The sequence below is a fragment of the Sus scrofa genome, chromosome 5 (assembly GCF_054392235.1).
Source record: "Sus scrofa isolate SSC_HxYL_T2T_F1_AM1 chromosome 5, Sscrofa_HxYL_maternal_Yorkshire_Landrace_v2.0, whole genome shotgun sequence".
Classification (NCBI taxonomy): domain Eukaryota; kingdom Metazoa; phylum Chordata; class Mammalia; order Artiodactyla; family Suidae; genus Sus; species Sus scrofa.
The window spans coordinates 27,125,432-27,197,520 of record NC_139387.1 but is presented as its reverse complement, the minus strand read 5'-3'; the positions used below and the strand labels follow the sequence as shown (position 1 = coordinate 27,197,520).

Sequence of the window (72,089 nt, the reverse complement as noted above, 5' to 3'; positions counted from 1 at the left end):
ACACCCATGGCATATTGAAGTTCCCAGGCTAGGGGTCGAATCAGACCTACAGATGCCACACTACACCAAGCCATAGCAATGGGGGATCTGAGCCATGCCTTTGACCTACAGCACAACTCACAGCAATGCTAGATCACTGACCCACTGAGCAAAGCCGGGTATTGAACCCACACCCTCATGGATACTAGTTGGATTTGTTTCTGCTGCACCATGATGGGAACTCCAGCATCCCATAGATTTTGGATTGTTGTTGTCTTTGTTGTCATTTGCTTATAGGCATTCTAAATCTCCTCTTTGATTTTTTTTTAATGATCCTTTGGTTGTTTAGTAGCATGTTGTTTAGTCACCACGTGTTCATGTTTTTTTGCAGCTTTTTGTTGTTGATTTCCTGTCATATGGCATTGTAGTAAGAAAAGATGCTTGAGGGAGTTCCCGTTGTGGTGTAGTGGTTAACGAATCTGACTAGGAACCATGAGGTTGCAGGTTTGGTCCCTGCCCTTGCTCAGTGGGTTAACGATCCGGCATTGCCGTGAGCTGTGGTGTATGTTGCAGACGCGGCTCGGATCCTGCGTTGCTGTGGCTCTGGTGTAGGCCGGTGGCTACAGCTCCGATTCGACCCCTAGCCTGGGAACCTCCATATGCCGTGGGAGCGGCCCAAGAAATAGCAAAAAGACAAAAAAAAAAAAAAAAAAAGATGCTTGATATGATTTCAATTTCCTTAAATTTACTGAGGCTTCATTTGTGGCCCAGAATGTGTTCTATCCGAGAAAATGTTCCATGTGCACTTAAGAAGAATGTGTATTCTGCTGCTTTTGGATGGAATGGTCTATAAATATCTATTAAGTCCATCTGGTCTAATGCATCATTTAAGGCCTGTGTTTCCTTGTTGACTTTTTGTCTGAATGATCTGTCCATTGCTATACGTGGAGTGTTAAAAGTCCTCTGCTATTATTGTGTTATTATCAAATTCTCCTTTTAAGGTTGTTATCAGTTGCCTTGTATATTGAGGTGATCCTATGTTGGGTGCCTATAGATTTACAATTGTTATGTCTTCTTCTTGGATTGATCCTTTGATCATTATGTAATGTCCTTCTTTGTCTCTTATAATGTTCTTTATTTTAAGGTCTATGTTGTCTGATAGGAGTATTGCTCCTCCAGCTTTCTTTTGATACCCATTTGCATGGAATGTTTTCATTCATCCTCTCACTTTAAATTTGTATGTGTCTCTAGAACTAAAGTGGATCTCTTGAAGACAGCATAAATGTGGATCTTGTTTTTGTATCCATTCAGCCAGTCTATGTCTTTGGGTTGGGGTATTTAGTCCATTTACATTTAAGGTAATTATTGGTATGTATGTTCTTAACTGCCATTTTGTTGACTGTTCTGGATTTGTTTTTATTGGTCTTTTTTCTTCCCTTCTGCTCTTGTTCTCCTCCCATGTGGTTTGATGACTCTCTTTAGGGTTGGATTAGGATTGTTTTTTCTCATCTGTGTGTGTATCTATTGTATATTTTTTGGTTTGCAGTTACCCTGAAATTTTGATACATATACACACACAAGATCGTTTTAAGTTGTTGGTCTCCTAATTGCAAATGCATCCCTGGGGTCCTGCATTTGTACCCTCCTCTTCCCACAATTTCTGATTTTGGTAGCGTTTTGTGTGTGGATGATTTCCTACCTTTACTATATGTATGTCTTTACTGGTGAGCCTCGTCATTGGTAATATTTTTGTTTCTAGGTGTGGCCTTTTCTTTTCCTGCTAGAGAAGTTCCTTTAGTATTTGTTGTAAAGATGGTTTAGCGGTGCTGAATTCTCTTAGCTTTTGCTTGTCTGTAAAGCTTTTGATTTCTCCTTCAATCTGAATGAGAGCCTTGCTGGGTAGAGTAATCTTGGTTGAAGGTTTTTTCCTTTCATCACGTTAAGTCTATCATCCACTCCCTTCTGGCTTGCAGAGTTTGTCCTGAAGAATCAGCTGATAACCTTATTGGGGTTCCCCTGTATGTTATTTGTTTCTTTTCCCTAGCTGGTTTCAGTATTTTCTCTTTGTCTTTAATTTTGGTCAGTTTGAATAATACGTGTTTTGGGGTGTTCCTCCTTGGGTTTATTTTATATGGTACTCCTTGTGCTTCTTGGATTTGAGTGAGTGATTCCTTTCCCATGTTAGGGATGTTTTCAGTCATTATCTCTTCAAATATTTTTTTCTGGCCCTCTCTCTCTCTCTTCTCCTTCTGGCACCCCTATAATATGGATGTTGTTGCATTTAACCTTGTCCCAGAGTTCTCTTAGACTGTTTCATTTCTTTTCAATCTTTTTATCTTTTCTGTCTCACATCAGAGATTTCCACTTATTCATTCTTCTGCCTCCCGTATTCTGCTGTTGGTTGCTTCTAATGAAAGTTTTATATTTTTTCATCTCTGCTTTCTTAATCCTTAAATATCCTATTTCTTTGCTCAGTGTTTCCTGTAATTTATCAATCTTTGCCTCCGTGTTATTTCCAAGATCTCGAATCATCTTTGCTATCATTGGTGTAAAGCCTTTTTTATGGAGGTTGGTAATCTCCAGATCACTTACCTGTTTTTCTGGTGTTTTGTCTTGTTCCCTTATATGAGTCATAATTCTCTGCCTTTTCATTTTGTATAGATTTTTTTTTGGTGTAGTCTCCTCTTTGCAGACAATAGAGGTGTAGCCTCTCTTGCTTCTGATATCTGCTCCTCTTGTGGCTGAAGTTGCTACAGGGGCTTGCTGTGGGCTTCCTCATGGGAGGGACTGGTGCCTGCCCACTGGTAGGTGGAGCTGATTCTTATCTCTCTGGTGGGTGGGGCTTTGTCTCTGGGTGTGATTAGAGGCTGCTGTGTGCCTGGGGGCCTTTAGGCAGCCTATTTTCTGATGGCTGGGGCTATGTTCCCACCTGGATTATTGTTTGGCTTTGGGCTTTTCAGCCTTGATGTGTGGGGCCAGTTTTTTCCAATATGGCCACCTCTTGGGGAACACATGCTGATGATTACTCCTGAGCCCCTTGCCTCCAATGTCCTTCCCCCACAATGAGCCACAGTGACCCCATTTTCCCAGATGATCCCCCAAGAACTGCAGTCAGGCCTGACCCAGATTCCTATGGAGTCTCTGCCCTTAGACCCAGTGCACATGAAGGCCTCTGTGCACCTTTCAAGAATGGGGTCTCCATTTCCCCCAGTCCCACAGAGCTCTTTCACACAAGCCCTGATGGCCATCAATTCCAAAGAGGAGCTTCAGGGGCTCCTCTTCTCAATGCCAGATCCCCAGGCATTGGAACCTGATGTGGAGCTGAGAACTCTCACTTCTGTAGGTGAGTCTCTGTATACAGTTATTTTCCAGCCTGTGGGCTGCCCACCTGGCAGGTATGTGGTTGCTTATATGGCATAATCACCCCTCCTACCATCTTGATGTGGCCTCCTCCTTTGTCTTCTGAAGTAGGATATTTTTTGATAGTTTGCAGTCTATTTGGTTGAAGGTTGTTCAGCAGTTGGTTGTAATTTTGTTGCTTTTATGAGAGAAAGTGAGCTCCAGTCCTTCTACTCCACCATCTTCATCCCATTTCCCTTTTGTCACTTTAGGTAGTTTTACTTTTAGATATTTTCTTCTTTTTTGATGTGATGGTATATGGAATTGTTTCCCTAACTTCTTTCTGATCTTTTGATGTTATTATATAGAAATACAATAGATTTCTGTGTATTAATTTTGTATCATGCAACTTTACCAAATTCATTAATGAGCTCTAACAGTTTTCTGGTAGCATCTTTAGGATTTTCTACTTACAGTATCATGTCATTTGTACACAGTGACAGTGTTACTTCTTTTCCAATTGGGATTCCTTTTATTCAACATAGTTTTGGAAGGCAAGGCCACAGCAATCAAAAGAAATAAAAGTGTTAAGTATGGGCGTCCTCATCTTGCTCCTAATCTTGGCGAGAATTCTTTCAGTTTTTTGCCATTGAGAATGATGTTAGCTATGTGTATGACATATGTGGCCTTTATTATGTTGAGGTAAGTTCCCTCTATGCCCACTTTCTGAAAGGATTTTATCATAAATAGGTGTTGTATTTTTGTCAAAAGATTTTTGTGCATCTATTGAGATTATTTTATGATTTGTATTCAAATTGTTAATGTGTATAGCAGTGATTGATTTGCAGATATTGAAAAATCCTTGCAGCCCTTGAATAAATCCTATTTGATGATGGTGTATGATCCTTTTAATGTATTGCTGGATTTGGTTTGCTAGTATTTTGTTGAGGATTTTTACATTTATGTTCATCCATGACATTGGCCTCTAATTTTCTTTGTGTGTGTGTGTGGTATCTTTGTCTGGTTTTGATATCAGGGTGATGGTGGCCTCATAGAATAAGCTTGGGAGCTCCCATCATGGCTCAGTGGTTAACGAATCTGACTAGGAACCACGAGGTTGCGGGTTCGATCCCTGACCTTGCTCAGTGGGTTAAGGATCCAGTATTGCCATGAGCTGTGGTGTAGGTCACAGATGCAGCTCAGATCCTGCATTGCTGTGGCTCTGGCATAGGCTGGCAGCTACAGCTGCGATTAAACCCCTAGCCTGGGAACCTCCATATGCCACAGGAGCAGCCCCAGAAAAGGCAAAAAGACCAAAAGTTAAAAAATAAGTTTGGGAGTATACCTTCCTCTGCAGTTTTTACAGTTTGTGAAGCCATCAGGTCCTGCACTTTTGTTTGTTAGAAGTTTTTAAATAACTGTTTCAATCTCAGTACTTGTGATTGGTCCACTCTTCTATTTCTTCCTGGCTCAGTCTTGGAAGCTTGTACCTTTCTAAGAATATGTCCATTTCTTCCAAGCTGTCTGTTTTATTGGCATGTAATTGCTTGTAGGAATTTCTTCTGATCCTTCATATTTCTGTGATGTCCATTGTAACTTCTTTTTCATTTATAATTTTATTTAAGTTCTCTCCTTTTTTTCTTGATTAATCTAGCTAAGGATTTTTCAGTTTTGTTGATCTTTTTTAAAAAAAAAATCTTTTAGTTTCATAGATCTTCTCTATTCATTTCTATTTCATTTATTTCTGCCCTGGTCTTTAGGATTTTCTTTCCTTTACTCACTTTGGGTTTTCTTTATTCTTTTTCTAGTTGCTTTATATGTAAGGTTAAGTTCTTTATTTGATATTTTTCTTGTTTCCTGAGGTAGACTTGTATTGCTATTTACTTTCCTCTTAGATCTTCCTATGCTGCATCCCATAGGTTTTGAATCATTGTGTCTTTGTCAATTGTCTCTAGGTATTTTTTTCTTTGTCAATTGTCTCTAGGTATTTTTAATTTCCTCTTCATTTCTTCAGTGATTCATTGGTTGTTTAGTAGCATGCTCTTTAGTCTCCACGTGTTTGTGTTTTTGGCAGGGTTTTTTTTTTCTTGTGGTTGTAGTCTAGTGGTCAGAAAAAAGAACTTTATGATGTCAATTTTCTTAAATATTCTCTTCCAGTCTCTTTTAGTTTGTATATGTCCCTAGAACTGAAGTGGTTCTCTTGTAGACAGCATATATGTGGGTCTTGTTTTTTCATCCATTCAGCCAACCTGTGTATTTCAGTTGGATCATTTACATCTAAGGTAATTTTTTGTGTATTTTTAGGGACACACCAGCAGCATATGGAGGTTCCCAGCCTAAGGGTCAAATTGGAGCTATAGCTGCTGGCCTACGCCACAGCAATTCAGGATCCAAACTGTGTCTGTGACCTACACCACAGTTCATGGTAATGCCAGATCTTTAACCCATTGAGGGAGGCCAGAGATTGAACCCACATCCTCATGGATGGCTAGTCAGGTTTGTTAAACACTGAGCCACCATGGTACCTCTGGTAACTATTGATATGTATGTTCTTATTGCCATTTTGTTAATTGTTTTTTGGTGGTGGTTATCTTTTTTTCTTCCCTGTTTATCTTGTTCTCTTCTCTTTGATGATTCCTTAGTGTTGTTTGGATTGCTTTTTCTCATTTGTGTGTGTATCTATTGTAAATTTTTGGTTTGCAGTTACCATAAAGTTTTGATGTAGGAATATACATATACATGTGGGAATGTGTGTATATATGTGGGAATGTGTGTATATATGTGGGAATGTACACACACACACGGAGGAATATACATATAGGAATAGAGGAATATACATATACATATAGGAATAGAGGAATATATGTGAGGACTCCATAGAGGAATATACATATAGAAGTATATGTGAGGACTCTATAGAGGAATACACATAGAGGAGTATATGTGAGGAATCTATGTGTATAGAGGAAGAGAGAGAGGAATATATGTGAGGAATCTGTATAGAGGAATAGAGAGAGAGAGAGAGGAATATATAGAGAGGAATGTATATATATAGAGAGAGGAATATATATATATATATATATATATATGGAGAGAGAGAGAGATAGGAATATATATATAGGAATGTATATATGTAGAAGAAGAATATATATATAGGAATATATAGAGAGAGAGGAATATATATATATATATAGAGAGAGAGAGAGAGAGATAGGAATATATACAGAGAGAGAGGGATAGGAATATATATATATATAGAGAGAGAGAGATAGGAATATATATATAGAGAGAGAGAGATAGGAATATATATATAGAGAGAGATAGGAAAATATATATATATAGAGAGAGGAATATATATATATAGAGAGAGAGAGGAATATATATATAGAGAGAAAAATAGGAATATATATATAGAGAGAGAGATAGGAATATATATATATATATATAGAGAGAGAGAGGAATATATATATAGAGAGAGGAATATATATATATAGAGAAATAGGGATATATATATATATATAGAGAGAGAGAGAGAGAGGGATATATATATAGAGAGAGAGAGAGATAGGAACATATATATATAGAGAGAGGAATATATGTATAGGAATAGAGAGATGAATATATATATAGGAATATATAGAGATGACTATATATAGGAATATATAGAGATGACTATATATAGGAATATATAGAGATGACTATATATAGGAATATATAGAGATGACTATATATAGGAATATATAGAGATGAATATATATATAGGAATATATAGAGAGATAGGAATATATATAGATATGAATATATATAAGAATATATATAGAGAGAGATGAATATATATGCAGGAATATATATATATAGGAATATAGAGAGATGAATATATATGCAGGAATATATATATATATAGGAATATAGAGAGATGAATATATATGCAGGAATATATATAGGAATATATATGTATATATACACACACACACAGAGGATTGTTTTAAATGGTTGGTCTCTTAATTGGAAATGCATCTCCAGTATCCTGCATTTGTACCCTCCTCTTCTCATGATTGCTGGTTTTGGTAGCATATTTGTGTTTGGATGATTTCCTACCTTTACTATATGTTTGTCTTTACTGGTGAGCCTTGTCATTTATCATTTTCTTGTTTCTAGTTGTAGCGTTTTCTTTTCCACCTAGAAAAGTTCTTTTGGTGTTGGTCATAAAACTGGTGTAGTGGTACTGAATTCTCTTAGCTTTTGCTTGTCTGTAAACTTTTGAATTCTCCTTCAAATCTGAATGAGAGACTTGCTGGGTAGAGTAATCTTGGGAGATTTTTTTTGCTTTCCTCACTTTAAGTATACCATGCCACCCTCTTCTGACCTGCAGAGTTTGTCCTGAAAAATCAGCTGATAACTTTATCAAGATTTCCCTCATATGCTATTTGTTGCTCTTCCCTAGCTCTTACTTTCAATATTTCCTCTATCTGTAATTTTGGAGAGTTTGAGTGACATGTCTCTTGGAGTGTTCCTCCTTGGGTTTCTTCTATATGGTATATATATGGTATACATTGTGCTTCCTTGATTTGAATGAGTGATCCCTTTCCCTTAGGGAAGTTTTTGGCTATTATCTCTTCAAATGTTTTCTCTGACACTTTCTCTCTTCTCCTTCTGGCATTGGTATAATGCAGATGTTGATATGTTCAAACTTTTCCCAGATTTCTCTTGTCCTCATATCTTTTCATTATTTTTTCTTTATTCTGTTTCATGTCAGTGATTTCCACCAGTCTGTCTTCCACTTCATTTATGCATTCTTCAGCCTCCTGTATTCTGCTGTTACTTCTAGTGAATTTTTTATTTCACTTACTGTGTTTTTTCACCTCTGCTTGCTTAATCTTTAAATCTTCTATTTCTTTGTTCAACATTTCTTGTAATTTATCCATCTTTGCCTCCCGTTTTTTTTCTGAGATCTTGGATCTTGTATACTATCATTACTCTGAAGTCTTTTTCATGTAGGTTGCTTATTTCCACTTAGCTCTTTTTCTGGGGTTTTGGCTTGTTCCTTCATCTGGCTCATGCTTCTCTGCCTCTTTACTTTGTATTCCTTTTTGTGTGGCCTCCTTTTTTGTAGAGAGGTTGTACCTCTCTTCTGGTGTGTTCCCCCTTATGGTTGAAGTTGGTTCAGGGGATTATGGCAGGCTTCCTGATGGGAGGGACTTATGCCTGCCCACTGATAAGTAGAACTGAGACTTGTCCCTCTCGTTGGTAAGGCTTTGTCTCTGGGTGTGATTTAGAGATGGCTGTGTGCCTGGGAGGACCTTAGGCAGCTGTTTAGTGAGGGGTGGGGCTGTTTCCCCATCCTGTTTGTTGTTTGGCCTGGGGCCTCTCAGCCCTGATGGGCCAGATTTTTCCAAAATTTTGGCCTTCAGGGGAGCTCACTCTAATGATTATTCCTGGGAATTCTGCCTCCAATATCCTGCCCCCACAGTGAGCCATAGCTGCCCCCAATTTTCCAGAAGACCTCCAAGATCTTCAGGTAGGAGTGACCTAGTTTCTTATGGAATCTCTGCTTTGCCCTGGGACCCAATGTACATGAAAGCCTATGTTCCCCCTCCAAGAGTGGAGTCTCTGTTTGCTCTGGTCCTGTGGAACTCCTGTGCACAAGCCCTGCTGGCCTTCGATGCCTAATGTTCTGGGGGCTCCTCCTCCCAATGCTATACCCCCAGGCATCACAACTTGATATGTGGCTCAAAACTCACTCCTGTGGGAGAGTTTCTGTGAAACAGTTATTTTCCAGTCTGTGGGTTTTCCACCTGGTTGGTATGGGACTGCTTATATCACAAAAGCACCCCTCCTACTGCCTCAATGTGACTTCATGTCTTTGTGTATAAAATGTCTTTTTTGGTAGTTCCCAGTCCATTTTGTTGATGGTCATTCAGCCATTGGTTGTAATTTTGGTGTTTTCATGAAAGGAGGTGAACTTGAGTCCTTCTACTCCACCATCTCATCCCTGACTCCCCATTTGTTTTTTTAATAGCATATTGTTTAATCTTTATGTAACTGTTTTTCTCTTGTTTCTTTTCTCTTGTTTCTAGATCCATGCTAGTGTACTCAGAAATGATGCTTGAAAAAAAGTCTATACATTTAAATTGTTGAGACTTGTCTTGTGCCCTAGTATATGGTCAATCCTAGAGAATGTTCCATGTGCACTTGAAAAGAATGGGTATTCTGAAAAGAATGGGTATTCTGATTTTCTTTTTGTCCTATTTAGGGCCACACCTATGGCACATGGAGGCCCCCAGGCTAGGAATCCAATTGGAGCTGTTGCTGCCAGACTACACCACAGCCACAGCAACACCAGATCCGAGCCACGTCTGCAACCTACACCACAGCTCATGGCAACACCAGATTGTTAACCCACTGAGCAAGGCCAGGGATCAAACCCACAACCTCATGGTTCCTAGTTGGATTTGTTTCTGCTGCACCACAATGGGAACTCCTGAGTTGTTGTTGTTGTTGTTGTTGTTGTTGATGTATGTCCTGAAAATATCAATTAAGTCTGATTGTTCTATTGTTTCATTTAGGATCTCTGTTACTTTATTGATTTTCTGTGTAGAAGATCTGTCCCACTTGATGTGAGTGGGGTGTTAAAGTCTTCTATTAACATTGTTTTCTCATCAATGTCTCCCTTTATGTCTGTTATTATTTGTTTCATGTATTTGGGTGGTCCTATATTTGGTACATATATGTTGATGAATATAATATCCTCTCCTTATTGATAATTTATCATTATTTAGTGTCCTTTTTCTTTATAGCCTTTGTTTTAAATTATTTGATGTGAGTATAGCAAACTCACCCCCCACTTTCTTCTCATTTCTCTTTGCGTGAAGTATCTTTTTCATACACTCACTTTCAATCCATGTGTGTCTTTTTCCTAATGTGGATCTCTTTAAGGCAGCATACTGTAGGATCTTTTATTTTCCAACCTACCACTCTGTATCTTTTGATTGGGCCATTTAGTCCATTGACATTTAAGGTAATTATTGATAGGTATTTATTTCATTTTTTGGTTTTGGTTTTGGTGAGTGTTTTTTGTTTTTGTTTGTTTTGTCTTTTGCTTTTTAGGGCCAAACCCATGGCATATGGAAGTTCTCAGGCTAGGGGTAGAGGGTAGCATAAGAGCTACAATGCCAGATCCTTAACCCACTAAACGAGGCCAGGGATCAAACCTGCAACTTCATGATTCCTAGCTGGATTTATTTCCACTGTGCCACAATAGGAACTCATACTGTCATTTAAACCTTGTATTCCAATTGATTTTTATATTGCTTTCTTGTCCCTTTCTCTGTGTGTGGTTTGATTTTTATTTTTTATTATTCTTATGTCCTCTTTTTGGTTTTTGCAAATCTATTGTATGTTTCTGATTTGTGGTTACTCTGTATTTCTAGAGTATTAACCCCTTTCTGCATATATTGCCCTAGACTGGTGGTCATATAGGCTCAAACATGTTCTAGGAAAAAAGAATTCTACATTTTCTTACTCTCTTCCCCAACATTTTGTGATTTTTGATGTCCCTTTTTACATCTTCATGTTCATCCTTTTGGTGTTCATTGTGGTTATCATCACTTTCACAAAAATTTTTTGATCTTTTTTTCTTTAATCTGCATACTGACTTAAGTTTCCAATTTTGATTTCTCTCTTTCCTATAGATTTTTCTTTTCTGTTTAGAGAAGAGAATAGTTCATTTTAGAATAGGTTTAGCGTTGTTGTTTTCTTTTAGTTTTTTCTTCTCTGATAAATTCTTTATCACTCCCTCTATTCTAAATGATGATTTTATTGGGAAGAGTATCCTGGGTTTCAGGTTTTTTTTCAATTTCATTACTTTCAATCTCATCACTCCCTTCTGGCCTGCAATATTTCTGTAGAGAAATCAGTTTATAGTGTTACTGAGGTTCCCTTGTGATTAACTCAGGATTCTAAAGGTAGCAATAGAAAAACACAACTTTTCATTTTTATTATATGTCTTGGTGCAAGTCTGGGATTTATGTCATTTGGGACCCTCTGTGCTTCCTGTACCATGATAACTGTTTGCTTCTTTATTTATTTTTATTATTCAATGAATTTATCACATCTGTAGTTGTATAATGATCATCACAATCCAATTTCAGAATTTCCATCCCACAACCCAAGCACATCCCCCCACCCCCCCAAACTGTCTCCTCCAGAGACCATAAGTTTTTCAAAGTCTGTGAGTCAGCATCTGTTCTGCAAAGAAGTTCAGTCTGTCCTTTTTTCAGATTCCACATGTCAGTGAAAACCTTTGATGTTGGTGTCTCATTATATGGCTGACTTCACTTAGCATGATAATTTCTAGGTCCGTCCATGTTGCTAAAAATGCTGATATTTTGTTCGTTTTAATGGCTGAGTAATATTCCATTGTGTATATGTACCACATCTTCTGGATCCACTCCTCTGTCAGTGGACATTCAGATTGTTTCCATGTCTTGGCTATTGTAAATAGTGCTGCAATGAACATCGGAGTACATGTGTCTTTGCAAGTCATGGTTTTCTCTGGATAGATGCCCAGGAGTGGGACTGCTGGATCAAATGGTAGTTCTATTTTTAGTTTTCTGAGGAATCTCCATACTGCTTTCCACAGTGGTTACACCAATTTACAATCCCACCAATAGTGTACTAGTGTTCCTTTTTCTCCACACCTTCTCCAGCATGTATTGTTTGTAGACTTTTTGATGATGGCCATTCTGGCTGATGTAATGTGGTACCTCAGAGTGGTTTTGATTTGAGTTTCTGTAATAATGAATGATGTTGAACATCTTTTCATGTGTTTCCTGGCCATCTGTATGTCTTCTTTGGAGAACTGTCTGTTTAGATCTTCTGCCCATTTTTTGATGGGGTTGTTTGGTTTTTGTTTTTGTTTTTTTGTTTTTTTGTTTTTTTTTTTTTTTTTGGTATGGAGCTGCAGAAGGTGTTTATAAATTTTGGAGATTAATCCCTTGTCAGTTGACTCATTTTCAAAGGTTTTCTCCCATTATGTGTGTTGTCTTTTCATTTTGTTTAGGGTTTCCTTTGCTGTGCCGAAACTTTTAAGTTTAATTAGGTCCCATTTGTTTTTTTGTTTTTGTTGTCAATACTCTGAGAGGTGGATCTGAGAAGATGTTGCTGTTGTTTATGTCAGAGTGTTTGGCCTATGTTTTCCTCTAAGAGTTTTATAACGTCTGGTATTATATCTAGGTCTTTAATCCATTTTGAGTTTATTTTTGTATATGGGGTTAGGGATTGTTCTAATTTCATTCTTTTCCATGTGGCTGTCCAGTTTTCCCAGCACCACTTACTGAACTAGCCGTCCTTTCTCCATTGTATATCCTTGCCTCCTTTGTCATAGATTAGTTGGTTGTAGGTGTGTCGGTTTAATTCTGGGCTTTCTATCCTGTTCCACTGATCAATATTTCTGTCTTTGTGCCAGTACCATACGGTTTTGATGGTTGTTGCTTTGTAGTATCATCTGAAGTCCGGGATCCTGATGCCTCCATCTCCATTTTTCTTTTTCAAGATGTCTTTGGCTATTCTGAGTCTTTTGTGCTTCCAAACAAACTTTAAAATATTTTGTTCAAGTTCCATGAAAAATATCCTTGATAATTTGATAGGGATTACATTGAATGTGTAAATTGCCTTAGGTAGTATAGTCATTTTGATAATATTAACTCTTCTAATCCAAGAGCATTGTATATTTTTCCATCTATTTGTGTCATCTTTGATTTCTTTCATCAGTGTCTTATAGTTTTCAGAGTACGGGTCTTTTGTCTCTTTAGGTAGATTTACTCCTAGGTATTTTATTCTTTTGGATGCAATGGTAAATGGGATTGCTTCCCTAATTTCTTTTTCTGCTCTTTCATTGTTAGTGTATAGAAATGCCATCAATTTCTGTGTATTAATTTTGTATCCTGCAACTTTGCCAAATTCGTGGATGAGCTCTAAAAGTTTTCTGGTAGAGTCTTTAGGGTTCTCTAGGTATAGTATCATGTCATCTGCAAATAGCGATAGTTTTACTTCTTCCTTTGCAATTTGGATTCCTTTTATTTCTTTTACTTCTCTGATTGCTGTGGCTAGGACTTGCAAAACTATGCTGAATAGTAGTGGTGAGAGTGGACATCCTTGTCTTGTTCCTGATCTCAGCAGGAATTCTTTCAGCTTTTCACCATTGAGAATGATGTTCGCTGTGGGTTTGTCATATATGGCCTTTATCATATTGAGGTAGGTTCCCATTATGCCCACTTTCTGAAGGGTTTTTATGAGAAATGGGTGTGGGCTTTTGTGAAAGGCTTTTTCTGCGTCTATTGAGAGGATCATATGGTTTTTATTCTTCAGTTTGTTAATGTGGTGTATCACACTGATTTGCAGATATTGAAGAACCCTTGCAACCCTGGGATAAATCCTACTTGATCATGATGTATAACCCTTTTAATGTATTCTTGGATGTGGTTTGCTAGTATTTTGTTGAGGATTTTTGCATCGATGTTCATCAGTGAAATTGCCCTGTAGTTTTCTTTTTTTGTGGTATCTTTGTCTGGTTTTGGTATCAGGGTGATGGTGGCCTCATAAAATGAGTTTGGGAGTATCCCTTCCTCTGCAATTTTTTGAAATAGTTTCAGAAGAAGTGTTAGCTCTTCTCTAAATGTTTGATAGAATTCACCTGTGAAGCCATCTGGTCCTGGACTTTTGTTTGTTGGAAGTTTTTTAATCACAGTTTCAATTTCAGTTCTTGTGATTGGCCCATTCATCTTTTCTATTTCATCTTGGTTTAGTCTTGGAAGATGGTACCTTTCTAAGAATTTGTCCATTTCTTCTAGGTTTTCCATTTTATTGGCATATGGTTGCATATAGTAGTCTCTTATGATCCTTTGTATTTCTGTGATGTCTGTTACTTCTCCTTCTTCATTTCTAATTTTATTGATTTGAGTCCTCTTTCTTTTTTTCTTGATAAGTCTGGCTAAGGGTTTATCAATTTTGTTGATCTTTTCAAAGAACCAGCTTTTTGTTTCATTGATCTTTTCTATGGTTTTCTTTGTTTCTATTTCATTGATTTCTGCTCTGATCTTTATGATTTCTTTTCTTCTACTAACTTTAGGTCTTGTCTGTTCTTCTCTCTCAAGTGGCTTTAGATGTAAAGTTAGCTTGTTTATTTGAGCTATTTCTTGTTTGCTGAGATAGGCTTGTATTGCTATAAACTTCCCTGTTAGAACAACTTTTGCTGCATCCCATAGGTTTTGGAGTGTGTATCTTTGTTGTCATTTGCTTCTAGGTATTTTTTAATTTCCTCTTTGATTTCCTCAGTGATCCATTGGTTGTTTAGTAGCATGTTGTTTAGTCTCCACGTGTTTGTGTTTTTTGCAGTTTTCTTCTTGTCGATTTCCAGTTGTATAGTGTTGTGGTCAGAAAATATGCTTGATAATGATTTTAATTTTCTTAAAGTTACTGAGGTTGGATTTGTAGCCCAGGATGTGATCAATCTTAGAGAAAGTTCCATGTGCACTTGAGAAGAATGTATATTCTGCTGCTTTTGGATGAAATGTCCTATAAATATCTATTAAGTCCATCTGGTTTCATGCATCATTCAGGGCCTGTATTTCCTTATTGATTTTTCTGTCTGGATGATCTGTCCATTGCTGTAAGTGGGGTATTAAAGTCCCCCACTATTATTGTGTTATTGTTGATTTGTCCTTTTAAGGTTGTTAGCAATCAGCTTATATATTGTGGTGAACCTATGTTGGGTGCGTAGATATTTAAAATTGTTATATCTTCTTCTTGTATTGATCCTTTGATCATGATGTAATGACCTTCTTTGTCCCTTAAAATATTTTTCATTTTAAAGTCTATTTTGTCTGTTATGAGTATTGCTACTCCAGCTTTCTTTTGATCCCCGTTCGCATGAAATATTTTCTTCCATCCTCTCACTTTCAACTTGTATGTGTCCCTAGAAGTGAAGTGGGTCTCTTGAAGACAGCATATATATGGATCTTGTTTTTGTATCCATTCAGCCAGTCTATGTCTTTTGGTTGAGGCGTTTAGTCCATTAACATTTAAGGTAATTATTGATATGTATGTTGTTATTGCCATTTTATTGATTGCTTTGGATTTGTTTGTGTTGCTCTTCTTTCCTTACTTCTTCTTCTCTCCTCTTGTGGTTTGATGACTATCTTTAGTGTTGTATTTGAGTTGATTTTTCTTATTTGTTTATCAGTTGTACATGTTTGGTTTGCAGTTATTCTGAAGTTTTGATATGAGAGTCTATATATATATGAGATTGTTTTAAGTTGTTGTTCTCTTAATTGCAAGTTCATCTCCAGTGTCCTGTATTTGTACCCACCTCTTCTCATGATTTCTGATCTGGGTGGCATAATTGTGCATGGATGATTTCGTATCTTTACTGTATATATACCTTTACTGGTGAGCCTTGTCAGTTGTGGTATTTTTGTTTCCTGTTGCTGCCTTTTCTTTTCTGCCTAGAGAAGTTCCTTTAGTATTTGTTGTAAAGCTGGTTTAGTGTTGCTGAATTCTCTTAGCTTTTGCTTATCTGTGAAGGTTTTGATTTCTTCTTCAAATCTGAATGAGAGCCTTGCTGGGTAGTCATCTTGGTTGGAGGTTTTTTCCTTTCATGATATACTTAATGTATATCATGCCACTCCCTTCTGGCCTGCAGATTTTCTACTGAAAAATCTGCCCATAACTTTATTGGGGTTCCCTTGTATGTTAATGGCTTCTTTTCCCTAGCTGCTTTCAGCGTTTTCTCTGTCTTTAATTTTGGTCAGTTTGATTAATATGTGTCTCAGTGTATTCCTCCTTGGGTTTATTTTATATGGTACTCGTTGTGCTTCCTGGATTTGAGTGAGTGGTTCCTTTCCCATGTTAGGGATGTTTTCAGTTATTATCTCTTCAAATATTTTTTTCTGGCCCTTTCTCTCTCTCTTCTCCTTCTGGCACCCCTATAATACAGATGTTGGTGCGTTTAATGTTGTCCCAGAGTTCTCTGAGACTCTCTTCATTTCTTTTTTTTTTAATTTTATTTTCCCACTATACAGCAAGGGGATCAAGTTATCCTTACTTGTGTACATTACAATTACATTTTTCCCCACCCTTTGTTCTGTTGCAACATGAGTATCTAGACATAGTTCTCAATGCTACTCAGCAGGATCTCCTTGTAAATCTTTTCTAAGTTGTGTCTGATAAGCCCAAACTCCCAATCCCTCCGACTTCCTCCCCCTCCCATCAGGCAGCCACAAGTCTTTTCTCCAAGTCCATGATTTTCTTTTCTGAGATGTTCATTTGTGCCATATATTAGATTCCAGTTATAAGTGATATCATATGGTATTTGTCTTTGTCTTTCTGGCTCATTTCACTCAGTATGAGATTCTCTAGCTCCATCCATGTTGCTGCAAATGGCATTATGTCATTCGTTTTTATGGCTGAGTAGTATTCCATTGTGTATATGTGCCACATCTTCTGAATCAAATCATCTGTTGATGGACATTTGGGTTGTTTCCATGTCCTGGCTATTGTGAATAGTGCTGCAATGAACATGCGGGTGCATGTGTCTCTTTTAAGGAGAGTTTTGTCCGGATATATGCCCAAGAGTGGGATTGCACGGTCATAGGGAAGTTCTATGTATAGATTTCTAAGGTATCTCCAAACTGTTCTCCATAGTGGCTGTACCAGTTTACATTCCCACCAACAGTGCAGGAGGGTTCCCTTTTCTCCACAGCCCCTCCAGCACTTGTTATTTGTGGATTTATTAATGATGGCCATTCACTGGTGTGAGGTGGTATCTCATGGTTGTTTTGATTTGCATTTCTCTTATAATCAGCAATGTTGAGCATTTTCTCATGTGTTTGCTGGCCATCTGTATATCTTCCTTGGAGAAATGTCTTTTTCTCTTTTCTGTTCTGCATCTGTAATTTCTACTAATCTGTCCTCCACCTCACTTATTTGTTTTTCTGCCTCCTGTATTCTGCTGTTAGCTGCTTCTAGTGAATTTTTTATTTTAGTTACTGTATTTTGTATCTCTTCTTGTTCAAGTTTTATATCTTGTATCTCTTTGCTCAGTGTTTCCTGTAAGTTATCCATCTTTGCCTCCAGTTTATTTCCAATGTCTTGCATCATCTTCAGCATCAACAGTCTAAAGTCCTTTTCCTGGAGGCTGAGAATCTCCTCATCACTTAGCTGATTTGCTGTGGGGGTTTTTGTCCCTCATCTAATTTATAGTTCTCTATGTTTTCATTTTTATAGGTTTTTGGTGTGGTGACCTTTTTACAGATAATAGTAGCCTCTCTTACTTCTGGTGTCTGCCCCCCTGCGGCTGAAGTCAGTATGGGGGCCTGCTGTAGGCTTCCTGGTGGGAGGGACTGATGCCTGCCCACTGGTAGGTGGAGCTGATTCTAATCCCTCTGGTGGGTGGGGCTTAGTCTCTGGATGGGATTAGAGGTGGCTTTGTGCCTTTAGGTAGCCTGTTTACTGGGGGGTGGGGCTCTGATCCCACCTGGATAGTTGTTTGGCCTGGGGCTTCTCGGAACTGACTAATGGGTGGGGCCAGATTTTCCCAAAATGGCCACCTCCAGCGAAAGACACTGCTGTTGAATATTCCCAAGAGCTTTGCCTTCAATGTCCTTCCCTCACAACAAGCCACATTCACCCCTGTTTTCCCAGGATGTGCTCCAAGAACTGCAGTCAGGTTTGACCCAGATTCCTATGGAGACTTTGCTCTGCCCTGGGACCCAGTGCATGTGAAAGTGTGTGTGAGCCTTTTAAGAATGGGGTCTCCGTTTCCCCCAGTCCTGTGGAGTTCCTGCACACAAGCCCCACTGGCCTTCAATGCCAGATGCTCCAGGGGCTCTTTCTCCCAGTGCCAGATCACCACACATGAGAGTTTGATGTGGGGCTCAGAACTCTCACTCCTGTAGGTGAGTCTCTGTGAACCAGTCAGTTTCCAGTCTGTGGGTCTTCCCACCCAGGAGGTATGGGGTTGTTTATATCATGTAATCACCCCTCCTACCTCTTTGGGTCCTCCTGTTTTTCTTATGGAGTAGGATATCTTTTTTAAGGTTTCCGGTCCATTTGGTTGAAGAATGCTCAGCCTTTAGTTGTGAATTTTGTTTAGGAGAGAAGTTGAGCTCCAGTCCTTCTATTCTGCCATCTTAATCCCATCTCTGTTTCCTTCTTTAAATTTGGCTAATTTTCAACCCTACTTCCTTCAAATACATTTTAATCCCCTGTTCTCTATCTTCTTCTGTTATTCCCTATTATGCATACATTGGCATGTTTTATAATATCCCATTGATATCTTAAGACATTGATTTTTTTTCATTTGATTTTCTGTCTTCTGCTCTGATTGGGTGATTTACATTGTTCTATCTTCCAGGTCACTTATTCATTCATCTGCATTATTCATTCTGCTATGCATTGTCTTTAGCTCAGCTTTCATCTTGGCAAACTAATTTTCTAATTTTTCTTAACTTCCCCTTAGTTTCTACTTCCTTTTATAATTTTTATCAACAGTCCTCAGTTCCTTCAGTATTTTCATTCTTTCCTTTTTCAGCTGGTGTCTATTAGACTGAAGAGATCTGTTTCATAGTTTTTCTTTTAGGTGAATTTTCTTGATCTTTTAATTGAGAGCAGTTCCTCTGTCTCTTCATTTTACTTATATTTACCTTACTCTATGAGTTGAGGAAAAACAATTATATACTGTGGTCTTGGAGGGATATTATGTGGGAGCATCCCCATGTAGCCCATGTGGGCTTGATATTTTTTCGTGTGACAACTGTTTTTAGTGTGGATGCCTATGACCTCTTTGCTCAGTGTATGCTGGCCATCATCGCCTTCATAGGAAGTGTGACTGGTGTGTCCTGGGCCTGGATTCTGAGTGGGTCCTCCTCTTTTCTGTGTGGTTGTCACTGCCCTGTCAGGGTCTGAGCCAGTAGTCTGTGCTTTCTCATCCTGAGTCTCCTTGGTGTACCACTGTGGGTGGCTTTAGCAGTTGACTGCTAGATGGTAGGCAACCTGTTTCCAACCTGAGTTCCCTTTAGGGCTCAGTGTCAGGACAGCTATAATATGGCAACTTGATGGCTGTAACATTCTGTTTACTGATATGGCAGGTGGCATTCTTAGTTGATAAATTGAAGCATTTTTCTTTCCTGTCTAGTCCTCCAGAAATTGGAGATTCTTGCATTCTGAGCAGCCTTATCAGATGAATGGGAAAAACCATTTCCTGTCATGTGCAGGAATCTTGCTATTTTGGGGACCAAGAAATCCACTAAGGTGGAGCCTGATGGCAGGCCTTTGGCATGGATTTCCTGGCCTTGAGAGGCCTCTGGAAAATTCAGTCTGCGACCTCTTCTAAGAAGTTCTACCTCAGCCAGTTCAAAGAAGCCTATATGGTCCATTGACCAAACTAGTTTTGCAAATGAATTAGTCTTGATTTGGTGGCATTTGGAGATGACAGTAATTTTATAGAGAGAAAGATTATTTCAATAGATATTAAATTCTAGTTCTGTTCATTGAGATTTGTATTTATAAAAGTTATTGTGTTAGCACATTTGCTGTTATGTTTAGGAGGAAAAGAAAAATTATCTAGTGAAATTGTCACAGAGTATAACTACTCAGTGATGTATAACATTGCTTGCTTTAAGTCTGATGCTACATGCACACATACAAGTCTTGTGTAATAATCCAGTATAAGTAATAAAATGCATGGCCTATAAAGTATTTCCCCATTACCATACCTCTGATCCTGTCCACAAGATCTGATTAGTTTTCCCCCAATGTGAATAACTAGGTAAATATAAAGGAGGCCTGGCACTGAGGGATGTGATCTGAACCTGGAGTAGGAGCCAAGCACCCCAGATATTTTGGTCATCGATGTTTTCTATTGAAAGATTTGCAATAAAAAAGGAAAACGGGGAAATCTGTACATAGCGAGGTATGGGGAAGTTAGGAAAAAAGAGGACCCCCCCCAATCTGTAAACATTACTGTACAATGGACTGTATTGTACAGTACTGTACTGTACATAGCCCCTTCTGGGCTATGTTGCATGTAATGGAATAGGCTGGCTTCTGGACATACAAGTCCAACTAGTGGGACTACTATTTGTTTGGAAAAAACCTAATGAATCCATCCCTAATGGATGGAATATGAAGTGGCAGACCTGTACTGTGACTGCTGACTCCTGGCTAAGCCACCAGAATGTCTCTTTTAAAGCTGAGCCTTCCCCTCCCCATGGGGGTGTTCTGTGTCTGTGAAAGCCAGAGGTAGCCTTACGTTCCTTATATAACTAGGCAGCATGCTGCTATTGACTCCCTCTCCATTGATCCAGTATGTGATTGGCTCCAAAATGTGCCCACATCCTGAAAAGTGGTTGTTCTTAGTGTACTAGGTATCTTACTCTTGATACTCTTTGGCTGCTGATGTCTGTGTGGTATTTGGTTGCAGTGCCCCTCCACATACCTGACTCCAGGGATATCACAGAAGGGGGGGGGCCAAGGTTATAAAGTCATGCAGGGTATGTACAGGTGGTATGTATGATCAGGCCACTCAAGATGGCTGTTCTTTCTTTTTCTTTATTTTTTTGGCCACACCCATGGTATGCAGAAGTTCCCAGGCCAGGGATTGAACCCATGCCACAGCAGTGACAACACTGGATCCTTAAACCTGCTAGGCCACCAGGGAACTCCACGATGGCTATTCTCTTGTTCCCTGTACATTCCCTGCTCAACCAGTGCCTGCTTCACCTACACCCTACCTGACCTTCCACATACTGGCCCCGGGCCCCAACTAGTGCTGCTTCTTATCAAAAGGGCTATGAGGGGCATGCTCCTTGGCTGGTTTCCCTAGTAACTGATAAGCCAACTTGTTATCAGTTCCTCCTATAACTGGAAATCTCTTCAATCCCTGGCCTGGCTCAGCATTGCTGTGGGCTGTGGTGTAAGCTGGCAGCTGCAGCTCTGATTTCACCCCTATCCTGGGAACTTCCATATGCCGCAGGTAGGGCCCTAAAAAGCAAAACACAAAACAAACCAAAAAGAATACATGTATTTAAATAACATCTGTCAAACTATTTTCCTTAGAGGTTATAGTCATTTATGCCCTAACAGTAGGTGAGAATGTCTTTCTGTATTTATTTTTATTAAATTAGCTTCAGGTTTACAAAACAATTTGACATTATGAAATGATCAACACAATAAATTTGAGGGGGTAACTCTATAAGGTGATGGTCGTAATATCATCCATCACTTTATAGAGTTACCCCCCCAAAATTCTTTTTCTTGTGATGAGAAGTTTTAAGATTCACTCTCAGCAACTTTCAAATACATTTTAGTCCCCTCTTATCCACAGTTTGTTACCCATGGTCAAAAATACTAAATAGAAAACTCCAGAAATGTTTTAAATTGTGCACCAGCCTGAGTAGCATGATGAAATTTCATGCTGTCCCAATCCATCCTACATGGGGCATGAACCATCTCTGTTCATCATATCCCACCCATGAGTCACTTAATAGCTAACTTGGTTTTCAGGTCAACCATCATGGTATCTTAGGGCTTGTGTTAATAACCCTTACTTGACTTAATAATGGCCCTTGTGCAAAAGCAGTGATGCTGGCAATTCAGATCTCCCAAAGAGAAGCCATAAAATACTTCCTTTAAATGAACAGTTGAAAAGTTCTCCACTTATTAAAAAAAAAAAATCATATGTTGAGGTTGCTAAGACCTACAGTGAGAACAAATCTACCCATTCAATTGTGAAGAAAAAAAATTATGCTAGTTTTGCTATGATGCCTCAAACTGCAAAAGTTATGGCCACCATGTGTGATAAGTGTTTACATAGGATAGACAGGCATGAAATTTGTACAATAAGATATTGTGAGAGAGACCATATTCAGATAACTTTCATTACAGTGCATTGTTAAAATTGTTCTATTATTGCTGTTCATCATTCACTGCGCCTAATTTTTATCATAGGTACATAAGTATAGGAAAGGACACAGTGTATAGAAAGTTCAGTCCTACACAAGGTTGCAGGCATCCTTGGGGGGGGGGTGTTGGAACACATCCCCCACAGGTAAGGGGACGGCTGTATGCAGTATAGGGTTGTTAGCTATGGTCACCATGCTGTCTATCACATCCCTGTGACTAATTTCTTATAACTGGAAGTTTGTACTTCTTAACCCCCTTTACCCATTTCTCCCACCCCACCCTCCACCCCCTGCTTCAGGCAACCATCAGTCATTTGAAGTTTTGTTTTTGCTTTTTTTAGATTCCACATATAGGTGATAACATACAGATTTTGTCTTTCTCTGACTGATTTCACTTAGCAAAATGCCTCTGAGGTTGATTCACTGAGGATGATCCATCCATGTTATCAAAAGTGGCAAGATTTCTTTTTTATGGCTGAATAATATTCATATATATGTATAGGCACACACACACATATATATCAATAGACATTTAGGTTGTTGCAATATATCGGCTATTGTAAATAATGCTGAAATGAACACAGGGGTACATATATCTTTTCACATTAGTGTTGCGGTTGTCTACAGGTAAATACCCCAAGGTGGAATTACTGGATCACCTGGTAGTTCTACTTTTATTATTTATTTTTTAGGGCCACACCCAAGGCATATGGAGGTTCCCAGATTAGGGATCTAATCAGAGCTACAGCCGCTGACCTACGCCACAGCCACAGCAATGCAGGATCCGAGCTGTGTCTGCTACCTACCCCACAGCTCATGGCAACGCCGGATCCTTAACCCACTGACCAAGGCCAAGGATCGAACCAGCAACCTCATGGTTCCTAGTTGGATTCGTTTATGCTATGCTACAACGGTAACTCCTATTTTTAATTTTGTGAAGAATCTCCATACTTTTTTTCCATGATGGCTGCACCAATTTACAATCCCACCAACAGCGCACAGGGTTCCTTTTTTTCCACATGCTCACCAACACGTTACTTCTTATCTTCTTTATAATAGTCATTCTAATAGCATGAAGTGATAATCCCATTGTGGTTTGGATTTGTATTTCCAAGATGATGAGGAATGCCTGCTGGCTTGTCTCTATATATCTTCTTTGGAAAAATGTCTATTCGGATCCTCTGCCTATTTAATTGGGCTGTTCGGAAGTTTTTGCTATTGAGTTGTATGAGTTTTTGATATGTTTTGGATATTAATCCCTTATCAGATATGGTTTGCAATTTTATTTTTCCCTGCACCTTGGCATATGGAAGTTCCTAGAGCTGTGACCTATGCCACAGCTGCAACAACACTGGATCATTAACCCACTGTGCCAGAGCAGGAACTCCAGGTTTGCAAATATTTTTCCTATTCAGTAGGTTGCCTTCCAATTTGTTAATGGGTCCCTTTGTTGTGCAGAAGCTCTTTAGTTTATTTTACTTAATTTATTTTTAGGGCTGCACTCAAGGCATATGGAGGTTCCCAGGCTAGGGGTCGAACTGGAGCCGCAGGTGCCAGCCTACACCACAGCCACAGCAATGAGGGATCCAAGCTACATCTGAGACCTACACCACAGTTCACAGCAATGCCAGATCTTTAACCCACTGAGTGAGGCCAGGGATTGAACCTTTGTCATTATGGATACTAGTCAGATTTGTTTCTGCTGAGCCATGATGGGAACCCCAAAGCTCTTTAATGTATGTCATATTTTTGATCTCTTTAAGTCTCTTACATGAAAATAGTATGTCACAGTTTATATATCTTTTATTATGATGAAGGTCACATAAGTCTTATGCCTAAAAAGGCATCTATTGGTCTAATTTCATGTTATTTGGTCATTTTTCTGTTGAGTGGTTTTTTAATATAAAGAGTCATTACTTTATTATGAATAACATCATCTTTCATGATACAGTGTTGAAAATATTTTTATCTTCAACTTTTTTGTGGGGGGGGGGCTGCACACAGCATCTGGAAGTTCCCATGCCCAGGGGTTGAACCCACACCACTGCAGTGACAAGAGCAGGATCCTTAACCCATTGAGCCACCAAGGACTATCTTTAACTTTTTTTTGAAGATTGAAAAAATGCTGTTAAGGAATTCCTGTTTTGGCTCAGCAGGTTAAGAACCCAGCTAGTATCCATGAGGATGCAGGTCTGATCCCTGGCCTCGCTCAGTAGATTAAAGATCGGCACTGCCATGAGCTGTGGTATAGGTCGCAGACGAAGCTGGGATCCCAAGTTGCTGTAGCTGTGGTGTAGGCCAGCAGCGGCAGCTCCAATTTGACCCCTAGCCTGGCAACTTCCATATGCCACAAGTGCAGCCCTAAAAAGCCAAAAAAAAAAAAGAAAAAGCTGTTAGGTATATTAATATCACCTTTTATGATTTTTATGTTACTTTAGGTTGTCCCATTCTAAGATTATTTTTTTTAATTCTTCCATGTTCTGGTATTTTATGGCTTTCCTTTCTATTAACATCTTTAAAATCTTTAGGACTTATTTCAGTATAGAAATGAGTGAGGGATTTAACTTAATTTTTTCCAGATGTCTCCAGTTTTCTCCAAACCATTTACAGAATATTTCATTCTTTTTTTGTGTGTGTGTGTGTGTCTTTTTGTCTTTTCTAGGGCTGCTCCCACGGCATATGAAGGTTCCCAGGCTAGGGGTCAAATCAGAGCTGTAGCCGCCGGCTTACACCAGAGCCACAGCAATGCGGGATCCAAGCCACATCTGCAACCTGCACCATAGCTCACAGCAACGCCGGATCCTTAACCCACTGAGCAAGGCCAGGGATCGAACCCACAACCTCATGGTTCCTAGTCAGATTCGCTAGCCACTGAGCCACGATGGGAACTCCCTACAGAATATTTCATTCTTTCCCACTGTTTACCTTTTCATTTGACACTCAAGTCACAGAGCATCTCTTCTTCCTGGGAATTGGGTACTAGTTTCCCTAAGGACCAGGTACTTTGTTCCACATGATCCCTGTCCAAAGTCCTTCTCTCACTGTCCCTGTCCCCTTTGAAGGCCTTCCTTCGCACATGTCCTGCAGAGACTCTGCAGGCCTCCTTCCGTACCTCCTTGACCTGTTTATTCCTCCCATACTCAGGTCTTAGTTTAAAAGTCACTTCCTCTAGGTTGGGTGCCAAATTTTATCTCCCCAAATTACCTGGCACTTCTTTTTGGTGTGGTTGTTCCCTTCAATGACAAAGATCCAATTCACACTGGTCACTTCAGTATCCCTAGTGCCTACATCAGTACATCACAGACAGTCAGTGCTTAATAATTATTTAGTGAACTAAGGAGTTCCCGTAGTGGCTCAGTGGTTAATGAATCCGACTAGGAACCATGAGGTTGTGGGTTCAATCCCTGGCCTTGTTCAGTGGGTTAAGGATCCGGAGTTGCCATGAGCTGTGGTATAGGTTGCAGACACGGCCCAGATCCCGCATTGCTGTGGCTGTGGTGTAGGGCCGGCAGCTACAGCTCCGATTCGCCCCCAAGCCTGGGAACCTCCATATGCCTAGAAATGGCAAAAAGACAATAATAATAATTATTATTATTATTTAGTGAAGTAATGCAATGTCTGTTTTCTCCCACAGATTGATTCTCCTCCTCATGCAGTGGTTGGAAGAATGAGGGGCAGCTGTGGTCCCCTTAGTGAGCCCTGAGTCCAGCCACTTAGGCCTCCTACTAAAGTGGCCACTCCAGTGGCCTGCCTGGCCCCTCCAGATATGTCTTTGGCTTTGACCCTGCAGATCCAGATTTGGAAGGTACATCTATACAGTTTGGGCCTTTGCTCGGGGACTATGACTTACTAATTTTCAGAAAAAGAAGCATTACGTTAGGAGAGTTTTCTTGACCCATTTTAATCTTTTTCCCCCTTATTTTATCACCTTGGGTATGAGGCAGTACAAATGAGGTTAGCCCTCAGAGAAACTGCTACTTGCCACTTAGGATGTTAATTTTTTTCCTTTGACTGAGCCTTGGTACCTGCTGAAGAAATAGTATTATCCCTGTAAAATCCCAGATAGTCTAAATCTGCTCTTGGGAACTCTAACACTTGCATTATAAAAGTTGGGACTAGAACTCAGAGAAGAAACAGAAAATAATGTGAGAAAAATGCAAGTTATTAGCAGAACACTTAGCTCTTGCTTCTCAAATATTTTAAACTCGGGGGGAAAAAGTTCAAAATTCAAGTGCAGTATTATCATCAGCATAAATTAACATTTAATTAATTATGCACTTAGGGTATTGCTCTGAAGTGAATTTAATTAACAAATAACTAAGTTTGGTAATATCTTGCCTGGATATCTCTATCCCCTTGAGCAGAGGAAGCTGAATAGTTGAAATAGCCTGGTCTGGTTGCTGCAGACCCTGATTATCCTGTTTCATTCTTCAGTCTGCCCTTCCTTCTCTTTCCCAAGGGCCAAAATGAACAAAACAAGAATTTTTCTAATTATTTAGCATTCAGTTTCCTGCCTTGCAGAGACTGTGTGGCTCTACTAGTTCTCATTTTTAAAAAAGCTTATAGCATTCAGAATGCAGTGTGTCTTACTTTAACTGATTTCCTCCAGTTTAGAAAAATTAGTGTGGAAAATTTCAAACATTTACAACATTCACAGAATAGTATAATGAATATCCTTGTACCCATCAGTTTTGACAATGACCAATATTCTGCCATCTTGTTTAATTTATACCTTCACCCCACTCTCCACCTGCATCCTCCACCCCACTCTCCACCTGCATTCAATTATTTTTAAGGTAAATTATAGGCAAACAGGGATAAATTTTATGGGATCACTGAATTAGTCCCAGTTTTCATTCTTTGAATGTTTCAATCAATCGCAAACATCTTCTAGTGAGATTGGTACATCTTTCTTTACAGTTAATGTAAATACCAATCAACATCATATAAGGGTTTCATAATCGAGTTTTAAAATAATACATGTAATAAAAACAAATCACTGTCATTAAAAATTTATAAAGTGTACTTTTTTAAAATGCAATTTATTTGCCTTATCTACCAAATAGCTACAAAAATGTCTGCCTTGGAGTTTACAGCAGTTTCTTTCTTTTTTTTTTTTTTTTAATGGCCACACCCAGCTCCCAGACCAAGGACTGAACCTGAGCTGCAACTGCCACAACACCACTTTAACCCACTGCGCCAGGCTGGGGATCGAGTGCACACCTCTGGAGTGACCCGAGCCGCTACAGTCAGATTCTTAACCACTGTGCCGTGGCAGGAACTCCCAAGGCAGTTTCATTTCTTACCACAGTTACTTTTCCTGATCATATGCTAGAATCAGCATCTTTGGCGTCTTCTGTGTATTTAATTGATGACTTACGTTTTATATGTTTGTCCACTTGGGAACCACAATTTTTTTTTTCATGATCACTGCAGCTCTGTGATATAAAAGTGTCACTGCCTTCATATATTTGAATAGTACCGATCCCGGTTCTGAAAGTCTCTATGAGCGTATCTTGCATAGGTCTGGTTATGAGGGATCCTTCCAAAAGGTTCGTGGTCATTGAAACAAGATTCAAAAACTTCATCAACAGCCTTCTGAGCGACTTCTCTGCTTATGTTCCTAACAGCCAGGATAGAAAGAATGGCTCTGTCTCTCACACAAGTCTAAGGAGCAAGAAAAGGTATGTGGTTTTAATTTTCTATGAAATTTTAATCATGAAATAACATTTTATAGATATAGTCTGAACCACAGTCAAAATTAATTTCTTGTCATTCCAAAGAAGAAACACTAAATTATGGAGCATGTTTAGCTCAATCTAAAATTATTTAGGTTGAGTTCCCATTGTGGCACAGCGGAAACAACTCCGACTAGTATCCATGAGGATGCGGATTTGATCCCTGGCCTCACTTAGTGGGTCAAGGATCTGGCATTGCTGTAGGTGGCAGTAGCGGCTCGGATCCCGAGTTGCTGTGGCTGTGATGTAGGCTGGCAGCTATAGCTCTGATTCAACCCCTAGCCTGGGAACTTCCATATGCCTGGGGTTCAGCCCTAAAAACCAAAAAATAAAATTATTTAGGTGTAAATAAGACCTCTTCCCTTCTTCTCATCTTTCCCAATAAATATAAGCAGATGTCATTCTCTGAAATTCTATGTAGCATCTACCAAACAATAACTCCCAATATATAAAACCAGAAAATCTATAAATTAGGTTCCGGTTAAATTTATTTTTAATTTAAATAAATCTGAAATGTGCTTTACTTCTGTGCCTCTCTTGCTTAACTTTTCAATTGACCAAATGCTAGGTAACCTTTCCTTCGAGAGGGGCATTTCCCCTGGAGGCAACAGGAAACCACACATATATACATGCAAAATTTGAAGTTGTCCTAATTTTTCAAGGAAAAAAAAAATCAACTTTTTTTTTTCCTGAGTGTTCGTTGCATGAGTATTTAAGCTCTCTACCTAAAAGAATAACTTACCTAAAGTTACAGAGTAATAAACTAGAATTTCTCAGTATTCTATTATTTTAAGAAAGGTGAGGTTGGCCATTCCAATTCTTGAGGAGCTTTAAACCCATTTATTTCTCCAAATGGAAACTCAAGAACAACATTTAACCTTTTCCTGAAACATAACCAAACACAGGTTGTAAGCCTGCCAATCACTGATTTCCTTGGTGTTCCCAGTTTTTTGTTTTTTGTTTTTTTTGTCTTTTTGCTGTTTCTTGGGCCGCTCCTGCGGCATATGGAGGTTCCCAGGCTAGGGGTCTAATCGGAGCTGTAGCTGTTGGCCTACGCCAGAGCCACAGCAACGCGGGATCCGAGCCGCGTCTGCAGCCTACACCACAGCTCACGGCAACGCCGGATCGTTAACCCACTGAGCAAGGACAGGGACCGAACCCGCAACCTCATGGTTCCTAGTCAGATTCGTTAACCACCGCGCTACGACGGGAACTCCGGTGTTCCCAGTTTTATTTTGGCTTGGATCAGCCTGCCTGCTATTATTGGACGATAAACCAGTGCTTTTCAACCTAAGAACCAAATGCTGATTTAAAAAATAAACCCCAGGTTCAGAGGAATAAGGGGAGAAAGCAACCATTACAGCCATGACAGCAATTGCCAGAAAGAAGAAAGGGCTCCCTTGCAGGTAGTAAAATGCTAGAAAACATGAGTTTCCTGGCACCTCCGAGGTTGGAGAGGCTCAAGTATAGATCACAATTCAGATTTAATTCTTTCCAAATGTAATACATTTCTGTTAAAAGTGCAATTTTTACAATGAGTTATTCTAATCGATGTTTATTTCTTGGGCACCTGCAATACAAAAGTAGGGACTCTGTTTTCTAAGACACTCTTCTCCCCCAACCACCTCCACATATTTCCCATCCCACTGCTACTCATTCGCTGCTGCTACTTCTGCTACCCAAGGTGAAAAGAGGGGATATTTGTCTTTTAAAGATTCTGGGCCATGAATCGAAAACCTTCAGTGCATGAGCCTCTTCTCTGGGATGTACTGATGCTCAGTCCACTCCCACCCTTTCCACTGAGGGCCAGAACACACCGCCCAGTCAGGTGCTCAGTTTACCAGATGAGCAAGGACCAGAGTACACGAAGCCACACAGCACATCACTAAGCTGACTTGGCACAGGCTGAAAGCTTCTCAGCCCTGACCTGGACCCAGGATTGCCTTCCAGCTCCCTTTCACTGAGTTCACAATTTCTCTTAGTAGTTTGCTGTGACTTTCCATCTTTCTCCCCCGAGTTGAGTTACTCTCTACTCTGAAAAACCAAGGGCCTTCCTGTTCCCGGCCTGTCCTTTTTTGAAAGGGCTATCCTGATGTCCATGCACTTCTCCAAATGGCCCAGCAGCCTTTTCCCATAGAAAAAGCTCTGACCAGCCTTTCTCCTGAGTGTGGACATGGAGCCCCCTTCATAGGTGATGGGTAGAACCGTTCACATTTTTTTTTTGTCTTTTGTCTTTTGTCTTTTTAGAGTTGCACCTGCAGCATATGGAGGTTCCCAGGTTAGGGGTCCAACTGGAGTTACAGCTGCCAGCCTACACCACAGCTCACAGCAATGCCAGATCCCCAACCCACTGAGCGAGGCCAGAGATCAAACCTGCAACCTCATAGTTCCTAGTCAGATTCGTTTCCACTGCACCACAATGGGAACTACCCATTCTTTATCAATCCATCAATTCTAAACTTCCTCTCCCTGTGTCCATCTATCTTGGACCTGGCTTTGTAGCAGGATGATCTTGCCTATAGTTTTATTCCTGTTTTAATTTTGTTTTGTATACAAAATTTCACTCAACTCAGCACATCAGAATCAATTTGGTGCTGATCCAAAGCTTTGCTGTCACATCATACAGCCTTTAAAGATGTACTAAGTACACAGCCATAACTTGTGCTACAGTGCAGTCTCTGTTCTGATAGGTATTACTTTTTTGTCTGAAAAATACTGTGATGGTTTCAAAATGTTAAGTCCAGAACTGCTAGGATAAAAGTAAGACAGGCAGTGATTTCACTTCCCTTCCTTATCTACCCCCACCCACAAGTATCCTATGAACAAGGTCACAGGTCTTTTCACCATAAAATACTCTGTCATACAGCTTGCCTGTAATTATACAGTAGAACCAACTGAATTCCATCTATTTGGCCTAAATGGTATACATTTTGTTTGTTTGTTTTAAAGTCCACACCTGTGGCATATGGAAATTCCTGGGCCAGGGGTCGAATCTGAGCTGCAGCTGCAGACTACACTACAGCTCACGGCAATGCCAGATCTTTACCCACTGAGCAAGGCCAGGGATCAAACCTGCATCCTCATGGATACGAGTTGGGTTTTTAACCCACTGAGCCACAATAAGAATTCTTACATTTTGCATTCTTATAAGTAGTTCTTTCAAATGCTAAATGTACTTCTCATTCCTGTTTTCTCTATTCATTATTTCTACTCATAGCATTCTTGATGGTAAGTGATTTCATATGATAGGTTTTACCTGATGATGTTGTTTTAATCCAAAATGTAACCTGAATATTTCATTTAAAAGTGAGCAGTCTCCACTAAGGTTAGCAGCTCGAACCTATCACAAAGAGAAGGCAAATAAAAAGAGAATGAGCACTTGTGCCTTTATACCTTTATATCAACTGGTTTAATTGTAAAAGAATATAAAATGAGCATGTTTTCTGAGGACAGAGTATCTATAAGACTTTTTTAAACTCTATTGACTTATGAACTTCTTAAATTAAAAACAGCAGAGACCCAGGAGCTATGCTAGACAATACCAAATACAGTGGTGGCAATCAGGTATCCAAAGAAAATTTTCATATATTTCCACTGGAGCCCTACTGACAAAACCAATTTCTTTTTTTTCCACATGGCTGCACCCACAGCACATGGAAGTTCCGGGATCATAAACTGAATCCAGGCTACAGCTGCAACCTACGCTGCAGTTGAGCCAATACCAGCGCTAATCCTTTAACCCAATGCACTGGGCCAGGGATCGAACCCACACCTTCACATCAAACCGAGCCACTGCAGTCAGATTCTTAACCCACTAGCCATAGCAGGAACTCCAGAACTAATTTCTTCTGGAACCAAAAGTCAAAGAGTTGGACCTCAGAGTTTTGGCCCACTCCTTGTTACTTCTATAATAATGGGGCTTCATGCCTCTGGTGAGCTCAAAGTAATTAACACATTTTAACTAGCTAACAAGCACTAATTCTCATGATATCCAAGAGACAGAAATATTTAAAAACTCAGATTTGTCTTTCTTTCAAATAATGAGTTGTAGGTAGATGCAATGGGGCTGCTTGTTAATTTCAAGGGAAAGAGAAAATAAGTTATAAAGTAGGAGCTTAAAATTTATTAATTTTTTGGTTTTTTGTTTTTGTTTTTGTTTTGCTTTTCAGCACATTGCCCTCTTCGATTAATGAAATACAAGTACGAAATACAAATGTCTCTCTAGCAAAATATGTGTGTGTGTACTTCTGAGAGCAAAATGACAAACATGTAACAGTAAATGTTTTTCTATGGTGTATTTTTTAGACTAAATGTTTACTCTCTGTAAGCAAGCAGCTTTACCTAAGGAAGGCAGCACAAAATAAGAAGCCACAAACAACACCGTACATGTTTTAAACTATAAATAAGTGTGTGTGTGTATATATATATATATCTTTTTTTTTTTTTTTTTTTTTTTTTTTGCTTTTTAGGGCCACACCCACAGCATATGGAGATTCCTAGGCTAGGGGTCTAATCGGAGCTGTAGCTGCCCGCCTACGCCTGAGCCAGAGCAACGCAGGATCCAAGCCACATCTGTGACCTACGCCACAGCTCATGGCAGTGCCAGATCCTTAACCCACTGAGCAAGGCCAGGGATCAAACCTGCAACCTCATGGTTCCTAGTCGGATTTGTTTCTGTTGCACCACGATGGGAACTCCTAGAAATATTTTTTATAGTATATGGTTTATTCTACAGGAAAAAGTTTATTATTATAAAGTCATCACTGTTATTAGGATTTAAAGGTTATATTCAAAACAATTCTAAAAAGATACTTAAAATGTCTCTAGTATCTCATTGTATTCAATAGTTAAAAATGAAAGATCAATGTGAAATTACAAGAAAAGGAATATGGGAGTTCCCATCGTGGCTCAGTGGTTAACGAATCCGACTAGGAACCATGAGGTTGCTGGTTCGATCCCTGGCCTTGTTCAGTGGGTTAAGGATCTGGCGTTGCCATGAGCTGTGGTATAGGTTGCAGACGAGGCTCCAATCCTGTGTTGCTATGGCTCTGGCATAGGCCGGTGGCTACAGCTCCGATTGGACCCCTAGCCTGGGAACCTCCATATGCCACTAGAGCGGCCCAAGAAATGGCAAAAAAAAAAAAAAAAAAAGGAATATGTCACAGTTGAAGAAAATATTCAAACATACAACAATGTTCTAGGGAAAACAAGTATCTTCTATGGTAAAACCTACCTCAGAACAGGCCAAATGTCTGATATTGGTGAACCAGTCCACATGAGCACGACAATGATCAAATGCATGAATGAGTTCATGGGTGACCACTCTGTTCATATGAGCCTGATTCCGGATGTTATTCTGGCACAAAACAATCTAAGAGGCAACAAAATAAGAGGAGTTTGGTTATTTCTAAGATCTACTCTCATTTTGCAGATTCCATCTTCTCATCTGCTTGGGAATGCCTCTCCCGCCTCTTCTCTATCAACCCCACACCCTCCCCCCCATCAGGGCTGGTCTTAACCATACACGCTCCATGATGCCTTCCTCAATGGCTAAGTTCTTCCTTCTCTGGATTTCACAGGTCTTAGATTAAGGACATTTACTCAAAAACCATCATCACTCGGTTGACTGTACTAGTCTGTTTGGGCTTCAGAGCCTTATATTAAAAGGGGACTTTGGGGAGGTCCCATTGTGGCTCAGCAGTAACAAACCCAACTAAGATCCATGAGGATGTGTGTTCAATCCCTGGCCTCACTCAGTGGGTTAAGGATCCAGTGTTGCCATGAGCTGTGGTGTAGGTTGCAGATACAGCTCAGATCCCAAGTTGCTGTGGCTGTGTTGTTGTAGGCTTTGCAGCTGCGGCGCCAATTCAACCCCTAGCCTGCGAACTTCCATGTGCCACAGGTACAGCCCTAAAAAGAAAAGAAAAAAAAAGTGACGTTGGGCAAGTTTCTTAAGCTTTCTATGCCTCATTTTTCTCAACCATGAAAAGGAGATGACGTAGGGTACCTAGATTATAGAATTGTGAGAATTAAACAAGAATATGTAAAATGCTTCTTATCAAGTTTCTGAATGAACAAGGAATGAACAAGGAATACCAAACTGTCCCATTCTACTAGAATTGCCAGGAAAAGTCCTCAGAGCTTCTGAAAGGAATACAAAAAGCCAACAGCACACTGAGCAGGATCTATGAGAATAATAAGGACATGAGGGGTCCTAAAAATGATAGTTTCCACTTACTGTGTACTTATTATGTGCCAGACACTGGGATATTGTATATATTGTCCCAGATATTTTATATACATTCATTCAACTATTAAGGCCTATTGATATTTATAATAGATTAATATTAGATTTATAATCCACTGAGACATAAATACTTACCAAAATGTTTAAGCACATGCAATGACAGTTGCCATAAGAAAAACCAAGATTGTCAGGAAATACATACAATGAGATCTGATCTGGTCTGGAGAGTTGGGAAAGCCTTCTCTGCAGAAGGAATGTTTAAACTGGGATCTAACAGATGAATAGGAGTTAAATCTGAGGAGAGGGGAAGGCAGCATTCCAGACAGAACAAGATACACCAACAGAAGGGGGAGGGTTGAGGGGCTAGAATGACTAAGAAGCTGAAAGCAGGCCAGTAGTCCTGGAGCACAAAGTTGGAGGTGGCCAGCATGAGATAAGGCTGCTAAACAGCCAAGTCACTTTTCTGACAGGAGTAGTGAAAGGGGTGTTTTTGTTTTTTAATCCTTTTGACCATAGTTTGAAAAATAAGCAAAAGATAATCAAAACTGGATACACAGTGACTAGTTGAAGGCGAAGTATTCTAGGCAAGAGAAGAGTACTGGAGGTAGGATGGCAGGAGTCTAACAGGTATTTAGGAGGTGAAGTGGACAAAATTTGATGATGGTGTGAACTGAAGTTTGGCACTTGCCATCAGCCTCTACATGGATTAAAACATGAGCCACTGTAGCAGCTGACCTGCAGCACCCCAAGTGGATCTCAGGGTGGAGACCAGGCGTGAGGCACTTTGTGCTCTGGGAAAACTGGAAGAGCATGTCTTCAGAGAGTTAGATAGTTTTAGGAGAGGACTTTGAGCCTACTTCTTGCATCTCCTCATATCCAGAATAACACTAAAACCCTTCATGGTGATGTCTGCTCCTCGTGACTAGTAGTAACCTTCACAAGACGAGAAGCAAACTTTGTAAAATGCGTGCATGCTGCAGGCCCTGCCCCCTTCACCTTTATCACATAGATAGTTCCCCTTTCCTCTCTGTGGCAGAGCTGCCTGAAATACTGCCTCTCTGGCTGCAGTTAGGTCGACTAAACGAAAGATGTCACAGTCATCTGTGAGTGCAGCCACTCCCAAGGGTGAGCCCTGAGGGAACTCAGGAAGAAAACAAAGAATACTGGCCCCATAGCTGCAGTGTACATCAAAGGAGTGATTCCAGTAAGCCCAGACCTTTGCATCTTCCCATGGAAATGTACTGAATTTCTTGCGATAATCTGATTTCTGTAATCTTTTGTTCCTGCTAACTGCCTATATACCCTAGCTCCCCGCTTTCCTCCTCAGAGTGGTTTTTTTCCTCAGGGCTACCTGAGAAGCTGTCTCCCAGTCTTAAGTCCTAATTTTGCCCCAAGTAAAACCTAACTCAACTTTCAGGTTGTGCCATTTTTTTAAGTCAATAATGGACAGAATATGGAAAGGGAATCAATCAGAGGTATCAAGGATGAGTAATAGGATGGATGGTGGTACCATCACTGAGATACGTAAAACTAAAAGACCAAGTTGGGTGGGGATGGAAGATGGTAAAAATTTTTACTTTGACATGTCAGACCTAAGGTACCTTTAAGACATCCAAGTGTATAGGTGTTCAGTGGACACTTGGCTCTATGGTTCAAGAGAGAGCTCTGAGCTAGGAAGGTAAGTGAGATCCCCTTGGAAGAGTATAGAATAAGAAAAGAAGGGGCTCTAATACCAAGGGACTTCAGCATTTAGGGGCTGTTAGAGGAAGGTGAGCTAACAAAGGAGCAACCACAAGAGTATTTTATACTGGAAACCAGAGAAGGAAAGTGACATTAGCTGTTAAAAGTCAAGTGTGTGCATGTGATATGAGCCAACAATTTCACTCCAGGCAGATACCCTCGAGTAACTCTTGCCTGTGTACAGCAGGATTGTCCACAATAACAAAGTTGAAAACAATCAGTATTAGATAGGATAGGAATTCCCATTGTCACTCAGCAGGTTAAGAACATGACATAGTGTCCAAGAGGACACAGGTTTGATCGCTGGGTTAAGGATGCAAAGTTGCCACAAGCTGAGGCATAGATCATAGATGCGCCTCAGATCTGGCAGTGCTGTGGCTGTGGTGAAGGCCCGCAGTTGCAGCTGTGATTCAACCCCTAGCCTGGGAACTTCCATATGCCACAGGTGTGACTGTAAAAAGAAAAAATATGTTTAAATATTAGCTAGGATAGGGATCAAACCTGCAACCTCATTGTTCCTAGTCAGATTCGTTAACCACTGAGTAACGACGGGAACTCCTACTAAATATTAGCTAGGATAAACTCTAGTATAGACATATAATGGAATAATATGTAACGTGAAACAATAAACCCATGGCACACATATCAACACAGAATACTCTAACAATATTGAACAAAAGAAGTCACAGGCTATATCATGTATGATTTCATAAAATGACAAAGTATTACATATCGCTCCAAGTATAAAGCTTAAAAACAGGCAACTAGGAGGCAGGATCAAGACAGCAGGGGAGATGGATACGGTGCACCCTTTCTCCTACAAACCCATCAATAAAAACCATCTACATGTAGAACAATTTGTTCAGAGCAACTACTGAATGCTGGCAGAAGCCCTTAGACTTCCAAAAAGGGCAAGAAACCCTCCACATAACTGGGTAGAATAAAAGGGGAAAGAAGAGAAAAAGAATCAGACAGAACCAGCACTCTGGGGAGGGAGCTGTGAAGGAGGAAAAGAATCTGCACCCTGGGAGGCCACCTGACAGAAAGACCAGCCGGCACTGAGAGGCAGCCTCGAAGCCTCACAGAAAATCAGAGCTGCTGGACTGAGGACGGCAAAGCAGAGAGAGAGCCACACAGATGATCAGTTCTGCTGCCCCAAACACCACAGCCTGAGACACTTGGGCAGGGGCTGGGCACTGAGGCTCGGACTACAGAGATCAGTTCCTGGGAGGGGACTAGTGTTGGCTTTGTGGAATCAGCCTGAGGGGGCTAGGGAGCAGTGCGCCACAGCTGAAGGAGGCCTGGGCCCTTGTTGGGGAGTGCAAGGGGTGGGGTGGGACAGGCCACCATAGGAACTTCTTTCTCTGCAAACACTCGGGCACTTGGGCAGCGAGCACCTCTTGCACAGGCTATGGGGATGGGTACAAATCACCGCAGCCGTCTCAGACTCCAGAGGTTGTCATGGGACAACTAAGGGTCCCATGAAAAGGCACTGTCTGTAGTCAATCACCTCTAGGGTCGATGCCTTGGAGGGCCCTCCAACCAAACACCACTCATTGCCCCCAATCTATGGGAACGACATGCTCCACCATTGCCACTGCCAAGGTTTCTGGGCACCACCCTCATTTCCTTGAGAGTCACTGCTCTGCCAAAAGCCCTACAACCAGAAGCAGGCTGCCGCCCCCACCTGTACATGGGTCCTCACCACAGCCAAGGGCCCAGTGACCAGGTGCTGCCTGCAGGCACAGCCAACTGCCCCACCTTCCAGGAAGCACACACAGGCCATATACCTTCGCAACCCCTACCATGGGTAACAGTCTGCACACAGTAAGGAAAGAAACAGCAAGCAGCCAAACCAAAAGCAGCCCTCACACCAAAAAAACAGTAAGCCCTCACAAGCTACCCAGGGACATTCCCACATGTAAATAGCTCTCCAAGACGACAGTAGAAAATTGTTCTCCCTAAACTCACAGAATAAGAAAAACATAAGCAAAATAAAGAAGCATAGTAGAGTGGCTCTACTATGGCTCAGCAGGTGAAGAACCTGACAAATCTCCATGAGGACACAGGTTCAATCCCTGGCCCCACTCAGTGAGTTAAGGATCCAGCATTACTGAAAACTGCAATGTAGGTTGCAGAAGTGGCTTGGATCAAGTGTTGCGATGGCTGTGGCATAGGCCTGCAGCTGCAGCTCTGATTTGACTCCTAGACCAGGAACTTTCATATGCTGCAGGTGCAGCTCTAAAAAGTAAAAAAAAAAAAAAAAATTAAGAAGAACAGAAACCATTCCCAGTTAAAAGAACAGGAGAATCCCCTGAAGGAGCAAACAATGAAATAGACTTCACTTCTGCAGTCGTTAGACACTTGACACTTGAGTCCAAAAAGGAGGAAATGGAAATACCAAAGGAATTAGCAGCAGATGTCAACAGTAATGCATATTACATTAAAAAGGAACTAGAAACTACAAGGAGGAGCCAAGAAAAATTAGAAAATTCATTTGCAGACACAAAAGCTGAGTTAACAGCAATGAACAGCAGAATGAATAATGCAGAGGGATGAATAAGTTACTTGGAAGACAGGATAATGGAAATCACCCAGTCACGACAAACAGCAGAAAGGCAAGTGGAAAAAAAAAAAAAAATGAAAGCGATATAGGAGCTATTTGGCACAATAGAAAACGTTCCAATTGACACATAATAGGGGTTGCAGAAGTAGAAGAGAAACAAAAGGGGATTGAAAATACATTTGAAACTTGCCAAATCTGAAGAAGGAATCAGATATCAAGATACAGGAAGCAGGAGTTCCCATCATGGTACAGCAGAAATGAATCCGACGAGGAACCATGAGGTTCCAGGTTCAACTCCTGGCCTTGCTCAGTGGGTTAAGGATCTGGCATTGGCATGAGCTGTGGTGTAGACTGCAGATGCAGGTTGGATCCTGCATTGCTGTGGCTGTGGTGTAGGCTGGCAGCTATAGCTCCAATTGGACCCTAGCCTAGGAACCTCCATATGCCATAGGTGTGGCCCTAAAAAGCCTCCCCCCCAAAAAAATGATATAGGAAGCACAGAGAGCCCCAAACCAGCTGCACCCAAACAAACCTATAGCAAGACATAATACCAATGGCAAAAGTTAAAGGTAAGGAGAGAATTCTAAAGTCAGCAAGAGAAGAACAAAGGCTTAATTATAAGGGAGCACCCATAGGCTATCAGCTGATTTCTCTACAGAAATGCTACAGGCCAGAAGGGAGTGGCAAGATATATTCAAAGTTCTTAGGAGTTCCCCTTGCAGCTCAGCAGAAACGAATCTGACTATTATCTATGAGAACACAGGTTCAATCCCTGGCCTCACTCAGTGGGTTAAGGATCCAGCAATGCCAAGAGCTGTGGTGTAGGTCACAGACATGGCTTGGATCTGGCATTGCTGTGGCTGTGGTGTAGGCCGGCAGCTGCAGCTCTGATTTGACCCCTAGCTTGAGAACCTCCATATGCTGCAGGTACAGCCCTAAAATGACAAAAAAAAAAAAAAAGATACAATCAAGGTTCTAAAATGGAAAAATCAGAAAGATAATCATTTAAAATGAAAGAGAAATAAAGAATTTCTCTGACAACCAAAAACTAAAAGAATACAGCAATACTAAACCCATTCTAAAATACTGAAAAGTCTCCTCCAAATAGAAAAGAAGTAAGAAGATATAGAATGGAGAAAATCACAATTAGAAAGTAATCACTTAAATAAGCCAGGACACAGATCTAAAAGGAAAAAAACAAACAAAAAAAAAAAAAACCTACTTGTGAAAACGATGATAAATACAAGGAACAGGAAATTGATAAACATGAAGATGTATACAAGAACATCAAAATCATAAGATGTGGAGAAGAAGGGTAAGAAAATCTAGACTTTTTTTAAGAATGTGTTTGAGCCTATATGACTCTCAGTCTAAAGCAAGCAGATATAGGAAGGGATTAACATTGTAAAAAACAGGGCAACCACAAATCAAAACAAAACAATAAATTCACAAATACTGAAAGAGAACACAAGCATAAAATAAAAGGAAATCATCCAACCAAAAAAAAAAGAAAAAGAAACAAAGGAGGAGCATAGAATCAACTGGAAAATAAGGTTTATAATGGCAATAAATACATATTTATCAATAACTTCCTTAAATGTCAATGGACTGAATACTCCAAACAGATGACATAGAGTGGTACACTGGATAAAAAACAAGAGCCTACAATATGCTGTCTACAAGAGATCCCCCTTAGGGCAAAGGATACACAAAGACTGAACATGAGGCAATGGAAAGAGATATTTCATGTAAATAGAAATGACAAAAGGCAGGAGTTGCAATATTCACATCAGACAAAATGGACTTTAAAAAAAAAGGAAAGATGGGATTAAGACAGCAGAATAGAAGGGCCTGAGCTCACCTTCTCTTATAAAAGCAAAAAAATAACAACCAACTGCTGTACAACCTTCAACCAAATAGACTGCAAACTGTCAAAAAAAGATATCCTGCTCCAGAAGACAAAGAGGAGGCCACATAAAGATGGTAGGAGGGGCGATTACATGACATAAGCAATGCTGTAACAGGAGGGTAACTGTAACACACAGACTCACCTACAGAAGTGAGAGTTCTAAGCCCCACACCAGGTCCCCATGCCTGAGGACTTGGCATTGGGAGAAAGAGCCCCTGGAGCATTTGACATTGAAGGCCAGTGGGGCTTGTGCATAGGAGGTCTATGGGATTGCGGAAAATAGAGACCTCATTCTTGCAAGGTGCACAGGCTTTTATGTGCACTGGGCCCCAGGGCCAAACAGACTCCATAGGAATCTGGGTCAGACCTGACTGCAGTTCTTGGAGGATCTCCTGGGAAAACAGGGTGACTGTGGCTCGTTGTGAGGGAAGTTCATTGGAGGCAAGGGTCTCAGGAGTAATCATCAGTATGTGTTCCTCCAAAGGTGGCCATTTTGGAAAAATATGGTCCCACTCATCAGGGCTGAGAAGCCCCAGGCCAAACAATAATATGGGTGGGATCACAGCCCTGCACACATCAGCAAACAGGCTGCCTAAAGACACCCCCAGGCATACAACCAGCCTCTAATCTCACTCAGAGACAAAAGCCCCACCCACCAGAGGGATAAGAATCAGCTCCACCTACCAGTGGGCAGGCACCAGACCAGTCCCTCCCATGAGGAAGCCTATAGCAAGCCCCTATACCAACTTCAGCCACAAGAGGGGCAGACATCAGAAGCGAGAGAGGCTACACCTCTATTGTCTGCCAAAAGGAGACCACACCAAAAATCTATACAAAAGGAAAAGGCAGAGAATTATGACTCATATAAGGGAACAAGACAAAACACCAGAAAAAATAGCTAAGTGATCTGGAGATTATCAACCTCTGTGAAAAAGACATTAGTGAAGATGATTCAAGATCTGGGAAATAATCTGGAGGCAAAGATTGATAAAATACAGGAAACAATGAGCAAAATAATAGGATATTTAAGGATTAAGCAAGCAGAGATCCAAAATACAATAACTGAAATATATTCTTTGGAAGCAACCAACAGCAGAATGCAGGAGGCAGAAGAACAAATAAGTGAAATGGAGGACAGACTAGCAGAAATTTCTGATGCAGAACAGAAAAGAAAAAAAAAGATTGAAAAGAAATGAAGACAGTCTAAGAGAACTCTGGGACAAGGTTAAATGCAACAACATCCATATTATAGGGGTGCCAGAAGGAGAAGAGAGAGAGAGAGGGCCAGAAAAAAATATTTGAAGAGATAATGACTGAAAACATCCCTAACATGGGAAAGGAATCACTCACTCAAATCCAAGAAGCACAAGGAGTACCATATAAAATAAACCCAAGGAGGAACACCCCAAAACACATATTATTCAAACTGACCAAAATTAAAGACAAAGAGAAAATACTGAAACCAGCTAGGGAAGAGAAACAAATAACATACAAGGGAACCCCAATAAGGTTATCAGCTGATTCTTCAGGACAAACTCAGCAAGCCAGAAGGTAGTGGATGATAGACTTAACGTGATGAAAGGAAAAAACCTTCAACCAAGATTACTCTACCCAGCAAGGCTCTCATTCAGATTGAAGGAGAAATCAAAAGCTTTACAGACAAGCAAAAGCTAAGAGAATTCAGCACCGCTAAACCATCTTTACAACAAATACTAAAGGAACTTCTCTAGCTGGAAAAGAAAAGGCCACACCTAGAGACAAAAATATTACCAATGACGAGGCTCACCAGTAAAGGCATACGTATAGTAAAGGTAGGAAATCATCCACACACAAAATGCTACCAAAATCAGAAATTGTGGGAAGAGGAGGGTACAAATGCAGGACCCCGGGGATGCATTGGCAATTAGGAGACCAACAACTTAAAACGATCTTGTGTGTGTATATGTATCAAAATTTCAGGGTAACTGCAAACCAAAAAAATATACAATAGATACACATACAGATGAGAAAAAGCAATCCTAATTCAACACTAAAGAGAGTCATCAAACCACATGGGAAGAGAACAAGAGCAGAAGGGAAGAAAAAAGACCAATAAAAACAAATCCAAAACAGTCAACAAAATGGCAGTTAAGAACATACATACCTTCTCTGACCACAATGCCATGAAATTAGAAATCAACCATGGGAAAAGCAAAGAGAAAAAACCTACTCCATGGAGACTAAACAACATGCTACTAAAAAACCAATGGGTCAATGAGGAAATCAAGAAGGAAATTAAAAACTACCTTGAAACAAATGATAATGAAGACACAACCTCTCAAAATCTATGGGATGCTGCGAAAGCAGTGCTCAGAGGGAAATTTATAGCAATCCAGGCCTTTCTCAAAAAAGAAGAAAGATCCCAAATGGACAACTTAACCCTCCACCTAAGTGAATTAGAAAAAGAAGAACAAAAAAGTCCTAAAGTCAGCAGAAGGAAGGAAATTATAAAGATCAAAGGAGAAATCAATAAAATAGAGACTCAAAAAACAATAGAGAAAATTAATAAAACCAAGAGCTGGTTCTTTGAAAAGGTGAACAAAATTGACAAACCCCTGGCCAGACTCACTAAAAAGAGGAGAGAAAGAACCCAAATCACCAAAATTATAAATGAAAAAGGAGAAATCACAACGGATACAGCAGAAATACAAAAAACCATAAGAGAATACTATGAACAACTGTATGGCAACAAGTTTGACAATCTGGAAGAAATGGACAATTTTCTAGAATCATACAGCTTGCCATAACTGAATCAAGCAGAAACAGACCAGCTGAACAGACCGATCACTAGAAATGAAATTGAAGAGGTCATAAAATCACTCCCTACAAATAAAAGTCCAGGACCAGATGGCTTCACAGGTGAATTTTATCAAACATATAAAGAGGAATTGGTGCCCATCCTCCTTAAACTCTTTCAAAAGGTTGAAGAAGAAGGAATACTCCCAAAGACATTCTATGAGGCCACCATCACCCTCATTCCAAAACCAGACAGAGATACCACCAAAAAAGAAAACTATCGGCCAATATCATTGATGAATATAGATGCAAAAATTCTCAACAAAATCTTAGCCAACCGAATCCAACAACATATCAAAAAAATTATACACCATGACCAGGTTGGGTTCATCCCAGGTTCACAAGGATGGTTCAATATACGCAAATCAATCAGCATCATACACCACATTAACAAAAAAAAGGTCAAAAATCATATGATCATCTCAATAGATGCAGAAAAAAAGCATTTGACAAAGTTCAACATCCATTCATGATCAAGACCCTCGCCAAAGTGGGTATAGAGGGAACATTCCTGAATATAATCAAAGCCATTTATGATAAACCCACAGCAAATATAATCCTCAATGGGGAAAAACTGAAAGCCTTCTCACTCAAATCTGGAACAAGACAGGGATGCCCACTCTCACCACTGCTCTTCAACATCGTTTTGGAAGTCTTAGCCACAGCAATTAGACAAACAAAAGAAATAAAAGGCATCCATATAGGAAGAGAAGAGATCAAACTGTCACTGTATGCAGATGACATGATACTATACCTAGAAAACCCTAAGGACTCAACCCCAAAACTCCTTGAACTGATTAATAAATTCAGCAAAGTGGCAGGATATAAGATTAACATTCAGAAGTCAGTTGCATTTCTGTGTACCAGCAATGAAACATTAGAAAAGGAATACAAAAAAATGATACCTTTTAAAATTGTACCTCACAAAATCAAATACCTCGGAATACACCTGACCAAAGAGGTAAAGGACCTATATGCCGAGAACTATAAAACTTTAATCAAAGAAATCAAAGAAGATGTAAAGAAATGGAAAGATATTCCATGTTCCTGGATTGGAAAAATCAATATTGTGAAAATGGCCATCCTACCCAAAGCAATCTACAGATTCAATGCAATCCCTATCAAATTACCCATGACATTTTTCACAGAACTAGAACAAACAATCCAAACATTTATATGGAACAACAAAAGACCCAGAATCGCCAAAGCAATCCTGAGAAACAAAAACCAAGCAGGAGGCATAACTCTCCCAGACTTCAAGAAATACTACAAAGCCACAGTCATCAAAACAGTGTGGTACTGGTATCAAAACAGACAGACAGACCAATGGAACAGAATAGAGAATCCGGAAATAAACCCTGACACCTATGGTCAATTAATCTTTGACAAGGGAGGCAGGAACATCAAATGGGAAAAGGAAAGTCTATTCAGCAAGCATTGCTGGGAAACCTGGACAGCTGTATGCAAAGCAATGAAACTAGAACACACCCTCACACCACGCACAAAAATAAACTCCAAATGGCTGAAAGACTTAATTAAATATATGACAGGACACCATCAAACTCCTAGAAGAAAACATAGGCAAAACACTCTCTGACATCAACATCATGAATATTTTCTCAGGTCAGTCTCCCAAAGCAATAGAAATTAGAGCAAAAATAAACCCATGGGACCTCATCAAACTGAAAAGCTTTTGCACAGCAAAGGAAACCCAAAAGAAAACAAAAAGACATCTTACAGAATGGGAGAAAATAGTTTCAAATGATGCAACTGACAAGGGCTTAATCTCTAGAATATACAAGCAACTTATACAACTCAACAGCAAAAAAACCAATCAATCAATGGAAAAATGGGCAAAAGACCTGAATAGACATTTCTCCAAGGAAGATATACAGATGGCCAACAAACACATGAAAAAATGCTCAACATCGCTGATTATAAGAGAAATGCAAATCAAAACTACCATAAGATACCACCCCACACCAGTCAGAATGGCCATCATTAATAAATCCACAAATAACAAGTGCTGGAGGGGCTGTGGAGAAAAGGGAACCCTCCTGCACTGCTGGTGGGAATGTAAACTGGTACAACCACTATGGAGAACAGTTTGGAGATACCTTAGAAATCTATACATAGAACTTCCATATGACCCTGCAATCCCACTCTTGGGCATCTATCCGGACAAAGCTCTACTTAAAAGAGACACATGCACCTGCATGTTCATTGCAGCCCTATTCACAATAGCCAGGACATGGAAACAATCCAAATGTCCATCGACAGATGATTGGATTCGGAAGATGTGGTATATATACACAACGGAATACTACTCAGCCATAAAAAAGAATGACATAATGCCATTTGCAGCAACATGGATGGAGCTAGAGAATCTCATACTGAGTGAAATGAGCCAGAAAGACAAAGACAAATACCATATGATATCACTTATAACTGGAATCTAATATCCAGCACAAATGAACATCTCCTCAGAAAAGAAAATCATGGACTTGGAGAAGAGACTTGTGGTTGCCTGATGGGAGGGGGAGGGAGTGGGAGGGATCGGGAGCTTGGGCTTATCAGACACAACCTAGAACAGATGTATAAGGAGATCCTGCTGAATAGCATTGAGAACTATGTCTAGATACTCATGTCGCAACAGAAGAAAGGGTGGGGGAAAAAACTGTAACTGCAATGTATACATCTAAGGATGACCTGACCCCCTTGCTGTACAGTGGGAAAATAATAAAAAAAAAAAAAAAAAAAAAAAAACATACATACCACTAATTACCTTAAATGTAAATGGACTAAATACCCCAACCCAAAGACATAGACTGGCTGAATGGATACAAAAACAAGATCCACATTTATGCTGTCTTCAAGAGACCCACTTTAGTTCTAGAGACACATACAAATTTAAAGTGAGAAGATGAATGAAAACATTCCATGCAAACGGGTATCAAAAGAAAGCTGGAGGAGCAATACTCATATCAGACAAAATAGACCTTAAAATAAAGGACATTATAAGAGATAAAGAAGGACATTACATAATGATCAAAGGATCAATCCAAGAAGACATAACAATTGTAAATCTATAGGCACCCAACATAGGATCACCTCAATATACAAGGCAACTGATAACAACCTTAAAAGAAGAATTTGATAATAACACAATAATAGCAGAGGACTTTTAACACTCTACGTATAGCAATGGACAGATCATTCAGACAAAAAATCAACAAGGAAACACAGGCCTTAAATGACGCATTAGACCAGATGGACTTAATAGATATTTATAGAACATTCCATCCAAAAGCAGCAGAACACACATTCTTCTTAAGTGCACATGGAACATTTTCTAGGATAGAACACATTCTGGGCCACAAATCAAGCCTCAGTAAATTTAAGGAAATTGAAATCATATCAAGCATCTTTTCCAACCACAACGCTATACAAGTAGAAGTCAACAACAAGAAAAAAGCTGCAAAAAAACCACAAACACGTGGAGACTAAGCAACATGCTACTAAACAACCAATGGATCACTGAAGAAATCAAAGAGGAAATTTAAAAGTACCTAGAAGCAAATGACAAAGACACAACAATCCAAAACCTATGGGATGCAGCAAAAGCAGTTCCAACAGGGAAGTTTATAGCAATACAAGCCTACCTCAGGAAACAAGAAAAAGCTCAAATAAATAACCTAACTTCACAAAGAAGCAACTATAGAGAGAACAGACAAGACCCAGAGTTAGCAGAACAAAAGAAATCATAAAGATCAGAGCAGAAATAAATGAAATGGGATTCCCATTGTGGCACAGCGGAAACTAATCTGACTAGGAACAAAGGTTGCAGGTTTGATCCCTGGCCTCGCTCAGTAGGTTAGGATCTGGCATTGCTGTGAGGTGTGGTGTGCATTGCAGACATAGTTCGGATCTTGCATTGCTGTGGCTGTGGTGTAGGGTGGCAGCTGTAGCTCCAATTCGACCCCTAGCCTGGAAACCTCCATATGTTGCAAACGTGGCCCTAAACAAAAAGAAAAAAAAAAGAAACAAAAGAAATTGAAATGAAGAAAATCATAAAAAAGATCAATGAAACTAAAAGTGGTCCTCTGAAAAGGTCAACAAAATTGATAAACCCTTAGCCAGACTAATCAAGAAAAAAAAGAGAGGACTTAAATCAATAAAATGAGAAATGAAAAAGAACTTACAACTGACATCACGGAAATACAAAGGATTATAAAAGCCTACTACAAGCAAACATATGCCAATAAAATGGACAACTTAGAAGAAATGGACAAATTCTTAGAAAGGTACCATCTTCCAAGACTAAACCAAGATGAAATAGAAAAGATGGACAGACTAATTACAAATACTGAAATTGAAATTGTGATTTTAAAACTTCCAACAAACAAAAGTCCAGGATAAGATGGCTTCACAGGCAAATTCTATCACACATTTAGAGAAGAGCTAACACCCATCCTTCAAAAAATTGCAGAGGAAGGAGGACTCCCAAACTCATTCTATGAGGCAACCATCACCCTGATACCAAAACCAAAGATACCACACACAAAAAGAAAATTACAGGCCAATATCACTGATGAACATAGATGCAAAAATCCTCAACAAAATTCTAGCAAACCAAATCCAACAATACATTAAAAGGCTTGTACACCATGATCAAGTGGGATTTATCCCAGGGATGCAAGGATTTTTCAATACCTGCAAATCAATCAGTGTGATACACCACATTAACAAACTGAAGAGTAAAAACCATATGATCTTCTCAATAGATGCAGAAAAAGATTTTGACAAAATCCATTTCTAATTAAAAAAAAAAAAAAAAAAAAAAAACCCAGGGAGTTCCCATCGTGGTGCAGCAGAAACAAGTCCAACTAGGATCCATGAGGTTGCAGGTTTGATCCCTGCCCTTGCTCAGTGGGTTAAGGATCTGGAGTTGCCGTGAGCTGTGGTGTAGGTCACAGATGCATCTCAGATCCTGCATTATTGTGTGGCCCTAAAAAGCAAAAAAAAAAAAAAAATCCTCCAGAAAGTGGGCATAGAGGGAACCTACCTCAACATAATATAATAAAGACCATATATGACAAACCCTAGCATCATTCTCCATGGTGAAAAGCTGATAGAATTCCCACTAAGAACAATACAAAGATGTCCATTTTTATTTATTTTTTTTTTTTTTTTGTCTCTTTCTTGGGCCGCTCCCACGGCACATGGAGGTTCCCAGGCCAGGGGTCAAATCGGAGTTGCAGCCACTGGCCTACGCCAGAGCCACAGCAACGCGGGATCCGAGCCGCGTCTGCAACCTACACCACAGCTCACGGCACCACCAGATCGTTAACCCACTGAGCAAGGGCAGGGATCAAACCCGCAACCTCATGGTTCCTAGTCGGATTCATTAACCACTGCGCCACGACGGGAACTCCAAGATGTCCATTCTTGCCACCACTATTCAACATAGTTTTTGAAGTCCTAGCTTTGGCAATCAGAGAAGAAAAAGAAATAAAAGGAATCCAAATTGGAAAGGAAGAAGTAAAACTATCACTGTTTGCAGTTGATATGATACTAAACCTAGAAAATCCTAAAGATACTACCAGAAAACTGTTAGAGCTCATCAGCAAATTTGGTAAGGTTGCAGGATACAAAATTAATACATAGAAATTGACTACATTTCTACATGCTAACAACAAAAAAAAATCAAAAAGAAAAATTAGGGAAACAATCCCATTTACTATCGCTTCAAAAAGAATAAAATACCTCAGAATAAACCTACCTAAAGACATAAAGACCTGTACACTGAAAACTATAAGACTCTGATGAAAGAAATCAAAGATGACACAAACAGATGGAAAGACATACCATGCTCTTGGATTGGAAGAATCAATTCTGTCAAAATGAATATACTACCCAAGGCAATCTACAGATTCAATGCAATCCCTATCAAATTACCAAGGACATTTTCCACAGAACTAGAACAAAGTTATTTTAATGTTTGTTTGGAGGCACAAAAGATCCAAAATATCCAAAAGCCATCCCGAGAAAGAAAAATGGAGTTCCCATCATGGCACAGTGGAAATAAATCCGACTAGGAATCATGAGGCTGTGGGTTTGATCCATGGACTAGTTCAGTGGATTAAGGATCTGGCATTGCACTGAGCTGTGGTGTAGATCACATACACAGCTCAGATCCTGCATTGCTGTGGCTGTGGCATAGGCCAGCAGCTGTAGCTCCGATTTGACCCCTAGCCTGGGAACCTCCATATGCCATGGATGTGGCCCTAAAAAGCAAAAATAAAAATAAAAAATAAAAATGGAGCTGGAGGAATCAGGCTCCCAGACTTCAGACTATACTACAAGCTACAGTCATCAAAACTGTATGGTACTGGCACAAAGACAGAAATATAGGTCAGTGGAACAGGATAGAAAGCCCAGAATTCAACCCACACACCTACAACCAACTAATCTATGACAAAGGAGGCAAGAATATACAATGGCAAAAAGACAGTCCCTTCAATAAGTGGTTCTGAGAAAAATGGACAGCTACATGTAAAAGAATGAAATTAGAACACTTCCTAACATCATACACAAAAATAAACTCCAAATGGATTAAAGACCTAGATATAAGACCAGACACTATAAAACTCTTAGAGGAAAACATAGGCCAAACTCTCTTTGACATAAACCATAGCAATATCTTCTCAGATGCACCTCCTAGAGTAATGATAATAAAAACAAAAATAAACAAATGGGACTTAATTAAACTTAAAAGTTTCTGCACAGCAAAGGAAACCCTAAACAAAACTAAAAGACAACCCACTGAATGGGAGAAAATATTTGCAAATGAAGCAACTGACAAGGGATTAATCTCCAAAATTTATAAATACTCCTGCAGCTCAATACCAAAAAAACAAACAACTCCATCAAAAAATGGGCAGAAGATCTAAACAGACAATTCTCCAAAGAAGACATACAGATGGCCAAAAACACATGAAAAGATGTTCAACATCACTAATTATTAGAGAAATACAAATCAAAACTACTATGAGCTACCACTTTACACCAGCCAGAATGGCCATCATCAAAAAGTCTATAAACAATAAATGCTGGAGAAGGTGTGGAGAAAAGGGATAACTCCTTTACCATTGATGGGAAAACAGTATGTAGATTCCAAAAAAAAAACCTAAAAATAGAATTACCATTTGATCCAGCAATCACACTCCTGGGCATCTAACCAGAGAAAACCATAACTTAAAAAGATAGCATCTACTCCAGTGTTCACTGCAGCACTATATACAATAGCCAAGACATGGAAGCAACCTAAATTAAATGTCCATCAACAGAGGAGTGGATAAAGAAGATGTGTTACATATACACAGTGGAATATTTCTCAGCCATTAAAAGTGCTGAGAGCCGAGTTTCAAGAATGGAATCCACCTGATGACAGAGTCCAGGGGATCCAGAAGACGGGAGTCCACCTGATGACAAAGTCCAGGGGACTCTGAAGAAAGGAATCTGCCTGATGACAAAGTCCAGGAGATTCTGAAGAAGGCTCTGCAAAACAGCACATCCACTAGGCCTCGAAGCCCCCACCAGGCATTAGAGACCAGTGCCTGGAGATACATACCTTTGGCTTCTATTCTTTTGTTTTTAACAATTGATCCATGCCTTGCTTACTGTGCCTTAACTCTGTGTTCTTTTTGCCTTAAGAAAAGAATTTATTATTCTCTATTTAAGCTTCAACCTATTTTTGTTTGTTAGCCTTTAGTTTATCTTTGGAGCTATGGCTCCATGCTGCCTACTCTAAAATAATAGCTTCTGGGGAGGTTTCTGTTTTTTTCACACAATGACCTTAGATAATACTGGCATGCTTTATTTAGGCAGCACAATTATTTAGTTTTTACAATATAATATGTAGGCATTAGGAATTGATGAGTTCCCTTCGTGGCGCAGTGATTAACGAATCTGACTAGGAACCATGAGGTTGCGGTTCGATCCCTGGCCTTGCTCAATGGGTTAAGGATCCGGCATTGCCGTGAGCTGTGGTGTAGGTTGCAGACACGGCTTGGACCCCGTGTTGCTGTGGCTGTGGCATAGGTCGGCAGCTGCAGCTCCGATTCGACCCCTAGCCTGGGAATCTCCATATGCCGTGGGAGCAGCCCAAGAAATGGCAAAAAGAAAAAAAAAAAAAAAAAAGGAATTGATGATTATTATTACTTTATTGTATTAAGTATAAAAATCTATCATAATGTTAGAAGTTAAAGTAAGATTGTTGCTAGGTAGTAAATAGACATTTGTGTTAAAGGACAATGAAGTGTACGTGACATTTACAAGGTTGTCTGTGACCTGTATGTGTCTCTAGCTTTCTGCTTGTTCACTCTTTAATGGGTTTATGGTGTACTTTCCCCGATCCAGGTGCCTTTTTCTATCTTTACACTTAATCTGTAACCCTGGAACAGTTATGAGATATTGACCTTTTTTACTGATGTAAGTTTTAAGATTTTTCCCTATATAAGCTGCTGCTGTTCACCAATAAATTTGAGACTGCTTGAGCCCTACTAGAGAGTGTGTCTCTGTTTTTCTTCCTGCGCCTGCCACCCCTCCTCTTCAGGAAATCCCCTGACCACGGGGGCTGGACCCTGGCATAAAAGGAAAGACATAATGGCATTTGCAGCAACATGGATGGACCTAGAAATTATCATGCTAAGTGAATTTAGTCAGACAGTGAGACAACAACGTCATATGCTATCACTTATATGTGGAACCTAAAAAAAAAAAAGATACAATGAACTTCCTTGCAGAACAGATACTAACTCACAGACTTTGAAAACCTTATGGTTTCCAAAGGATGGGCTGGGGGTTTGGGATGGAAATGCTCAAAAACTGGGTTGTGACGATCATTGTAGAACTAAAAACAAACAAACAAACAAAAAAGGCCATAAAGAAAAAGGACACTACTTAATAATAAAAGGGTCAGTTCAAGAGAATATTATACTCGATAATATATATGCCACTAATATAGGAACACCCAAATACATAAAACAAATACTAACAGACACAAAAAGAGAATTTTATGGGAATACAATAGTAGGAGACTTTAACACCCCACACACATCAATGGACAGATCCTCTAGACGGAAAATCAACAAGGCAACAGAGATCCTAAGTGTTATAATAGAAGAGTTAGATTTTTTTTTTTTTTCCTTTCTACAGCCGCATCTGTGGCATATGGAAATTCCCAGTCTGGGGGTCAAATTAGAGCTGGAGCTACAGGCCTACACCACAGCCACAGCAACACCAGATCTGAGCCACATCTGGGCTCTAAGCCACAGCTTGCAGAAACATGGGATCCTTAACCCACTAAGAGAGGCCAAGGATTGAATCCACATTCTCATGGGTTCTTAACCCACTGAGCCACAGTAAGAAATTCAAACAGTTAGATTTCATTGATATGTTCAGGACATTACATGCAAAAAAAAAAAAAAAAAAGAATATATTTCTTTTCAAGTGCACATGGAACATTTCCTAGGATTGACACAAAACTGGGACACAAAAATAACCTCAACAAATTTAAAGTTACAGAAATTATTTCAAGTATCTTCTCTGATCACAATGACATGAAACTAGAAATTGAGCACAGGAAGAAAAAATGACCATATGGAGTTCCCGTCGTGGCTCAGTGGTTAGCGAATCTGACTAGGAACCATGAGGTTGCAGGTTTGATCCCTGGCCTTGCTCAGCAGGTTAAGGATCCAGCATTGCCGTGAGCTGTGGTGTAGGTTGCAGATGTGGCTCGGGTCCCACATTGCTGTGGCTCTGGCATAGGCCAGTGGCTACAGCTCCAACTTGACCCCTAGCCTGGGAACCTCCATATGCCTCAGGAGCAGCCCAAGAAATGGCAAAAAGACGAAAAAGGAAAAAAGAAAAAATGACCATATGTACACTAAACAAGATGCTACTAAAAAAACCAATTGGTTAACACGGAAATCACAAAGGAAATTAAAAAAATCTCTTGAGACAGGAGTTTCCATTTGGCTCAGTGGTAATGAAACCAACTAGTAACCATGAGGATGTGGGTTTGATCCCTGGCCTTGGTCAGTGGGTTAAGGATCTGGTGTTGCTGTGAGCTGTGGTGTAGGTTGGCAGCTGCAGCTCCAACTTGACCCCTAGCCTGGGAACTTACATATGCCACAAGTGCGGCTCTTATATATATATATATATATACATACATATATATATATATATATATACACACACACACATCGAGACAAATGACAATAAAAGTACAACCATACAAAATCTATGAGATGCCTCAAAATCTCATCAAAAGCAGTTCTTAGAGGGATGTTCATAGCAATGGAGGCCTCAAATAACAAGAGAAATCCCAAATCAACAACCTAACCTACCACCTGAAAGAATTAGAAAAAGAATACACAAATCTAAAGTCAGCAGAGGAAAGGAAATCATAAAGATCAGAGAGGAAAACAATAAAATACAGATTTAAAATACCGAGGGAAACAATCAATAAAACCAAGAGCTGGTTCTTTGAAAGGGTAAACAAAATTAACAAACCTCTGGCCAGATTTACCAAGAGGAGAAAGAGAACCCAAATAAAATAAGAAATGAAAAAGCAGAAATCTGGGAGTTCCCGTCGTGGCGCAGTGGTTAACGAATCCGACTAGGAACCATGAGGTTGCGGGTTCGGTCCCTGCCCTTGCTCAGTGGGTTAACGATCCGGCGTTGCCATGAGCTGTGGTGTAGGTTGCAGACGCGGCTCGGATCCCGCGTTGCTGTGGCTCTGGCGTAGGCCGGTGGCTACAGCTCCGATTCAACCCCTAGCCTGGGAACCTCCATATGCCGCGGGAGCGGCCCAAGAAATAGCAACAACAACAACAACAACAACAAAAAAAAGACAAAAAAAAAAAAGAAAAAGCAGAAATCTCAACTGATACTGCAGAACACAATAAAACACAGTAATATGAGCAATTACATGCCAAAAAATTTGACAACTTAGAAGAAATGGACAACTTTCTAGAAATATATAGCCCACCGAAACAGAATCAAGAATAGATCATTTGAACAGATCAATCACTAGAAATGAAACTGAGTATGCAATTAAGAAAAAAAAACTCCCTACAAACAAAAGTCCAGTACCAGATAGTTTCACACACAAATTCTACCAAACATACAAAGAGGAACTTATACCCATCCTTCTTAAACTTTTCCAAAAGACTGAGAAGGAACACTCCCAAAGACATTCAATGAAGCCACCATCACCCTAATAACAAAACCAGACGAAGATATTGCCAAAAAAAGAAAACTATAGGCCAATATGTTTGATGAATATAGATGCAAAATTCTTAATGAAATTTTAGCCAACTGAATCCAACAACACATAAAAAAGATCATACACAATGCCCAAGTGATATTCATTCCAAATTCACAAAGATGGTTCAACATATGCAAATCAATCAATGTAGTATAACATATTAACAAAAGGAAAGTCAAAGACCACATGATTATCTCAATAGATGCTGAAAAGCATTTCACAAAATCCAACATCCATTCAAGATAAAAAAAACTCTTAACAAAGTGGGTATAGAGGGAACATAGCTCAACATAGTAAAAGCCATTCATGACAAACCCACAGCCCATATAATACTCAGTGACAAGGATGCCTCCACTAACTACTATTTTTCAACATAGTATTGGAACCCCTAGTCACAGCAATCAGGCCAAAAAAAGAAAAGAAAAGAAAAGAAAAATATCCAAATTGCAAGAGAAGAGGTAAAACTCGCTAAACGCAGATGACATGATACTATATATAGAAAACCCTGAGGACTCCACACAAAAACTACTCAAACTGAAAAATGAATTCAGCACAGTAGCAGGATACAAGACTAACATTCAGGATTCAGTTGCATTTCTGTACACTAATAATGAACTATTAGAAAAGGAATATAAAATCAATTTGGGAGTTCCTGCTGTGGCTTAGCAAGTTAAGAACCTAACATAGTATCTGTGAGGATGCAAGTTCAATCCCAGGCCTTGCTCTGTGGGTCAAAAATACAGTATTGCCACAAGCTGCAGAATAGGTTGCAAATGTGGCTCAGATCTGGTGTTGCCATGGCTGTGGTGTAGGCCTACAGTTACAGCTCCTATTCAAGCCCTAGCCTGGGAATTTCCATACGGCACAGGTCAAGCCAAAAAAATTAAAAAATTAAAAATACCTTTTTAAATTGTACCCCCAAAACCCACAAAAATACCTAGGAGTAAACCTGACTGAGGAGGTGAAAGACTTATACCCAGAGAGCTATAAAAACATAAGCAAGAAAATCAAAAAGATTCAAAGAAATGAAAAGATATCTCACGCTCTTGCACTGAAAGAATATTCTTAAAATGGCCATACTACCCAAAGCATTCTACAGATTTATGTGATCCCTATCAAATTACCAATGACATTTTTCACAGAACTAGAACAAATATTCCAAAAACTTATATGGAACTAAAAAAGACCAAGAATTGCCAAAGCAATCCTGAGGGGAAAAAAAAAACAAAGCAGTAAGCAAAACTCTCCCAGACTTGAGACAATATTACAAAGCTACAGTCATCAAGACAGTGTGAAACTGGTGCAACAACAGACATACGGATCAATGGAACAGAACAGAGAGTCCAGAATAAACTCAGACACTTACGGTCAATTAATCTTCAACAAAGGACGCAGGAATACAAAATGGGAAAAAGCCTCCTCAACAATTGGTGCTGTCAAAACTGGATGGCTACATGTAAATCAATGGAACTAGAACACACCCTCACACCATGTACGAAATTAACTCAAAATGGATTAAAGACTTAAATACTAGACACCACACCATTAAACCCCTAGAAGAGAACATAGGAAAATCATTCTCTGACATAAACCATACCAGTGTTTTCTTAGGTCATTCTCCCAAATCAATACGAATAAAAATAAAAATAAGCAAATGGGACCTAATCGAAAACTTGCAAGCTTCTGCACAGCAAAGGAAACCATAAAAAAAGTAAAAAGACAATCTATGGATCAGGAGAAAATAGTTGCAAACAATGCAAGTGAATAGGGCTTTACCTCCAAAATATACAAACAACTCATTCAACTCATCAAAAAAAAACAAACAATGGAATCAAAAAATAGGCAGAAGACCTAAATAGACATTTCTCCAAAGAAGACATATGGAAGGCCAGTAAGAACATGAAAAAACACTCAATATCACTAATTATTAGAGAAATGCAAATCAAAACTACAATGAGGTACCACCACACACCAGTCAGAATGGCCATGATTAATAAGTCTACAAATAAGCAATGCTAGAGAGGGTGTGGAGAAAAGGAAACCCTCCTAAACTGTTGGTGGGAATGTAAATTGGTACAAGCACTATGGAAAATAGTACAGAGGAGTTCCCGTCGTGGCGCAGTGGTTAACGAATCCGACTAGGAACCATGAGGTTGCGGGTTCGGTCCCTGCCCTTGCTCAGTGGGTTAACGATCCGGCGTTGCCGTGAGCTGTGGTGTAGGTTGCAGACGCGGCTCGGATCCCACGTTGCTGTGGCTCTGGCGTAGGCCGGTGGCTACAGCTCCGATTCAACCCCTAGCCTGGGAACCTCCATATGCCGCAGGAGCGGCCCAAGAAATAGCAACAACAACAACAACAACAAAAACAACAACAACAAAAAAAGACAAAAGACAAAAAAAAAAAAAAAAAAAAAAAAAAAAAAAAAAGAAAATAGTACAGAGGTTCCTCAGAAAATTAAATATATGATCCAGCAATCCCACTCCTGGGCATACATCCGTACAAAACTATAATGCGAAAAGATATTGCATGGAGTTCCCATATGGCTCAGCAGTAATGAACCCAACTAGCATCCATGAGGATGCAGGTACAGTCCCTGGCCTTGCTCAGTGGGTTAAGGAGCTGGCATTGCCATGAGCTATGGTGTAGGTCACAGATACAGCTCAGGTCCTGCATGGCTGTGGCTGTGGCTGTGGCTGGCAGCTGCAGCTCCAATTCAACCCCTAGCCCGGGAACTTCCATATCCCAAAGTGAGGACCTAAAAAGCAACAACAAAAAAAAAAAAAAAAAAAAAAAGATAATTGCACCCATACAGCATAGCAGCACTATTCACAATAGCCAAGACATGGAGACAACCTAAATGTCCATTGACAGAAGAATGGATTAAGAAGATGTAGTACATATATACAATGGAATATTACACGGCCATAAAAAAGGAAATAATGCCGTTTGCAGCAATATAGAACACTAGAGAATCTCATACTAAGTGAAGGCAGAGACAAATACAATATGATATCACTTATAGTAGAATCTAAAATGTGGTACAAATGAACCTATCTACAAAATAAACTCACAGACATGGAATAACAGACTTGTGGTTGCAAGACGTCAGAGTAAAAGGACTTAAGCTCACATCCTCTCATGAAAACGCCAAAATTATAACTGCTGGACAATCATCAACAAAATAGACTAAAACTACTAAAAAAGATATCATGAACCCAAAGACAAAGAAGCCACAATGAGATGGTAGGAAGAGTTCTTTCACCAGGTAAGCCATCCCATACCCATTAGGCATATGACTCACAGACTGGAAAATAACTACATCACAGAGGCTCTCCCACAGGAATGAGTATGGAACCCCAGGTCAGGTTCCCAGCTTGTGGGTCTGTCATTGGGAGAAAGACAACCCCCCCCCCCCGCAGAGCATCTGGCAATGAAGGACGGTGGGGCTTGTAAGCAGGAGCTCCACAGGACTGGGGGGAACAGTGACTCCACTCTTGGAAGGTGCATACAGGTTTTTATGTGCTCTGAGTCCCAGGGCAAAGCAGGTACTCCATAAGAATCTGTGTAAGGCTTAGCTGCAGATCTTGGAGGGTCTCCTAGGAAAGTGGGGAGTGGCTGTAGCTGGCTGTGAGGGCAAGATATTGGAGGCAGAGTCTTCTTAGAATAATCATTAGTGCGATTTCCCCTGGAGGCTGCCATTTTTGAAAAATCTGGCCCCACCTATCAGGACTAAGAAGCCCCAGGCCAAACAACAAACAGTGGGAACACAGCTCCACCCATCACCAAATAGACTGCCTAAAAATTCTCCTAGGCACACAGCTGCCCCTAATCAACCCAAAGACAAACCCCCACCCACCAGAGGGGTAAGTCTGAGCTCCACTACCAGTGGAAAGGTATCAGTTCCTACCATCGGGAACTGCTACCTGTATCAACCTCACCCATAAGAGGGCAGACACCAGAAGCAGGAGAGACTGCAAAAAGGAGACCACACAAAAAGCTATACAAAACGAAAAGGCAAAGAAATATGAATCAGATGAAGGAACAAGACAAAAGCCTGAGAAAACAGCTAAGTGAACTGGAGATAAGCAACCTACATGAAAAAGACTTTAGAGTAATAACAGTAATGATGATGCAAGATCTCAGAAAAAAACTAAAGGCAAAGAAGGATAAATGAAAAGAAATGCTGAACAAAAAAAAACAGAATTTAAAGATTAAACAAGCAGAGATGCAAAATACTATAACTGAAATAAAACACTCACTATGAGGAACCAAAAGCAAAATACAGGAGGCAGAAGAAGGAATAATCAAGATGGAAGACAGACTGGTAGAAATCACTTATGCAGACAGAATAAAGAAAGAAAGAAAAGAAATGAGGACAGTCTAAGAGAACTCTGGGACAACATTAAACACACCATCTTTCCCATTATAGGTGTGCCAGGAGAAGACAAAGAGAAAGGGCTGGAGAAAATATTTGAAGCGATAGCAGCCGAAAACTTCCCTAACATGGGGAAGAAATTACTCACCAAAATCTAGGAAGCTCAACAAACACTATATAGAAGAAACCCAAGGAGGAACACCCTGAGACAAATATTAATCAAACTGACCAAAATTTAAAAGAAAATATTGGAAACATCTAGGATAAAGCAACAAATAGCATACAAGGGAACCCTAATAAGGTTATCAGCTGATTTTTCAGCAGAAACTCTGCAGGCCAGAGGGAGTGGCACGATATACTTAAAGTGATGAAAGGGAAGGAAAAAAAAAAAAAAACCACCAAGAATACTCTACCCAGCAAGGCTTTCATTCAGATTTGAAAGAAAAATCAGAAGCTTTACTGACAAGCAAAAGCTGAGAGAATTCAGCACCACATTAAACCAGCTTTACAACAAATACCAAAAGAACTTCTCTAGGCAGAAAAGAAAAGGCCCTAACTAGAAACAACAAAATGACAAATGAGAAAGCTCACCAGTAAAGACAAACCTACAGTAAAGGTAGGAAATCATCCACACACAAATGAGATACCAAAAGCAGCAATCATGAGAAGAGGAGAGGGTACAAATGCAGGATACTAGAAATGCATTTGCAATCAAGAGACCAGGAAATTTAAAAAATAATAATAAAATAAATTTTTTAAAAAATGGAGTTCCGGAGTTCCCGTCATGGCGCAGTGGTTAACGACTAGGAACCATGAGGTTGCGGGTTCGGTCCCTGCCCTTGCTCAGTGGGTTAACGATCCCGTGAGCTGTGGCTCGGATCCCGCGTTGCTGTGGCTCTGGCGTAGGCCAGTGGCTACAGCTCTGATTCGACCCCTAGCCTGGGAATCTCCATATGCCGCGAAAGCGGCCGAAGAAATAGCAAAAAGACAAAAAAAAAAAAAAAAAGGAGTTCCCACTGTGGCGCAACAGAAACGAATCTGACTAGTATCCAGGAGGATGCGGGTTTCATCCCTGGTCTTGCTCAGTGGGTTGGGGATCCAGCGTTTCCGTGAGCTATGGATCCTGCATTGCTGTATCTGTGGCATAGGCCAGCAGCTGCAGCTCCAATTAGACGCCTAGCCTGGGAACCTCCATATGCCTCAGGTGTGGCCCTAAAAAGCAAAAAAAAAAAGAAAAAAGAGAGACCAGCAACTTAGTCTTGTATACATAGATTCCTATATCAAACCTCACAGTAACCGCAAACCAAAATGTCTACAATAGATTCACACACAAATGAGAAAAAGCAATCCAAACACAACACTAAAGATAATGATCAAACCACAAGAGAAGAGAATAAGAGAAACTGGGAAGAAAAAAGACCAACAAAAACAAATACAAAACAATTAACAAAATGGCATTAAAAACATACATATCAGGAGTTCCCGTGGCGCAGTGGAAATGAATCTGACTAGGAACCATGAGGTTGTGGATTTGATCCCTGGCCTCACTCAGTGGATTAAGGATCTGGTGTTGCTGTGGTGTAGGCCAGCAACTACTCCTCCAATTTGACCCCTAGCCTGGAAACCTCCATATGCCTGGGGTGTAGCTCTAAAAAAGAAAACAAAACAAAAAAACACACACAAAAAAAACTTTCAACAAACAAAAGTCCAGAACCAGATGGCTTCACAGGTGAATTCTATCAAAAATTTAGAGAAGAGAGTTCCAGTCATGGCTCAGCGGTAGCAAACCTGACTAGTATCTTTAAGGATATGGGTTTGATCCCTCGTCTCACTCAGTGGGTTAAGTATCTGGCATTCCCATGAGCTGTGATGTAGGTTGCAGTTGCAGCTTGAATCCCTCATTGCTGTGGCTGTGGTGTAGGCTGGCAGCTGTAGCTCCAATTCAACCCCTAGCCTGGGAACTTCTACATGCTGCACATGCAGCCCTAAAAAGAAAAAGAAAAAGAAAAAAAATTAGAGAAGAGTAAATTCCTATCCTTCTGAAACTCTCCCAAAAAACTGCAGAGGAAGGAACACTCCCAAACTCATTCTATGAGGCCACCATCAACCTGATACCAAAACCAGACAAAGATACCACAAAAAAAAAAAAACTACAGGTCAATATCATTAATGAACATAGATGCAAAAATTCTCAACAAAATACTAACAAACCAAATCCAGCAATACATTAAAAGGATCATATACCATGATCAAGTGGGATTTATCCCAGGGATGCAAGGATTTTTCAATATCCACAAATCAATCAGTGTGACACACCACGTTAACAAAATGAAAAATAAAAACCATAAGATCATATCAATAGATGTAGAAAAAGCTTCTGACAAAATCCAACACCCATTTTTTGATAAAAACCCTCCAGAAAGTGGGCATAGAGGGAACCTACCTCAACATAGTAAAGGCCATATATGACAAACCCACAGCTAACATTATTCTCAACAGTGAAATGCTGAAAGAATTTCCATGAAGATCAGGTACAAGACAAGGATGTCCACTCTCACCACTTGTATTCAACATAGTTTTGGAATTCCTAGCCATGACAATCAAAGAAGAAAAAGAAATAAAAAGAATCCAAATTGGAAAAGAAGTAAAACTATCCCTGTTTGAAGAGGACATGATACTATACATAAAAAATCCTAAAGATGCAACCAGAAAACTGTTAGAGCTCATCAATGAATTTGGTAAGGTTGCAGATACAAAATTAATACACAGAAATCTATTGCATTTCTATACACTAACAATGAGAGATCAGAAAGAGACTTAGAATGCCATTTACCATTGCATCGAAAAGAGTAAAATACCTATGAATAGGAGTTCCCATTGTGGTTCAGCAGGTTAAGAACCCAACTACTATCCATGAGGATTCAGTTTGATCCCTGGGTTAAGGATCAGTGTAGGTCACAGATGCAGCTTGGATCTAGCATTGCTGTGGCAGCAGCAGCTCCAATTCATCCCCTAGACCGGGAACTTCCATATGCTGCAAAAAGAAAAAAAGACCCTATAAGAAAAGAAAACAAAAAATCAAAAAAAAAGAAAGAAAGGCAAAAAAAAAAAAAAAAAAAAAAAAAAGCTTACCTAGAGACAAAAGACCTATACTCTGAAAACTATAAGATGCTAATGAAAAAAATCAAAGATAACACAAACAGATGGAAAGATAGACCATGTTCTTGGAATGGAAGAATCAATATTGTTCAAATGACTATACTACCCAAGGCAATCTACGTATATAACACAATCCCCATCAAATTACCAATGGCATTTTTTACAGAACTAGAACAAAAAAAAAAAAAAAAATTTTAATTTGTATGTTAACACAAAAGACCTTGAGTAGCCAAAGCCATCCTGAGAAAGAAAAATGAAGCTGGAGGAACCAAGGTCCCTGACTTCAGACTATACTACAAAGCTACAGTCATCAACACAGAATGGTATTGGCATAAAAACAGAAATATAGAACAATGAAACAGGATAAAAAGCCCAGAAATAAACCCATATACCTATGGTCAACTAATACACAACTAATAACATGTATTGACAGAAGTACTGTGCTTACTGATAAAGTACAAGAGAAAATTCAATTCTTCTAACTATTCTGTAAGACAAATAAAACCATTACCCATAATTTTTTTTTTTTTTTTTTTGTCTTTTTAGGGCCGCACCCATGCCATACGAAGGTTCCCGGGGGAGGGGTTGAATTGGAGCTGTAGCCGCTGGCCTACACCACAACCACAGAACGCCAGATCCAAGCAGCTTCTACAACCTACACCACAGCTCACAGCAATGCCAGATCCTTAACCCACTGAACAAGGCCAGGGATTGAACCTGCATCCTCATGGATGCTAGTCAGGTTCATTTCCGCTGAGCAAAGAAGGGAACTCCCCCAAATTTTTATAGATGAGAAAACTCACCTCATCAAAAATTCTCAAAGATGTATATCACTTCTTACCATATAAAGGGGCAACTCTTTATCCTGGCATTCAAAGCCCCCCACCATGCAGCTTACCTTGCTTTCCAATCCTATTTCTCCTCCTTCCCCATGCATTCCTGCCCTGCAGCTGAACTAGACAGCGTGTCACTCCCCAAATACGCCTTGCACTTTCCCAACAGGCCACCTTGGCTCATGCTGCCCCTGCTCTGGACAACAATCTTCGTCTTCTTTGCCCCTGAAGGGGCTTTACATCCTCTAGCTGAATAATCTGTTGGCCTCCTTCAGTCAGTCACATCACTGTCCCGTTGTGGTAACCACACTCACCTAGAAGAGTTTCACCTGCCTCAAATTTTATCATTGTCTGCATTCAGGTCTTATCTTCCCTGTGAGGATGCAAGCTCCGTAAGAGTAAGGACCATGCATGACACATTTTTTGAATCCTGCACAAAGTCTAGCAAACAGAATGCCAGCATGTGGAAAGCACTCAGCAAATACCAGGAGAGAGAAGCGGGGAAAGGAAAACAACTTGGTAAAAATGCCTACCTGAGACACAGAAGCGTCAAAACCCCCACTGACATTTCCATTACAATCTTCACAGGAAAAGTGTCTTTCTTTGCTCACAGCGCTAGAAGGCAAGAATGGATTAAAGAGACAATGTCCAGAAGCAGCATGCACAGGGCACAGGGGAAGCAGCCAGGCCAGGAGACCCAGATCACGCATCCCTCCACCGCCACATACAACACCTTGGAAAAGCAACTGAACACCTTCGGGACTCAGTTCTCTCATCGGTAAAGTAAGTAAACTGTCTCTGCAAAACCTGTCCCAGCTCAAATCCTATGCCCTCATTCCATAAAACATTTGGTCAACTAATTAAGACCATATTGGAACTATGCTGGAGTTTCTGATCTTGGGACAGAATGTTTGGAAGTGGACCTCAGAGGTCACGTCTGATCCTCTCAAAGTTAAATAACACCTAGAAGCTCTCTACATGCATAACAAGCTGAGGCTTCTTCTCCATTAGAGACAATGCTGGGGCTGGCACAATGGAAAAGCCAGGTTTGGTAATTACTTAAAACATTTTTTTTCCCTTTTGGCCAGGGTTTATTCTTAACAATAGGACTATATTAAAAGCCTAGTATTGGTGTTCCCTCATGGCCCAGTAGGTTAAGGACTCAGCATTGTCACTTTTGCGACTCCGATTACCCCTGTGGCAGGAGTTCAGTCCCTCACCTGGGAACTTCAGTGTGCCACAGGTGTAGCCAAAAAGAAAAAAGAGAAGTTACTATTTATTATTAAGTGATTATTATACGCCACCTTTAGTGGGGTTTTTTTTAAAGGTTATACTCCATTTATAGTTATTATAAAATATTGGCTATAATCCCTGTGCTATGCAATATATACCTGTAGCTTTTTTTGCTGTGGTTTTGAGTGTTCTTTGTTTTTTTGCCTTTTTTAGGGCTGCACTTGAGGCATATGGAGGTTCCCAGGCTAGGGGTCAAATCAGAGCTGTAGCTGCCAGCCTACACCACAGCCACAGCAACCGGGATCTGAGTGGTGTCTGTGACCTACACCACAGTGCATGGCAATGCCAGATCTTTAACCCACTGATCAAGACCAGGGATCAAACCCACATCCTCATGGATCCTAGTCGGATTGGTTTCCATTGAGCCACAATGGGAACTCCCTTAGCTTATTTTATACATAATTGTTTGTACCTCTTAATTCCTTACCATTACATTGCCCCTCTCCCCAAGAAAGATTTTAAGTATTGTATTTACTAAACAGCCAAGGTGAAAGGTAGAGCCAGAGATGTGGCCTGAGGGCGGAAGAGGTTTGGGAAGAACAAGGTGTGGCCTAGAGAGAGGGCAGCCAATCACCACCACCTACCAAAAGGGAGGAAAGGGCTGTGTGGCCTGAGGTGAAAAAAATCTGAAGCAGTTCCAGATGTGATGGGAGGAGGGGCGAGGAGGGCAGGGGAGTGTTTGCTTTAAGCAGCCAGAATACATAGAGCGGGGGCACTTCAAAAGGATTTACTTACCAACCTGAATGCTTCATGGCATCAAGTAGAAGTTTGACATATGGATCTAGAAAGATATTGATTCAATTACATAGGCTAATTGGAAAAAATAACACCAATGAAATTATCCAAGGAGCAGTAAAAGATATCAAAAAGTACCTCACAAATCTTGGTAAAATAATACTATCTTAAAGTTATAAAAATGAATATGAAAAGAACAAGTTTAAATTAACCTCAAAGCAAATCTTTGAGGAATTGAAACACTAATCGAAAATACCAAGACAGGCACTACCAAACATCTAGGATAATTTCAAATGTGCTTCTCAGGTAAATGATCAAACGCAATGTATTAAAGTCTATACCAAGGAGTTCCTGCTGTAGCTCAGCAGATTATGAACCAATTAGTATCCACGACGATGAAGGTTCGATTCCTGGCCTCGCTCGGTGGGTTAAAGTATCCAGCACTGCCATGAGCTGCAGTGTAGGCCGCAGATGTAGTTCAGATCTGGCACTGCTGTGGCTGAGGCATAGGCCTAGCTGCAACTCCGATTCAATCCCTAGCCCAGGAACTTCCATATGCTAAAGGTGTGGCCCTAAAGAGCCAAAAAAAGATTTTTTGGGGGGGCTCTTTAGGGCCGCACCCACAGCATATGGAGATTCCCAAGCTAAGGGTCGAATCAAAGCTGTAGCTGCCAGCCCACACCACAGCCACAGCAACTTGAGCTCCAAGCCACACCTGCGACCTACACCACAGCTTGCGGCAACGCCAGATCCTTAACCCACTGAGCAAAGCCAGGGATCAAACCTGTGTCCTCATGGGTACTAGTCAGATTTGTTAACCACTGAGCCACAATGGGAACTCAAAAAAAAAATTTTTTTAAGTATATACCAAAAGACTGAGGGTATCCAGGACCATATCCATAGAGATAGTAGCATAGTATCTGGATTAGAGGAAAGCAATAAGTAGCCCCACTGTTGTCTGTCCTGGTCCATATCTAGTGTCGCATTCTGAGTACCACAATCTAAACAGGACCTGCCAACTGAGCTCTTCCATGGGGGAAGGTGACTAGCAAAGTGCAGAACCATGTTTGGCAGGAAGAAAGGGATTTGTGCATTTGGGAAAGAGAAAGAAGATTTAACTAACACCACAGTAGCTTCCAGTATCTGAAGGGGTGCCATGTGGGAACAGATCCAGTCAACATTTCTTCAGAGGACAGAACAAGGACCAAAGGGTAGAGGTTACCTGGGGCAGATTTCAACTTAGTACAAGAAAGGATTTTCCTACAGTTCAAGCTGTCGATACAATAGCCAGGTAGCCTCAAAAGGTCTCAGAGATAACCTGTTCCAGTAGAGGTCTGTAAACACTCTGGTCAGGGATGGGGGTGAAAAGGCCTAGACGACTCCTGAGCCCCCGCACCCCTGACTTCTAAGAAACAGACTATGAGCGGTTACAGAAAAATATGATGAATCCAAACACCTCTAATATCAACTTTTCACATAGATGTCTTGTCTGAGAGTATAAATGCAAGGCCAATTACGTAACATAAGCCAAAAAATAGAAAAAGAATCAAGGGGATTGGGGGGGATGGGGGGGTAGGTTTGGCTGTGCCCACGGCATGCGGAAACTCATGGGCCAGGGATCAAACCCACACCACAACAGTGACAACACCAGATCCTTAACTGTTAAGCTACCAGGGAACTCCTTCAAGGGTTTTTTGTTTCTGTTTTGTTTTTTTGTTTTTTTTTTTTAAGTGTTGAAAGCTAAAACAGGTGAGTTAAAGAAAAGTAGTGTGAGATCTGAAAGTTAGGTATAGGTTACTGATCTACATGTCTCTTAAGAGTGTTAACAGTAAGACAATTATTAATAAAGTAAATTATTATTCAGGAGTTCTCGCTATGGGACAGTGGGTTAAGAATCCCACTGCAGCAGCTGGGGTTGCTGTGGAGGTCTAAGTTCACTCCAGCCCGGCTTAATGGGTTAAAGGATCTAGCATAGGTTGCAGCTGCAGCTCAGACTCAATCCATAGCCTGGAAACTTCCATATGCTGGGGGTGTAGCCATAAAAAATAAAAATTAAAAAAATAATTATTCAGTGTATATCAGGTGTCAGGCTCCATACTAAGTGCATTATTATTCAAGCAACTAAGTGTTTTACAAAGTTGAAGTGGGTTCAAAAGCATACAGTCGTTTCACTTAAAAAAAAAAAAAAAAAAAAAAAAAAAACTGCCAGGAATACCAGGTTTGGTATTTCAAAAAGGACCTGCAGTATTGAGAATGGATTTCCTTTGAAGAAAAAGAAACCAAGGTCTCCCATGAGGCCTGATTTCTCCCATCACACCTGCCCCAGGGATAGGATGTTAAAGCTTCAGGTTGATGTTTTACCACAAACAGGTTCTCCCAGCAGCCCTCCCCTTGGAAGGCTGAGGCCAGTTAATTTCCTACCCAGGCTCATGCTCAGCACTTCACTCTCCTCGAATCCTATCACAACTCTTCCTTCATTTTTTGGCGCTTTCACTGTAAGACTAGCTACCCTTTCTTTCCAAATATGTTGGCACTTTGCACTCATAAAATCTATTCCTCACAACAACCCTAAAAGAGGTAATTTTATCCTTCCCCTGCCCCCCCCACCTTTTTCTTGCAGATAAGGGGATTGGAGAGTTAAATCATTCTTCCCTACCTAACAAGAAACCAAATTCTGAACCCACGTGTAACTCTGCAGCTCATGTTCTTTTTTCACTGGATTCCACTTTGAAACTCCTTAAAGGCAGAGTCCTAACTCATCCTATATTTCTCCATTCCAGAACCCAGGAAACACTGAATACATATCTACAAAGTAAATACAATGTCATCATTCCCTCTACTCCCCTACCTATTCCCACCTCCCTTTATTCCCTAGATGTGAGTAAGCTCAAGAAGGTTGGAAAATCTCTGATGATTGACTTCTTTTTTCTTTTCCAAATTGCCTTTTTTTTTTTATTATTATTGGAGGAGTTCCCACTGTGGCTCAGCAGGTTAAGGACCCAATGTTGTCTCTGTGAGGATGCGGGTTTGATCCCTGGCCTCACTCACTGGGTTAAGGATCCAGCATTGCCGCAAGCTTTGGCACAGATCACAGATGAAGCTCCAATTCCACCCCTAGCCTGGAAACTTCCATATGCCACGGGTGTGGCCATAAAAAGAAAAAAAAAGTTACTGGAGTATAGTTGACTTACAATGTTGTGTTGGCTTCAGGTGCACAGCAGAATGGACCAGTTAATACATATACACATATCCATTCTTTTTGCAGTCTTTCCCCATATAAGTTGCTACAGAGTACTGAGTAGACTTCCCTGTGCTATACAGTAGGTCCTTGTTACTTACCTATTTTATATATGGTAGTGTGTATATGTTAATCCCATGTGTGGCTGACTTTTTTAACTCTGATTGGCCAGCTATAAAATAGTAACCTTGCTTTGGGACAAATACATTTAAGTCTTTGATTTTCTAAATGCATCCAAAGTAAATTTAGGAAGTCTAAGGCAATGTAAAAAAGTTAAGAAAGCTCTAGTGCAATGACCCTGGGGCTAGAGGGAAACTAGTCAGAAGGGAGTATCCCTATTTAACCCACAGCAGTGGTTCTTAACCATTTCAGGGTCGTGGGCCTCTCTTGAGAATATCATGGAGCTATGAACTCTCTCTCCAGAAAAATGCACTTGGGGGCATACACACATGATTTCGTGGTCCACGTCGGGAGTTTCTACACTCTGAAGTCCATCCATGTATTGGTTAAGGAAGGGTAGGACTGCGAAACTGTTGCTTTTGCACTGCCAGCAGTAGGTAAGCCTTAATTAAGATGGCTCATTAAAACTCTGCTTCACCTGGACTCTAAAGTCCCCATGTTGCTGCATAACTTACCTAAGAAATCTGAGGATCTGTCAGAAGGGTGGGTAAAGAAGGGCAAACTCCTAACCCGATTCCTTGTTCATGGATTCCTTGTCCACAAGCAAAAGCAGTGCAGAAAGGGGCCTCAGCACCTCCTCTGACCTAAGCTGAGGCTCAGACCCCTACATCCGCCCCCATGAGGCTGACTCGGCCTAAATTCTGCTCTGAGGTGCCCGAACCTGGAGCCCCCTAGCCGAGCGGCGCCCAGGCCCTTCCCTGCTCGCCGGGTGTCAGACACCACCCCGCCCAGCCTCTGGGTTAAGGTTCCTACTTGTCTCCAGCGTCTTCAGGAGCATCAGCTGGCACTTCTGGTTGTCGGTAAAGAAGCTGGAGAGGAACCCTTGCTGGGGCTTCCCCTGGGCCAGCCGCTCGGGGAAGACTTGGCATCCGACGTGTTGCTGCTGCAGTGGTTCCCTAGCCGCGGGGCCCGGGCCACGCTCATCCGGAGCTCCTGCCATGCTGTCCACTGACCTAGCCCCTGCTTCCTCCCGCCACGGGCGGCCGGAGGCGAGACAAGGGAAATTGACTTCCCTCCCGCCAACGCACACCGCCTAGGCCCTCCCTCCGCCCGCCGACCAGAAGCCAGCCAGGCAACAGTCGCAGGGCGGGGCCAGGGCCATCCGGCTGGAGAGGATTTCTAGCAGGGAGACAGATCGGCTGCCAGGCAAGAGGCGTGGGGCGGGACAACGGTAAGGGGCGGGGCGACGGCTCTGGGGAGGGACGACCTTGGAGAGGGCTGGTGGGCGGGGCGAGAAGCGTGGGGCGGGGCCTCGGTAACCTGGTGAGAGGCGCAGGTGCCCCAGGGGGCTCCCGGCCCTGTGCTGGGTGGCGGAACTGGAGTTGGGAAGTGTCCTCACAGGTTACAACCGGCCTGCTGTGGACTTCGCCGCTAACCCACAGCTTGCTTATGCGGTCCCCATAAGCCTGGTTCTGCAGCCCGGCTTCCTCATGAACACTCCTTCCTTACCTCCAGGCCACTACCAGCCATTAAATACCCTTCTCTCTCTGAAGGATCCACCAGCAGACTAACTGCACTCTTTGGTCCACCTCTCTCCTGACGCCCCAAGCCCTACTGAAAGTAGTGTTTTCAAAAATGTTTAAAAGCTACAATTGTAATGACTGGTCACATGAAAGTCCTCAAATAATAAGACCCAACTTTTATTCTGCCTCATCTGGGCACCTTTGCCTGCCCTGCTCTTTTGCCATCCCCAAATAACTCTGATAGTTGATGAAATAAAATACATGTTTTATGGCAAAACAAGAAAATTTTAAACAAAATTTTTCTCTGCAAGTTTGGGCCTCCTTCATCCCATTTAGAGTGTATTGTGCATCTGCATTAGCCAGATGTCCTTAGGAGAAAACATTTCCCTTTTTAATCTTGTAAAGCGTCAGGATGACTCTACTCCATAACTTCTTGGGAGATAACCTTCTCTCCCCCCACCCCCACCCCGTGCCGCACCCACGGCCTATGGAAGTTCCCAGGCTAGGGGTCAAATCAGAACTACAGCTGATTGTCTCTGTGGCACCACAGGAACTCCCACTTCCCTCCTTTAATTTTATAAGGGGCCACTGAAATTGAACAAGGCCCTGTGGGGCTCCTGGGCAAAAAAGCCTTTCTGTGTCCCCCACTTCTTGTTTTTAGAAAATGTGCCTCATTTAGCCTCCATGGCCTTCCATGAGTTCCAAGGGGTAGGTTCAGACAGTTGCTGATCTGGGAAGGGAGGGGATGTAAAGATAAGGGAGGAACAGACGTTCCCTTCATGGCTCAGCGGTTAACGAACCCAACTAGGATCCACAAGGACGTGGGTCCGATCCCTGGCCTTGCTCAGTGGGTTAAGGATCCGGCATTGCCATGAGCTGTGGTGAAAGTCGCAGACGTGGATCGGATCCCACATCGCTGTGGCTGTGGTGTGGGCCAGTGGCTACAGCTCCAATTCAACCCCTCGCCTGGGAACCTACATGTGTCTCCAGTGTGGCCATAAAAAGCAAAATAAAAAAACATAAGGGAGGAACAGTCATGCAACAATAGTACAGCCTTGGGGCAGTGTCCTGGTTCCCCATCAAGGGATACACCTAATGATGTAGGCATCTTATATACCTAAGAGAAAAGTTATATTCCTTAAGCTTCTTTTAAAAATGAATACTTTGGGAGTTCCCGTCGTGGCGCAGTGGTTAACGAATCCGACTAGGAACCATGAGGTTGCGGGTTCGGTCCCTGCACTTGCTCAGTGGGTTAACGATCCGGCGTTGCCGTGAGCTGTGGTGTAGGTTGCAGACGCGGCTCGGATCCCGCGTTGCTGTGGCTCTGGCGTAGGCCGGTGGCTACAGCTCCGATTCAACCCCTAGCCTGGGAACCTCCATATGCCGCGGGAGCAGCCCAAGAAACAGCAACAACAACAACAACAGAAAAAAAAGACAAAAGACAAAAAAAAAAAAAAAAAAGAATACTTTAGGAGTTCTCATCGTGGCACAGTGAAAAGGAATCTGACTAGGAGCCATGAGGTTGCAGGTTCAATCCCTGGCCTCGATCACTGGGTTGAGGATCGGTGTTGCCATGAGCTGTGATGTAGGTCACAGACTCGGATCGGATCTGGTGTTACTGTGGCTATGGTGTAGGCCAGCAGCTGTAGCTCCAATTAGACCCCTAGCCTGGGAACCTCCATATGCCGTGGGTACGGCCCTAAAAAGACCAAAAAAAATAATAACAAAATAAAAAATAAATTAAAATAAATAAAAATGAATACTTTAAAACTGAACAGCTTAAAGCACTTCCTTGTGCTTCTCCCTCATTCAATTGCACCCTAAACACAATCACCCATGAGCTAAAGATTAGGCAACCTGAGTACAATTGCCTGTGGGTTAAAGATTATAAACATATGACATTTTTCAGCAACTTTAGGTTTGTTCTAATCTAGAATCAATATGCCCTTTTCGCAAGTATTGTTATTCCAGGAAAAGTCAAGATGCCATAACCCAGGGAGTTCCTGTTAGGGCTCAGCAGAACCAAACCCAACTAGTATCCATGAGGACACAGTTTTAATCCCTGGCTCTGCTCAGTGGGTTAAAAGATCCAGTGTTGCTGTGAGCTGTAGTGCAGGTTGCAGACACAGCTCGCATCCCAAGTTGCTGTGGCCGTGGCAAAGGCCA

The 72,089-nt window shown here is 40.6% G+C and overlaps 1 protein-coding gene and 1 long non-coding RNA gene across 3 annotated transcripts; one reads left to right on the top strand and one right to left on the bottom strand.

The window, feature by feature from the left end:
* Positions 1-25,992: 25,992 nt before the first annotated feature.
* LOC110260689 (uncharacterized) lies at positions 25,993-32,289 on the top strand. The gene is made up of 3 exons (XR_002343989.2): positions 25,993-26,082; positions 27,908-27,961; positions 32,185-32,289. It is a non-coding gene; the product is annotated as an uncharacterized LOC110260689 (long non-coding RNA).
* Positions 27,096-69,456, bottom strand: ATP23 (ATP23 metallopeptidase and ATP synthase assembly factor homolog). 2 transcript variants are annotated; one of them, XM_084956218.1, is made up of 6 exons: positions 68,135-69,456; positions 65,043-65,794; positions 63,548-63,629; positions 33,249-33,386; positions 31,272-31,355; positions 27,096-27,944 (listed from the first exon to the last, which is right to left on the bottom strand). In XM_084956218.1, the coding sequence occupies exons 2-6, from the start codon at positions 65,057-65,059 to the stop codon at positions 27,741-27,743; spliced, it is 525 nt and encodes a 174-aa protein (XP_084812344.1). In that variant the 5' UTR covers positions 65,060-65,794; positions 68,135-69,456; the 3' UTR covers positions 27,096-27,740. The 2 variants fall into 2 exon arrangements, with proteins under 2 accessions (XP_084812344.1, XP_003481692.1); XM_003481644.5 differs by having other exon boundaries at positions 65,043-65,088; positions 69,214-69,456.
* Between the last annotated feature and the right edge of the window lie 2,633 nt (positions 69,457-72,089).

Excerpts from the sequence above, each read along its gene's own strand:
- ATP23 (XM_003481644.5), bottom strand. The coding sequence starts at position 69,400 with ATGGCAGGAGCTCCGGATGAGCGTGGCCCGGGCCCCGCGGCTAGGGAA. Across the intron at positions 31,356-33,248 it reads GACATTTGGCCTGTTCTGAG|GTTCGAGCTGCTAACCTTAG; the intron begins GTAGGTTTTACC and ends TCTTTGTGATAG. Across the intron at positions 27,945-31,271 it reads GATTAAAACAACATCATCAG|ACTTGTGTGAGAGACAGAGC; the intron begins GTAAAACCTATC and ends CTTGCTCCTTAG.